The sequence below is a fragment of the Choristoneura fumiferana genome, chromosome 2, assembly GCF_025370935.1.
Source record: "Choristoneura fumiferana chromosome 2, NRCan_CFum_1, whole genome shotgun sequence".
NCBI classification, from domain to species: Eukaryota; Metazoa; Arthropoda; class Insecta; order Lepidoptera; family Tortricidae; genus Choristoneura; species Choristoneura fumiferana.
In genome coordinates, this window is record NC_133473.1 from 15,727,051 (window position 1) to 15,799,139 (window position 72,089).

At 38.5% G+C, this 72,089-nt stretch overlaps 5 protein-coding genes across 10 annotated transcripts; 4 read left to right on the forward strand and 1 right to left on the reverse strand.

The window, feature by feature from the left end:
• The first annotated feature begins 1,124 nt into the window (after positions 1-1,124).
• Positions 1,125-7,466, forward strand: Edem1 (ER degradation-enhancing alpha-mannosidase-like protein 2). The gene is made up of 8 exons (XM_074110635.1): positions 1,125-1,406; positions 1,594-1,890; positions 2,477-2,720; positions 3,687-3,837; positions 4,433-4,612; positions 4,960-5,216; positions 6,215-6,459; positions 6,603-7,466. Exons 1-8 carry the CDS (start codon positions 1,306-1,308, stop codon positions 7,324-7,326), a joined length of 2,199 nt encoding a protein of 732 aa, XP_073966736.1. The 5' UTR covers positions 1,125-1,305; the 3' UTR covers positions 7,327-7,466.
• Positions 7,467-7,548: 82 nt separating this feature from the next.
• Positions 7,549-11,835, forward strand: LOC141444915 (ribosomal protein S6 kinase alpha-4-like). The gene is made up of 7 exons (XM_074110684.1): positions 7,549-8,074; positions 8,193-8,967; positions 9,094-9,227; positions 9,557-9,661; positions 9,727-10,504; positions 11,088-11,253; positions 11,746-11,835. Exons 1-7 carry the CDS (start codon positions 7,979-7,981, stop codon positions 11,795-11,797), a joined length of 2,106 nt encoding a protein of 701 aa, XP_073966785.1. The 5' UTR covers positions 7,549-7,978; the 3' UTR covers positions 11,798-11,835.
• LOC141444902 (testis-specific serine/threonine-protein kinase 3-like) lies at positions 11,674-25,567 on the forward strand. Of its 3 annotated transcripts, none has more exons than XM_074110657.1 (5): positions 11,674-11,966; positions 12,610-13,218; positions 23,552-23,711; positions 24,892-25,020; positions 25,486-25,567. In XM_074110657.1, exons 1-5 carry the CDS (start codon positions 11,862-11,864, stop codon positions 25,551-25,553), a joined length of 1,071 nt encoding a protein of 356 aa, XP_073966758.1. In that variant the 5' UTR covers positions 11,674-11,861; the 3' UTR covers positions 25,554-25,567. The 3 variants fall into 3 exon arrangements, with proteins under 3 accessions (XP_073966758.1, XP_073966775.1, XP_073966767.1); XM_074110674.1 differs by having other exon boundaries at positions 24,924-25,020; XM_074110666.1 differs by having other exon boundaries at positions 11,884-11,970.
• A 2-nt stretch (positions 25,568-25,569) lies between these two features.
• On the reverse strand, positions 25,570-43,235 carry Liprin-beta (liprin-beta 1). Of its 4 annotated transcripts, none has more exons than XM_074110614.1 (13): positions 42,642-43,235; positions 41,705-42,330; positions 40,830-41,003; positions 35,287-35,436; positions 34,786-34,885; positions 33,505-33,664; positions 32,930-33,152; positions 32,177-32,387; positions 30,712-30,894; positions 30,198-30,309; positions 29,688-29,784; positions 28,999-29,115; positions 25,570-28,068 (listed from the first exon to the last, which is right to left on the reverse strand). In XM_074110614.1, the coding sequence occupies exons 1-13, from the start codon at positions 42,904-42,906 to the stop codon at positions 27,991-27,993; spliced, it is 2,496 nt and encodes an 831-aa protein (XP_073966715.1). In that variant the 5' UTR covers positions 42,907-43,235; the 3' UTR covers positions 25,570-27,990. The 4 variants fall into 4 exon arrangements, with proteins under 4 accessions (XP_073966715.1, XP_073966707.1, XP_073966697.1 ...); XM_074110606.1 differs by having other exon boundaries at positions 29,019-29,115; positions 34,732-34,885; XM_074110596.1 differs by having other exon boundaries at positions 34,732-34,885.
• Positions 43,236-45,818: 2,583 nt separating this feature from the next.
• LOC141445521 (uncharacterized) lies at positions 45,819-46,496 on the forward strand. Its single transcript, XM_074111356.1, has 2 exons — positions 45,819-46,255; positions 46,373-46,496. The coding sequence occupies exons 1-2, from the start codon at positions 45,819-45,821 to the stop codon at positions 46,494-46,496; spliced, it is 561 nt and encodes a 186-aa protein (XP_073967457.1).
• The last annotated feature ends 25,593 nt before the right edge of the window (positions 46,497-72,089 follow it).

Below are 72,089 nucleotides of genomic sequence, written 5' to 3' on the forward strand. Positions count from 1 at the left end.
GAGCCGACCCTAAAATTAAATGCAATAAAAAAGCAAAGAAGAATAAGACCAAAAATCTTCTCGGTTCATTTTTAAATAGAATATTTTAATTTCCGAGCATATTTGAGAAAAGATTACTATACCTATTGTATTGTTTTTACTCCGAATAAGACTTAAAATCGAGAATAACTGTTTTTTTTATAACAACATATTAAAATTCAAATTCTTTATTGCATGTCACATTACAGTACTATTAAAAAGGTCTTCAAAACTAAACAAAGGTATACATGTGACGCCCTGCCAGGGCACAGCAAACTCACCGGCGGCCTTAGGGGGTGGCAAACAGGGCAATCGCCCGGGGCCTTGCTCTTGCAGGGGCCTCGCGCAACAACCCAAGCAAATTTAAAAAAATATAAATACTAATTTCGCCCGAAGATACTAATTTCAATTTGGTGGGAGGTACCTTAAATTGGTTTAGATTTTTGTTTGATTTTTCTAATATTTTTAAACGGGGAGTATAATTCAGTGTGTTTTCTTACTAATTTACATGACTCCAGGATATAGATGGATGTGAGGGTTAGTATTTGTTCCTCAATAAAATGAGGTTTACAAGATTCAAGCTGTTATAAGTTCTTCAGTATTCTGACACATTTCTTTTGCAGGATGAAAATTGTAAGCATCACTAGAATTTCCCCAAAGAATTATGCCGTAGGAAAGACGCGAGTAAGCGTAGGCATAGTATGCCGCAAGAGAAGCTTTAAAGTCCGTTACACTGTTAAGGTGTTGTATTGTAAAGCATAAATGAAGGTCATTTTGGCCATTAGTTTTTGAATATGCTGTTTCCAGTTTAGATGTGTGTCAAGGTATAAGCCCAGCAGATTAGCAGAGTCCACAGTCTCCAATTTTATATGTCTGTATATCTGTATATGTATGATATTGATATTTGTAACGCAGTTTTTTGGTTGGGTCTAGATTGGGTAAGTTTTGTTTTAGTTCGTTAATAATAAACAAGTACCTATCTTATGATTTGAAATTTACAAAAAATGTGGGTTTTTAAATATACTGGCAACATATCACAATGATAAAAAGAGATAAAACCATAAGCGTTGAATGAATCTGAGGTCATAGTTACACGTTACACTGAGCATAAAATCTCCAGTATATATATAGGCTTCTTGGACGCCTTCGTTCGTCTTCGTTCGCTTTGCCGTGATGTGTGTGTATGTGTCAGGTGTCAGTCAATCCGTCGGCAGTGTTTACGAAAGTTAATAGTAATAATTGAAATGTTAATAATAGAACGATAACACTAGGCTCTACTTTTTCGAAATGAAAGAAAGACTATTAGTTATATTAGCATTAAGTCTTTATGGGCCTCAACAATGTTCCGCTATAAGAGAATACACTAAAGCTGATATTCTGAGGCTAAGGTAAATTATTTTTTACGCAAATCCTATGCTAATCATAGCTAATATTAGCAAAGCAAACGTATGCCTGTCTGTCTATCTGTTTTTAGCTTTTCACGCTTAAACCGGTAAACCAGTGATATGATGATATATAATGAACTAACTGAATATGTATATTATTCAGTTCATTGATATATGGATATTATTTCAGGGAAGAGACAAGGGAGATGTTCCAGCATGCCTATGACAGTTACCTAAGATATGCTTATCCCTATGACGAACTTCGTCCTCTATCATGTGACGGAGTTGACACATGGGGTAGCTATTCTCTGACTCTCATCGACGCTCTGGACACACTCGCTATAATGGGGAACTACACTGAGTTCAATAGAGTTGTCGAGATATTGCTGCAGAAGCAAAACTTTGATACAGATATCAATGTGTCTGTGTTTGAAACTAATATACGGATTATTGGAGGACTGCTCAGTGCTCACCTGTTGTCTTATAAGTAAGTGATTTACTGTCTCTGTTAATTAACTTAAATTTTGTGTTAACAATAAAAGTTGAAATTGAAAATTAACTTGCTCTCTTTAACTCTTAATTTTTCAATTCTCTTGTGATATATATCAACCTAGAACATGATCTAACAGCTATGGCTGCACAAACTCCACAAAGAACTAGATGCTTTATATATCAACCACTTACTTTCTCAATGTTGTATCTGGCCACATTAAATTGTTTTAGAATCATCTTTATGTTAAGTATGATACAGTGTTGATTTGTTGTACCTATACAATACAGGTAGATACGAGGTTGAGAAAATAAGCGGTTGATATGGGCCCTAAGGGAGAGGTAGTTCTCAAAAACTTTACATGTCTAAGATTTTATAAATGAAAATGTATGATGCATATTTAGTTATGTACTATAAAACCACATAAAATCTTATGTAAGAAGTGGGATAGGAAATCTGAGAGGCCTGACATACTTACTCCTACATGGATAGGGGGTCAAATTAAGCTGGTGGGTGTTTTTTGACTTTGAAGTTAACAGAAAACAAAAATTACATGGTGTATATTTCTTTATTGTTACTTTAGAACTGGAATGAAGCTGGAACCTGGCTGGCCATGCAATGGTCCCCTCCTCAGGCTAGCAGAGGATGTTGCCCAGAGACTTATAGTTGCATTTGACACCACTACTGGAATGCCTTATGGCACCATAAACCTCCGCAAAGGTGTACCACCAGGGGAAACAAGCGTGACCTGTACTGCCGGTGTGGGGACATTTATTGTGGAGTTTGGGACATTGAGCAGACTAACAGGGGATCCTTTGTATGAAGAGGTATAATATTTTAATCTAATATTAAAAGAGATGAATGTCAAAGTGAATGTAGATTTGGGAAATTGCAAGTATAATGCTGCCTGACACAACAGGTTAGCAAGGTGAGCTAAGAAAATTTAAAATTCTTTCACAGCCTAGAAATTTTATTGAATAAATAGCATAGCTTTAGCCTAGCTTCGTCATTAACGGTGATTGCAATCTAGCTTGGTCCTATCTCTGGAAAAACGCGTTTTCGAGTCATAAGATAATGGTTCTCAATAAGATCGGTAATTTCGAAAGCTCTGTCACCAGCATGGTGGTTCAGCAGTGGTATAGTATTGAACTTGTAAGTGTCAACTGGAGGTCTACAGTTCAAAATAGGTCAGACGCTTAGTTTACGTTTATATTTATTTAGTTTACGTTTTACTTTTAAACCTTATTTAAATATGTATCTTATCTAATAATAAAAATAAAAAACTCCAAGAAAAACTCAGGTAAGTAAGTACTTTTATTTTGATTGGTGTCATGAATGTACAAAATAGCTACACTATAGTGAACATAAATCATAGGTAAAAGAGTTCTTGTGTTAATTATTACCAGCTTTTGTTAACATTGAAGTGAGAAATGTAAAAATCCGAGTTTCCAATGGCACATTTACATCTATCTTTTTTTACAAAGCTCTTATTTAACTTGCAATATTTGTTTGTAAGTTTATCTTGCGAGTTTTTAATTTCAGCCACTTCTAGTGATGGGATTTGACTTAAGAGGGTTTATTCCAAAGAAGTGCGAAATCCGCGGTTTACCACGTTTTCAAACTCGATTTCCGCAGTAACGTTAATAGTTTATGCAAAAATATTAAAATCTGTACAATAAACAACTTATTAGCTGTAGCCTAGTAAGATGACTTCACGAATTGCAATGCAACTACAGTCAACAAAAAGTGCAGTCACTATAAGTTTGTATTAAAAATATGTAATTTTGTTCCAGTTAGCATACAATGCTCTGAAGGCGTTGTATCACCACAGGTCTCCGATCGGTCTTGTCGGGAACCATGTGGATGTGATGAGTGGGCGCTGGACCGCACAGGATGCCGGCATCGGCGGCGGCGTCGACTCTTACTTCGAATACTTGGTCAAAGGTATGTTGAAACAATTAACCTAATTAATTAATTTAATTTCAATTGATTATATTGACTATTGGCCCAAAGAGCCCGCGACGGACAGAGCCTTCGTCATTTTATAAAAGCTGAGAGTTACAGGTAACAACAATCCTCAGCTATTAAATTTGGGTAGATCACTAGGCTTTGGCAGCTGACAGGTAGTAAATGTGTAAAATTACACCTCAAATTTCATTCGGAGTGATATTAGAAATCACTTCCTTCACTGCCAGATACTTTGTGGGGTTGCAACCCCCTGCCAGACACCCTTATACTATGTTTCAGTTTCAAGACACCTGACAAAAATATTAGCAAAACTTCTTATACTTTAAATAATTGGCGTCTGTTGCGCAATACTTATTTGGTCCTTGTGAAAATATTTGCTTTGAGCATCCTCTATGGCGTGCATTGAGTAAGTAGGGTAGGCAGTGCTAGTGTTGGTGGCGCACAGCTGCGGCGTTAACTGCCAACTGCATACCTTGGAACGTCTCAATGCACGCCAATGAATCCTCATTTCTGTAGCCAGTAGATTTGACTTGAAATATGCATGTGTTTGAACTGTAATTCATATTTGCAGGAGCGATTCTTCTGGAGCGGCCGGAACTAATGTCGATGTTTCAGGAAGCTCGGCAGGTTATCGACCGCTATCTGAAGAAGAACGACTGGTATGTGTGGGCCACTATGCTCCGGGGGCATGTCACTTTGCCTGTCTTCCAGAGCTTGGAGTCATACTGGCCGGGGCTGCTTAGCCTTATTGGTAAGTCTTTGACCTTTGAATATAGGTAGGTACATAATATTAAGTCCAAGTCCAATCTCTATCGAAAGCACCCACCTATAGCGGTAAAGAAAATGTGGCAACCAGTTGAGAGCAAAGATATTTTTACACTTTAGTTGGGAAAATTCTAAAATCGTCAGTATCTCGGAAGCTTTTTGTTGCTAATACTGTATCACCCTAAAGAACTGTGTTCTGTGTTCAATGAGCAATCATCACGCACGTTTGATCTTTATAAGAGTACATCAAAACACACTAAAAGTACATTATAACAATTTCACGCTACAAAATGATCTACAGAATTTTTTATAAAACTATTCCTCGTTCTGCAGGCGACAGCGATACAGCGATGCGTATAATCCACAACTACCACAGCGTGTGGCGACAATACGGCTTCACGCCTGAAGTCTACAACCTGGGCACGGGCGAAGCCTCGTCGACCCGAGAGAGCTACCCGCTCCGCCCGGAGCTCATTGAATCCATCATGTATCTTTACCGGGAGACTCGAGACCCGATACTCTTGCAGATGGGGGAGGATATTATAAGGAGCATACAGCACAGTGCCAGGACTCCGTGTGGGTATGCTACGGTAAGTTATCTATTACACTTAATTAATTATTAGCGACCTGCCCCAGCTTCGCACGAGTGCAATCTTTAAAAAACCGCTCAAGAGCATGTATGGCCATGTGGCCATGCTCAGTGTAGGGTTCCGTAGTTCCCGACCGTCACAATATACGGACTTAAAAGACGACTTTTTTAGTTAGATAAGTACTTCAAACTTGAGAGTTCAAAAGTTAGAGGGGGGAGGGGGCGACACATTGTTTTGAACTTTCGGAGTGAATATCTCCGAAAATATTCGCTTTTATCTATAAAAATATTTTTTGCGAACCCCTACTCATTTTCAAATACCTATCCAACGATACCCCACAACATAGGGTGGAACTGAAAAAAAAACATCCATACTTTACGTATTTTTACTTATAGGAGGTACCCTAATTTTTTTTATTTTTTTTACCACTGTGGCGTGACTAATATATATATTCATGCCAAATTACAGCTTTCTAGTACTAATAACGGTCTCTGACAGACTGACAGACTTAGCCGCGGACAGACAGACGGACAGACATGGCGAAACTATAAGGGTTACGACACGTAAGGGAGTCGACTACGGAACCCTAAAAAGAGGTAAAAGAAGAAGAAAAGTCTTAAACCAGAGGCACTTCACAGTTTTCAACTCCCTTTCCCTAAACTATATCCGCGTAAAGCCGACGCGCGTCGCTAGTTATATGTATTATACCTAATATAAACCTTCTGAGAAAAACCATCTAACTGATGGAAAAAATCATATTAAAATCCCAACGGATTTTAAATGACCGTAATTTAAATTATCTAAGTGAAGAGTACATACGTACATAAGGACAGACGGCTGGAAGTCACCTTAGCTTATATTATGTTAAGATATAGAAGATATGGCAATGTTTGTTGGTATATCGGTTGTAGCTACATCATCCTTGTATGTTACTTTTTAATCCCTTTGTCTGTTTAGAATGTTATTAAACAAATAATTTTTATAAACAAAACTTTCAGATTAAAGATGTTCGCGACCACCGCAAAGAGGATCGGATGGAATCATTCTTCCTCGCCGAGACTACAAAGTACCTGTACCTTCTGTTTGATCCCGACAATTTCATTCATAACCCGGGCAAGCATGGCACAGTCATCAACACGCCTAACGGAGAATGCATTGTAGACGTTGGTGGATACATTTTTAATACTGAAGCTCACCCCATTGATCCCACTATGTTGTTTTGCTGCCAGGAAGCTAGACAAGGGTAAGAATAATAATGAAAATAAGAGTCCGTTTTTATTAGTTCCAAATAAACCATTATTATTTTTGAATTTTCTTGGTCCACTAGTTTTTGAGTCATGGAAAAGAACTTCTGAAAGCAGAATTCTTTACATTTTTTTTTTACAGGATAAACATTAGCGAAGTTCATAGAGTGTATCAAATATTAGAAGAGGAAGACAACATACAATTTATGACCATGATTGAGGCCACAACGCAAAGAAATGAATCAAAAGTCTTAAGTGAAGTTGATACCAATAATACACCTGAAGCTGTTAATCATTCTGAAACAAACAAACGACTCAATGAAAATCAATTAGAAAAAGATCAAGTTTTAATTAAAACTGAGACTAGAACTGGATATGTCAATATGGATGGAACAGAAAGAGAAAAATCTAAAAATGAATCCAGTTTAAGTGACATAGTCAAAGAACGCATAGTAAATTATTATAATAACAATACAAGCGCTCCTGAAGATTCATCAGAAGAACTTAAAGAGACCCATGCAACTGAACCTGAAAAAGTAGAACCAATGGGTAAAGTTGATGTGGATGATATAATAGTACCCGGACAACCGGTGGAAGCAGAAAAGATCCAACCACCCAGTAGTACTAAAGCAAAGGAAGCATTCAAAATGCTGCCCACTGTCATTCAAGATTTTTTGAACAGCGATTGGAAATCGAAACCGAAATGTGAACCACAACACATATTGGAAAGAATTCGTAGAGAAAACAAGTATCCAGATCATCCAGATGTGGACAGATATGAACTGCTGCTGACTCCGGCGCAATCTTTCTTACAAAGGATATCTTTAGCCGGAGAATTTTTAAACAAAAAACAGTTAGAGCTGTGATTCATTTCTTTTTAGACAAGAAAAATAATCGCAATAAGAGTATTTATGAAAAGATCTTAGATTGTTCCAGTGAAATGTATATAAAGCAGGTTTTATTTATGGATATTGTTAAGTTTAAAAATAAAGACTGAATGGTATAATAGCTCTTTAATTTAATCAGGAAATCGATGATCGTGTTGGTAGCGTATTGAACTTCCTTCCGTAACGTGCTTTGCTTCAAAATTTCACCGACTATCACCAGCTATAGCAATGTATTATAGATTTTATTTAATGAGTATTTATTATCGTAAAATAACGCTCGAGTCGCTTAATTATTCTATTCGCGCCGAGGCATTGCTCAAGTGATATAAATATAGCCTTTATTTTACTCTGCCCTGCACCCTTGATCTTAAGATAATCCCTTGATAGATCTGTGTATCTCCGTGTAGGTGGCACACCAACTTCATAGTGGCAAGTTCAATTAAAAGAAGATAACAGCCGTCACCTGTCACCTCTGTCGTCTTTGTAATCAAAATGTAGACCAAATTATAAATTTTATATACAATAAATATTAACAAAATGCCTGCTTTTCCTCCGGGTAAGAGGAGACAGCCGTCAGATGAGCAGGGTGCGATGGTTGTGCGCTTGGGACTTGACCTCTTTTTAAAATAACATGACCGATCCGAAAACAACTCCCTCCGAAGAAAATACTTTGTCTTGCAAAGGATATAAACTGTTGAAATTTCTTGGCGAAGGCGCCTATGCTAAGGTGATCTGTTTCTCTTTAGTCACTAAACTAAACCTTAAATATTGTAGAACATTATGATTTAAGTGGTAAAGTTCTAGTTATATTAACCTGTCCTCACCATGTTCTTGAATTTTTGCAGGTGTTTTTAACCGAATACGGAACACATGACGATCCTCATAAAGCTACACTCGCATGTAAAATCATCGAGACATCTAAAGCCCCCAAAGACTTTGTTATGAAATTTTTGCCTCGCGAAATAGATGTTTTGATACGCCTCAACCATCCCCATTTGATACACGTTCATAGTATATTCCAAAGAAAAACGAAGTATTACATTTTTATGAGGTACAGCGAAAATGGTGATCTCTTAGGATACATTTTGAAGAACGGATGCGTGTCGGAAAATCAATCACGAGTGTGGATGCGACAGTTGTCACTGGGGCTCCAGTATTTACACGAGCTGGAGATCGTCCATCGTGATATCAAATGCGAAAATGTGCTTTTAACGGCTAATTTCAACGTTAAGCTTTCTGATTTTGGTTTTACCAGGTTTTGCGTCGACGACGATGACACGCCTATCCTAAGTGAGACGTATTGTGGGTCTATGTCATATGCGGCCCCGGAGATTTTACGTGGGAAACCTTACTTGCCGAAGCCGACAGACCTATGGTCCCTAGGGGTAGTGCTTTTTGTGATGCTTAATAAGTCCATGCCCTTTGATGACACTCGTATGCGTAAGTTATATGAGCAGCAGATGGGCAAGAAATATCGTTTTCGTTCGCGTGTGGCCAGTATCATATCGCTGGAATGCAAGTCTGTGGTGAAACATCTGTTGGAGCCGGATCCGGGGCTGCGGCATACCGCCGTGCACGTGTTGAACTCTGATTGGGTTGCGATGGACAGTAGACTTACTAGTGAGTCATTTTCTTTTATCAAAGTAAACAATTGTAAAAATTACAACACAGCAACGCAGGTTTGCCTGTTTTGTATAAATTACCACTTTTGCTTTGAATGAAATAAAGGCATTATTTTTTTTATAGCTATGAACGCAGTAGAAGCAGCTGCTTTGAAACGAGCTAAAGAGGAACGTCGTAGGATATCAGACTCTCGCAGGAATCCTCCTAAGAGGCAAGGAGACATACTAACCACGAGTCACAGAGATTCAGCATTCAGAGTGAGTAAAAACCTATTAATATAGCATGCATCTTTAAATTGCTCTTAAATTCAGCATTTGACAGTTATTAGAGCACCTATTATTAGAGCAGCATTAAATTGCTTGGTTATTTTTAAATTTACAATTCATTCATAGAGTTCTTGTTTTCAGGCCAGTGAAATGATTAAATCTCTTGCTAGTATAACAGCAAAACACAATTAATTTTTGGAGAATATGATAAATGGAGGGCAAAACCAAGGTAAGATTTCATTTACTTATTTATATAATTCCTAACGTGTGCTGAAAAAATATTAATTAATTTAATAAAATATTAATTATTGCGGTTGCAGTTTGAAGTAGAAGAAGAATTAAAATTGTCTGGCTCCGAGCAACTGACGCTCGCCAGCCGCGGCTACAAAATTATAAAAAAAGTCAACGAGGGATCCTACGCGAAGGTGGTATTTAATATATTGTTATACTGCAATGAACGAACTTAGGATTTTTACATCAATCATTTCAGGTCTACCTTGCCGAATATAGAAATCCGAATAAAAATGATAAGTTGTCCATATTAGCTTGCAAAGTGATCGACACGAATACAGCGCCGAAAGATTTCGTCAAGAAATTTCTACCTAGAGAAATAGATATGTTAATAAAACTCAACCATCCTCACTTAGTGCACACGCACAGTATATTCCAGCGGAGATACAAGTACTTCATTTTTATGCGTTATATGGAGCATGGGGATCTTTTGGAACACATTTTGCAGAAAGGAGCGGTGTTAGAAGACCAAGCGAGGATATGGACGCGACAGCTCGCGCTAGCAATCCAATACATGCATGAGCTAGAAATAGCGCATAGAGACATCAAGTGCGAGAACGTTCTTCTAACAGCAAACCAGAACGCCAAGCTGTCTGATTTCGGCTTCTCTCGCTTCTGCGTCGACAAGAGAATGAAAGAGATTCACAGCGAAACGTTCTGTGGCTCGCTGTCATACACCGCCCCTGAGATCCTGCAGGGCTCGCCGTATTACCCAAAACCCACCGACATATGGTCGCTTGGAATCGTCGTCTACGTCATGCTAAACAGGGCGATGCCGTTCGAAGATAAACATATAAAACAGTTGTATCAAGCGCAGATTAATAAAAATTGGAAGTTTCGTTCGCGGTACGTCGACACTTTATCTGAAAACTGTAGACGACTAGTCACGCTCATGCTGGAACCTAACCATCAAAACAGAATCAAAATAGAACAAATCATTAACAGCGAATGGGTGGCGATGGATTCCAGGCTGCTAGGTCAGATATTTACATTAACCATTCGCTTAGTTTGTAATCTTGTTTTTTCTCTTATACTTATTGTAATAGTACATTGTGTCTTAAGGGCGGTAAATAAGGAATTACGAACGAGAGTCTATTAGAAGCCCGAAGTCGAAGACTGAGGGCTTTAATGAGTCGATGTTCGTAATTCTAGTACCGCCCGTGCGACATACAATGTTTTTCATCACATTTGCAAGTAAAATTTTATATTTGTAAAAGAAAAAATATAATTCTTCCTAATATTGGCGATACCTTAGGCTGTGCTCTTGGCAACGTCGCCCTCTACCTCCCTCGGCATGCGCCGCAACGTGCGTGTGCATGTGGTCCATGTAGTCCTGCAGCAGCGCGCGCAGCGCCACCAGTACGGGCACCGACTCATTTACCGACCTTGGGCTTCATGACAAGACAATGTGTACGCGCAATGACTCATTTACCGACCACGGGTTTCATGACGAGCACATTAAGGTCGAGGGTTTTATTTGGGGGGTTGCAACCAAGGTAGCCTGCATATTATGACACTGTTTACGAGCAAGTGTGATGAAAAAAATATTTTGTGTTACAGAATGGACCGCACCAGAAACGACAGCTTTCAAGAAAGCTCAGGATGAAAGGCTCCAGCTCCAAAAACAGTCCGAAAATCCTGACCCGCCTAAACCTGAGAAGGGTGGCGTGCCCGATACTACGATAATGAAAACCACATGTGAGATTAACGAGTCGTCATCATCGTGGTAAGTTGTATTACTTGCTGACGATGATGATGTTAAATGATGTTTTGGACGGGTCCGCATCAATAAGAAATGTCAGCCAATGACACTGATTATTTGGCCTGAAATGCATAAAATCCTACCTATGGTTTCAATCTACAAATAACTCTTAAATCATATAGCAGACGGCAACTCGAAAGTATGGGAATCATTTTGTTATTATTTCCTAAATTGGCCATTGGTTCTCTTGATCCACAAATGAATGTATACGTAGTTGCATTGTTTTATTATTAGTTTTGCTTCGCTCGCTTGATATGATAAGAAAACCAATGAGATTGGACTTTTTTTTTATCGATGTGAACCCCGCTTAAAATACAATTATTTTTAAAATTACCACTGACTTATAAATACTGGCATTTTTGACTTATCTATCAACTACTGACAGTAGTTAATTGTCACATCCATAATCAATCCAAATTTATAGTACAATTACAAATTTATTATTTTACCATCCAGGAAAGCACCCATACAAAATGAAAATACAATAGTCCGCAAACCATCCAAATAGGCCTTCACCACTATGCTACCAACAACAACGAAACAGCGAGCAGATGACTGGAAAAATAACATAAATGACTGATAAATTGGAGCTTACTGCAACACATTCGGATATTGTCGTACTACAAGAGAAAGGGTTCATATTGGAGAAACTTATCGGTGAAGGATCCTATGCCAAAGTAGGTAATTTGTTGTTAGTAGATCAATAACATTTGTTGATACTCCTCGAACTTGTAATCTGCTTCTTGTAACAGGCATCTACCAAAAAACGGCGTGACCGTTGGCCTTGAAAAAAAGTTCGCAACCAACTTTTAATACAAGTTTCGCTCGTATTAACTATTAGCGAGATTAGTAACTATGGTTGCAACGAATACATAAATTTGAATATAAATATTATTTACTTTTAATAGTTTTTAACCGACCCTGGACCCTAACTAATAATAAAAAAAAACTGATTGAGTAAATTCGCTATTGGGAAATCAGGACCCTGGTAAAATTCGTGAATAATAAAAAAAACTGATTGAGTAAATTCGCTATTAGGAAATCAGGACCCTGGTATAATTCGCGAATAATAAAAAAACTGATTGAGTAAATATGCAATTGAAATTAAAATTGACTATTGGCAATACTTATGAATGATAAAAAAAGTCGAATGGGTAGAAATTCGAGTGGGGAAAAATGCGAATGGAAATATTGCTACGCGGAATTAACGAGTTTGGGGAAACGATCTAATCTCTCGTATTAAACCTGACAGTAGCCTAAGTTGTTCGGTTGAGCAAATGTATTTATTAAGAAACCGAACTAATAAGGTTACGTTTGTAGGTGTTCAAAGCGACGCACATGCTCGATGAGACGCGGCACGCTGTGCTAGCGTGCAAGGTCATCGACACGGCTAGTGCGCCGCGCGATTACCTCTCCAAGTTCCTGCCCCGCGAGCTCGACATCCTAATCCGCGTCAACCATCCGCACATCGTGCACGTGTCCAACATATTCCAACGGCGAGCCAAGTACTTCATATTCCTGCGGTTCGCAGAAAACGGCGACCTCCTAGACTTTCTCAGCCAAAACGGCGCCGTCCCCGAGAACCAATGCAGGCTCTGGATGCGGCAGCTACTATCCGCGCTACAATACATCCACACCCTCAACATCGCGCACAGAGACTTGAAATGCGAGAACGTTTTGATAACATCGAACTACAACGTGAAAATTACGGATTTTGGTTTCGCGCGTAACGTTCGGCAGAGGGACCGGGACGTGTTGTCTGAGACTTACTGCGGGTCGCTTTCGTACGCGGCGCCAGAGGTGCTGAAGGGCGTGCCTTACCTGCCTAAGCTGGCTGACATGTGGTCCATGGGCATCATTCTCTACACCATGCTGAATAAAGCTTTGCCGTTTAACGAGACGTCTGTCAAGAGGTTATACGAGAAACAGGTATTCATTCATGAAGACTGTAGTGATGAAGATTGTAGCGATACAAGCCAGTACGTATTGGGAACTTCACACACACACTATTGCATTAAAATACCTAAGTCCTCCTATATACGGGTGCACATACAACTGAGCTGGGCAACTGCACTGTTACGCGTGTAGGAAAGTATTTAAAAGTAAATTCGGCCTAGCCATCCATTAATCCATATCAGAGACCATAATAGGCGTCATTTACAGAATAGTTTTTAGGGTCGCCGTCATCGAAACCAATGAGGGATTTGAGGGAGATATTGATTTACTTCGCAGGTTTGTGCAGGTTTCCTCGCGATGTTTTCCTTCACCGTAAACCTCGTGGTAGGTAAATCTCAACTGTAATTTTGCACATGAATTCTGAAAAACTCAGAGGTGCGAACCCGGATTTGAAGCCACGATCCTGTCCTTGAGAGGCCACAGGTCATACTGTGAAAAAGTGTGGGTTAATTTTCAGCAGTACCTACTACTGCTCTCATCTGTGGGCAGGGGCTCCATAGTACCAGCTGCTCCCTCTGGACCGCATACAACGAAGAGCGACTCGATTAGTCGGCTGCCGACGAATTTCTGATCGACTTGACTCCTTGGCGCTGCGTAGAGATGCGGCATCCTCTATCGCATATATACAATGGGGAGTGCTCCGAGGAGTTGTTCGGGTTGATCCCTGCCGCATCCTTCCGCCACCGCCCTACGCGACAACACTTCTATCCTCACCATTTAGATGGTTGGCAGTCCTCTACTGTGCGTTTTTCCAGATTTTTTTTGCCTCAATAGAAATTACTGCCGAAACTCTGGAATGAACTTTCGCCTGCGGTATTCCCGGACCGATATGACCTTCAAGCCTTCATGAAAAGAGCGTGCTCCTACCTAAAAGGCCGGTAACGCACTTGTGACTCTTTGGGGCTCAGCCTGAAATATCCGTTTTCCTAAAATGTATTTTTCGCAAAATGTCTGCTTTTCAAAATGTCAACACGTCTTTTGCATAATGTCAGCTATTTAAAATTGCCTGTCTCGGCTGTCTCCAAGAATGACAGTTTTTGTATAATGTTCGCTTTTCAGAAAGTGCTTATTCTCAAAATGTCTGCAACCTCGAAATATCCGCCTTTATATAACGTAATATTATTATTATTATTATAACGTTTGCATTCCAGAAAAGTTCCCAAAATGTCTCCAACCATGGTCTTCAAATTTCATCTAAATCGGTTCAGCGGTTTAGCCGTGAAAGAGTAACAGACAGACAGACTGAGTTACTTTCGCATTTATTAGCATTGATTTTAGTAAAAAACTAAACTACGAAAACCCTTCATTCGGGTACGAAACCGGTTGAGAACGAAAAATATTTTGTTCTAAAGCAGTAATTTTATATTAGGTATAGATATTTATGTTATGAAAGAGTAAAGGACTATTCAATGGAAAAAATCAATTGTGTAAACAAAGCAATTTTTCACGATTACTCCGTAGTTACTTGCATTTGAACGCCAATCCCGATCATATTCACATCTCAATGACCTCAGCACTGTTTTTATCAACCATTTTATCATTAAATAATCGTGTAAATATGTTTATTTTATAGAATTAATTGGAAGACGAAAATCCGTTATATTTGTCAAATTGACATGATAATTTTTTCTTCACCGAAGTTGGTCTATGGTCGGTCTAGTCTCTGGAAATTTAGTGCTGTACCAACAAAATTAATTATTTGACTGAACCAACCTTACCTACCGATAATTATGGCTGGCCCTGCAAATTAATTTATTCGTAGATATTTATTTATTTATTTACTAGATGAAAACCCGGCTTCGCTCGGGTAAAATGTAGACTCATAATAATATGTTTGAAAAAATTTTTTGCCAGTAAAGACTGTCGTACTTATCGAAAAATCTGACTTATATTCCCAGCCTTAATTATTATCACAAACACTTTAACGGCTAACCTACGTATCGGTATTTCACCAGTAGATATTTCTCCTAAATCTTATTTGCCCAAATAACTACGTAGTCAGTCCCAAAGTTCTGTCACAAATGAAAATAATGATAAAAACAAAAGTACCAATCAGTTTTTAATAAATTATATACCAATTTAAAGTACATTTAATAAAAAAATAAATTTAAGTACTTAAAATTATTCAAAATGACTTCCTTTGTTTTTAATACAGGCCCTTAATCGGCGCAGCCAGTCGTCTATCGCAGCACGCACCATTTTCATGTCTATTTCAGCGACTGCTTTTCTTAAAGATGACTCTTCCCCTCTAAGACCTGCCAAATTTTAAAGTCCAGAGGATTAAGGTTCGGACTGGAGGAAGGCCAATCTTCGTGTCTTATAAAGTCGATTTTTTGACGGCCAAACCAGGCTTGAGTGGTCTTGGCTTTGTGTGCTGGCGCAGAATCCTGCTGGAACACAAAATTATGACCTGAAAATAGCGTGTTGGGCAGATCTTTGACATGCTTATCCAAAACCGTCTCTTGGTACACTTTCGCACTGATTTTGACCCCTTTTTCTCAAAAATGAACCTCAGTTGGCCCGTAATAAGATCAGAGAATACTCTTCAGAGCTCCTAGCGTACACTCTATCATTATGTTTATTGTACTTCTCTTCAATATCGAAAATCTTTTCGTCTGTAAAGAGGATATCACGGTGTCGATTTTTCGCGTACCGCTTTAACAACTTCCGGGATCTTTTAAACCTTATTGTTTTTAGACGGGCATTAAGTAAGTGCCCACTCTATTTTTTGTATGCTCGCAGACTAAGATCTTCGTTTAAAATCTTTTTGACGGTTTTTCTACTGACACCCATCTGCAAAGCCATCAACTTCTGTTTTCGGACAGGATTTCTTGCTATGCGTGCCTTGATCGCTTTGATCACTGCTGGTGTTGGTACGGAGCGAGGCCGGCCAATTCTTTTCTTGTCCTCAACACTGGAGACTTCATTGTACCTGTCAATCGTACGGTACACAAACCTAAGCGTTATATTTACATTTTTGAGCAACTTGAAAATGGTACTTGGCGAGTGCCCACAGCAGTGCAATGCTAAAACAGCTATTCGGTTTTCTTTCTGTTGTAATATGGTTTTCTTAATAAAACTAGCTTTTGCGTATGACCCAAATCACCATCTTTATTTCTCTCTTGCACCGACCCCTCCACAGATAAGCAAACATAAATACAGATACAACATCTCTCTCTTTTTGATTTAGACAATAGTTAATGTAATACTTTAACATTGTGAGGAGTACATAATTAATTGTACCAAACAACAAAACAAAATGTAACGCTTAAGCATTTAGTTGCAATTATCATAAGTCATATTCATAGGTACATTATTATTATTATTTTTAATAGGAAGGTTCCTACTTAACTAAAAGTTTGTTTAAATTAAACCAACTTAAATTAACTTAAGTAATCTAATAACATGTAACACTGACAATGCACAGTGCTATACATACAGTACCTACTTAAAAATTAGTTTCATAATCATCCAAAAACTTAGGTCTCCTTACAAGTCTCTTAGGTAATCTGTCATCTTGTTCTTGAATCCTTAATTCCTGCTCACTGTTAGCTGTAATGTCAATATTTCCTCTTGCTTCCTCCTCATCAAGATTATCTAAGGGACTTGCAGGTGTAATAATCGAATCATCATAAAAATTCCTATTTAACAATGAACTTCCTTCCCCTGGTGAAATGTGCTGTGGAACTCGTACTAAATGCCACCGGTTTCGTCTAAACTTTCCTCTATCCGTCATAATCACGTATGAACGCGGTTCCTCGCATTTTGTTTCAATGGTACCATAAATCTTGAGATCAATTATCCAGACTTTATCATTAGGTTTTAGCTCTTCCAAATTAGATGCCCTGTGACTTTTGTTATAATAATACGCATCTTTATTTTTCTTTTCTGTCATGCTCTTTTGTATATCCTGTTTAATTTTGACCGGTTTATTAAGCTTACTAGGCAAGATAGGCAAGTTATCTCTTAGTTTACGATTAAATAACATTTCTGCTGGACTGTAGCCTGTTTCTATGGGTGTATTCCTATATATTAACAATGCTAAGTATATATCTTCATTTTTAGACAGTAATGATTTTGCTATTTTAACTCCAGATTCCGCTAATCCATTACTTTGCGAAAAATATGGACTACTTGTTATAGATTTAAATCCATATTCTTTTGCAAATTCATTAAATTTGGACTTGAACTGCGTGCCACAATCAGATCTCACTACTTCAGGAATACCGAACCTCGAAAACACATTTTTACACTGAATTATTACACTGTATTCTGTTAGATCTTTTAGTTTACAGATTTCTAAGAACCTAGAATAGTAGTCTATGATTACTAAATACCAGTTGTTATTAAACTTAAATAAATCCATGCCTACTTTTTGCCATGGCCTGTCAGGGATTTTTTCTACAACCATCTTCTCTTTGTGATTCTTGCTTGTTTCTATACACTTAGGACATGACTTCACTTGCTCCTCAATTTGTCGAGACAAGCCTAACCACCAAACCGATTGCCTTGCCCTTTCTCGACATTTAGAGATACCTAAGTGTCCTTCATGAATTCTTTTCAGTATATCTTTGTGCATGTTTTCTGGTATAACTATTCTTGAATTATATAAAAGGAGGTCCCTTTCCATCGAGAAACTATTTTTATACTGATAGTAATTCTTAAAAACCCCTAGTTGAGATTTATTTGGCCATCCATTTGCAGTAAATGATTTTAAACCTATGCATATGTTACATTTACCCTGTTCCATATATATTTTGTCCAACATTTCGTTAGGTATTGTATCTGAAACTAGCATGTTGATGTTGCCCTCCTCCTCCTGTTCCATATCTGAAACTCCACAATCAGGCAGCGGCTGTCGCGATAGCGCGTCGGCCACTACCTGCTCCTTTCCTGGTATATATTTGACTTCATAATTGAATCTACTCAATTTAAGTCTAAATCTTAAAAGTCGAGGGCTTAAATCATCAAGCGGCTTAGTGTGTAATATCTGCAGAAGGGGTTTATGGTCAGTCTCTAATATTACATGTATGCCTAAAACATAATCTCTAAATTTTTCTACAGCCCAGACCAAGGCTAAACCTTCCTTTTCTATCTGTGCATAATGCTTTTCAGCATCTGTGAGTGTTCTACTGGCGTAAGTAACAATTGATCGATTACCTGCCCTATCTTCTTGCATAAGAGCTGCCCCTAATCCAAATGAACTACTATCTGCTGAGATTATTATTACTTTATCCACATCATAATGTGCTAGAGTAGGAGCATTTTGCAGTTTTTCTTTAATTTCATTGAATGCTTTAGTCTGAATAGGACCCCACACAAACATTTGATCTTCTTTTAACAAAATGTGCAATGGATTTAAAATTTCTGATTTATTTGGAATGTATCGACCTACAAAATTGACCATGCCTAAAAATTGAAGCAACTCTTTTTTATTACTTGGTTCTTTAAAGTTACTGATAGCTTTTGTTCGCTCGGGATCAATTTTATACCACTAGCGTTGATCACGTGACCCAGATAACAAATCTCCTCAACCCCAAATAAACACTTATTTTTATTTATGGTTATACCTGCATTGTGAAGTCTTTTAAGCACTTCATGAAGGACCCTATCATGGTCTTCCTTAGTTGGTTCATAAATAAGAATGTCGTCCATGTGGATGGCTAGTTTCATGTCTTTAAATAGATTTGAAAACTTCATACTGAAGTATTCAGGCGCGCAATTCAATCCAAACGGAAGTCTGTTATATATATATCTACCAAAAGGTGTAATTATAGTAGTCAACTTTTTTGATGTATCATCCAGTTTAATCTGATGAAACCCTGAGGTAGCATCAATTTTAGAAAAGAATTTAGCTCCTTTCAGTTTAGCTAATGTATGCTCTATTTTAGGGATTGGATAGACCGGGCGCTTTATATTTTTATTAACCTGAGTATAATCACCACATATCCTTACTTTGTTATTTTTTAAAACAACTACGATTGGCGAGACAAAGTCTGTTGCTTCTTCAATAGGACTGACTATACCTAACTGCTCTAGTCTATCCAATTCCTGTTTTACTTTAGGCAGTAAAGGAATTGAAATATTGCGCGGTGAAGCCTGTATGAATGATTTTGGATTCTCTACCAAGTCAATATGAAATTCGTCTTTAAAAACTCCTAATTCGCTAAAAATACTAGGAAATTCTTTCTCAATATTTTCAGAGCCATTCATCCTAACTTCTGGCCCGGATACAGCACAGATTTTTATCAAATTCATACTGTCAATGGAAGTTCGTCCTAGTAGAGCTGTTTTTAACCCTTTAATTACATATACTTTACCTTGATAGGTATTATTCTTGTATTTCAACTCAAGATCTATGGTACCAGTGACATCTAAGCGAGATCCATCAGGTCCTTTCACTGTGTCTGCACATTTCACCAGCGGCAGTTGAAAGGAACTTGCCCAGTTTTCTGAGACTGCACTTATGTCAGCACCTGTGTCGATTAAAAAGTTCAATTTATCAATCAATAAATTATTTCTATAAACCTGTACATCAATCATAAAGTCTTCTTTCTTTTCACATAAACTAACCTCATGAGTGGTCCCTTTATTTACCTCCTCCTCTACCCTTCTAACACCCTTTGATCTACACACTTTAGCAAAATGACCAATTCTCTTGCAGTTGTGGCATGTTGAGTTATTGGCCGGACACATTTCCTTTCGATGACGCTCCAACCCGCAGAACCAGCATCTATTTTCTCCTCTTTTCTTGCCTTGTTTAATTCTATTAACTTCGATTGTCTCGTTTCCCATCATCTTGCTTTCTTCTTTTTGAATTTCTGCTTGCCTACATATTAAAGTTGCATCTTTTAACGTGAGATCACTTTTTAACAGAAGTCGCTCGCTTACTGACTTGTCGCTGATTCCAATTACAATTTTGTCTCTTATTAGATCCTCTTTCAGAACACCATATTCACATTTTAGTGCTAGTTTGTGTATGTCTGTCAAGAATTCTTCCAGCTTTTCACCCTCCTTTTGAACTCTTGAATTAAATTTGTACCTCTCATATATGATGTTTTTCTTAGGTGAAAAGAAGTCGTCAAACTTGGAAAGCAAATCTGTGTAGCCGAGTTTAGTTCCGAACTGAATTATAATGTCTTCTGCCTTTTCCCCCATACAATACAAAAGGCAATTCACCTTGTCGTTATCTTCTAATTTATCGTTGCCCGACAAGCTCATGTATCGCACGAATCTTGCTTTATACTTTTCCCAATCTTCAGGCTCAAAGCTAAATGTGCCCGGAGGCGAAATACGCAAGAATTTCGATTCCCGATCCTCTCCTTTTGCGCCATTGTTCTCGTTGGTTTTCTCCATTTTTTTTTCTGAATTTTTTAGGACTCCGATGTTCCTTCGCAATATCTGAATAATTTACTTTGTCTGAACAATCTGAATAACGTTTTATTTAACCGCTGCCACCATGTTGTAATATGGTTTTCTTAATAAAACTAGCTTTTGCGTATGACCCAAATCACCATCTTTATTTCTCTCTTGCACCGACCCCTCCACAGATAAGCAAACATAAATACAGATACAACACTTTCAACGTCCACTCCATCGTGAGAAATCGCAGCGAATGACTGTTTATTGTTTTAAAATAATTGGCAAACATTCAAAAATGGAATTCAATCAAATTTTCTTAAAATCATGTTTTAAATTTAAAAATAATGTGCCAGTGACAGAACTTTGGGACCGACTACGTATGTCTGTCTCATAATCAAAGAAATTAGACCTAAAGGGCCCCATATAAGGTACGATCCGTCTGTACGATCGATCTGATGAAAATCGACGAATCGTACCGTGTGTGGGGCCCTTAAAAGGTCACAATGGAGAACGAAATGCAAACCTGTGACACGTGATGACGTGACACTCACGCCACTTTGATGTGATGACTTTGACATGTTTACTTCGCAACGCCATTATATATACTCAGTAATTTATTCCATTTTTTATTGAAAATACTCGCTAAATCCGAATTTTCTACCTACAAGTTGTCGACTCGGAACAAACGTCAACAACTGAAGATAGTTATAGTTGAAGGTAGTTGGTGATAGTTTTGAGTTTTGATAAGATCCATTCAAGTTTTCCGGCAAGACGTTTCGTTTTACACAGTCACATGAGTCACAGTTCTTTGTAATGGATACTTTTTTGGCGTGACGCACGCGATGTGTTGAAGGCGAGCCGTATCTAAGTGCTAGCTAGTATGAAACGGAACGTTTATTAACTACCCAAGATGGCGACTGCGGTTTGTTTGTCAGTGCCATTAGAATTTAACGAAATTCTCCATAATCCGAATTTTGCGGATATATGTTGTCGACTCGGATCGACTAATTTTTTACGCTCTTCAATTTGATGTGCATTTCGTTCGAGTCTACCGTACCCCTGGACGAAATTATTAATATAGATTTAATTATTATATTAATTATTTGTGTTAAGTTACACTATTTAATGAAGGTTTATAAAGGTTTCTAATCCTATCCTACTATCCTACTTCCTACTATATCCTACTAATCCTACTAATATTATAAATGTGAAAGTTTATGAGTGAGTGAGTGAATATGTTTGTTACTTCTTCACGCTGAAACGGCTGGACGGATTTGGATGAAATTTGGCGAAAAGTTAGATAACCTGGATTACAACATAGGATACTTTTTATACCGATATTCCCATGGGATAGGGATAAAATCTTGAAATAACAACCGCTCAGCTTAGAGTCATGAAAATTGGTATGTAGATAGTTTGACATCTGGAATAAACCATAGCCTACTTTTTATTTCGATATTCCCACGAGATAGGGATAACTTTCGAACTAATAACCGCTGGGCTTAGAGTCATGAAATTTGACCATGATTGTTTTTAATGTAATGTCAATGAAAACAACGATTTAATTTTCGGGAATTCCCACGGCAATTTTTAAAATCCCGGTATTTCAGCTGCTGGACCTAATGATTTACGTGTGCGAAGCCGCGGGTAAACACTAGTTGGACGATAAAATAGTATTTTAGTAGAAATTATGTACATTTCTATTTACTAGTATCATATTTACTGTGGAGTCCATTGTTGGACCAAAAAATCATTTTGAATCACTTCCCTGTGTCTACTCTCATTTCCCTGTCTTATGTAAATTTAAAAATGCCTCTTCTAAATTATATCGAAAATACAAACTGAGACATGGATGCACAGAAAATCCAGAAAAAGAGACCAGGGCTGGGAATCGAACCTAGGCCCTCAGCAATCCGTACTGCGTACTATAACCCCTACACCACCGTTGGACAGGAGTCAAGATACAAATTTCTTCTATGCACACATATCTCAGGTTGGCTTTTTCTACTACGCTACTTAAGCAGCAAAAAAATCTAAATTAATCCATATTTTAACTGACCCTTTAAATTCTAAAATACTCCATCATAAACCTTGGGGAAAATATACGACAAAAAATATAAGTGGATGTACATGTTTCACCATTTTAAAAATTCTACCCTTAAAGGGGTATAAAGGGGAGTGTAAGTTTTGAACATGAAGTGTAAGTTTGAATGGAAGAAACGTTAGAGGTATATATTTGAAGATATAATTCTAAAACTTCTTGAAAATGCTATTAAACATTTTAAGTTAAAAGGGACATGGAAACATTGTGAATGACTCTTAAACAGGACTAAGAGAATACGTGATTCGCCATTTTTAAAAATTAAACTTAGGGATTACATTAAATAATGAAATATGAGTAAATTCAAAATAATTATTTACTGCTGATTGAAGTATCTTAAAGAGCTTTCACATCACTAGAGCCAACGTCAGTCAGTCAGTCAGCCAGTCGTCAGTCAAGTGCCAATGTCAGTCACCACATTTGTTTACACAATTGATTTTTTCCATTGAATAGTACCGTAAGTATGCAAGCAATTAAACCTTTTACATTTAGAACATTGATTTGAAAATAAAGCAGACATTATGGGAAACAAACATAACAAGACTATAGCCACAATACACACAACTAACGTTTGTTACGTATATTGTGCTATAGCCTATTTAAAAAAGTGAACATAACGGGAAAGCAGAAATTATGGTAATGCTAATATTATAGGAATGTAAACATTATGAATAGACGACTTCCTGAGATTGTACACATTTTAATTAGCAGACATTTTGAGAAAGCTGACAAAATAGAAGTGCTAACATTGTGGCGACAGTAATCGCTTACCATCAGGCTATCCGTTTGCTCGTTTGCCCCCTATTCCATAAGAAAAATCCATTAGTCTGATTTGAATCGCAGGTGACGCGCAAGTGGCGTTTCCGCACGGGCGTAGTGAACCAACTGTCGGCGGAGTGCAAGCAGCAGGTGACGCAGATGATGGAGCCCGAGGCGAAGGCGCGGCCCACCGCCGGGACGGTGTTCAACGGACCCTGGATCGCGATGGACGCGCGACTTGTCAGTACGTATCTGGTGGTAGTATCTGTTGGTGATGATCCGACCGATTTCGGCCATAGCGACCATTTCGACCCCTAACTCATTGATTGGCGCTCATGCGGTCTAAGATGGCTTACATAGCCGATAGCTGTGAGGCGTACGTACGCATTGACGGCACTCACTTAAGTGCACATTTTTGTATCAAAGGAGCTGTCCGGGAACACCCAAATACTCCGAAATATTTTATTCCGAATTTGCTAATTCCAATTTTCAAAACTCCGATTTTCACAATTCCTAAGACATATAATTCCGATTACTTAAAAACACGAATTTTATTTTTCCGAATTTCAAAATATCGATTTTTTTATATCCGATTTTTAAAACTCCAAAAAATGAAAAGTACGAAATGTTATTGGCCCGAAGTACAGTATTCCGATTATCAATTTTCCGAAATGGCATCGCTAATTCGGAAATATGGCATTCGGCAAAATAAACTTCGTGGTCTTAATAATCGGAATCTTGCTTTCGAATCTCGAATTAATGTCAATCAATTTAAATAAATTGACCTGCATACTTAGGTTAGGTTACAATTGCGACAAGGCGCGAAGCGCCATAACTCCGCGGAATAGGAGCTCCGCCACGCGGAGCTCCATCGACCTTGTGTCACATTGCTGAAAATCAATAACAGTAAATACTGTTTTAGGCTAATCTGACCTACATTATAATTATAGCTTAAGTTAATAAGTCGGGATTTATTATTGATCGGTGTAATGATATTCGGAATTTTCAAAATCGGAATTTCAATTGTAACTACCAGTGCCCTATTTCACGAGGCTACAAGTTACAATTTACAAGCGGTTGTCTTTGTTTAACAGTATGTATTGAAAAGACACTACCGCTTGTAAATTGTAACTTGTAGCTTCGTGAAATTGGCCACAGATCGAAAAGTTTACGCGGAATTCATAATAATGCTCGGGTATTATGATTATGAATTTTTGTCCATGACGTATACACAGTTGTAACCGGGCCGTTATGTATGATGGCATCACGATGCGAACATTGCATTGCATGACTTGTAACGGAACCCGGAGATTGGAACATTTAGAAATTTCTTACCTTTTTGACTACAATTGCGGAATCGAAAACAAAATAAGCGGAAAATAGGTATGAAGGTTTGATAGATACCTATTTCAATATTCTTTCAGAGTTAACGTTTTTAGAAGATTCCTTATTAAAGCAGGCGCAGGAAGAGGCTCACAAACGAGAACAAGATGCCGAGGAAGAAACTGAAGTCGAGAGGATCGCGGAGCTCCGACGAAGAGGCAGGGGCAAAGGTACGAGTCATAAAGGAATTAGGACTACGAACTACATTTTGTTACAAAAAAAACTCTTACCTCAAAATAGATAATTTTTCTGAGTGCACTTTATGGGCATTATATCAAGGTTCAATTTTGTCGACATACTGATTTTAGATGAGAGATTTTTTCAAAGTAGTGACGATTTTTTGGCCTCTTTTGTGGGAATCACATGTACAGCATGCATCTACGTAGATATCAAAGTATGCTTCGTTCTGGGAAGCTACCAAGGCAAAGTAAAACGGTCACACAGTCACTGTGGGTCATATTTTTTTGGCAGAAGTCTCTTATAATTGTTTCGTAGTACGAATAGATAAATGTTGGTTCTTTTACTAGAAGTAACTTTGATAACTAACCCGATTATTCTTCATTCACGTAGCCTATTTACAATACTTACAGTATTTTTTCAGATTTATTAAAATGAGTATGCATTTCTTTTTTCAGAGGGCCTAAAAATATTGAAAAACACCGAAACGGGACCTAAATCACAACAACTTTTTGAAAAGGAATAAAAAAAAGAAACTAATCAATGTTTTCATTCAGTGTTTATTAACTTATACATTTCATATCTATGACTTTAAGTTATTGTAAAATTTATTTATTACATCATAATGTATAAATGTGTTTGTTATCGTTATCTGCCGGTGATACTCACCTTCCAATAACCTACTCTTGTATTACACAGTCATGGAAGACAAGGGTTGTAAGGGCTATGTTATATAATAACATTTATATGATTTGGCACAGCGTGTTAGGAACGGGACCTTGGATCACTAATAACTTCTAAATAAAATGGAGTCCAAAATATAACTTTTAACTTGAGACGAGACTTCTCTATATGATAGCATTGAGCGTATTTCGAAAGTATGGGTTACAATGTCTTATAGTAGGGTCTGGCTAAGTAAAAAGATACCTTAATAGTGCACATACGTCCACTTGAAAACAAAAATAGATATATGGATAAAAAAAAATGTTCTAGAATCTATTCGTAATCTTTCTAGATCCGCCGCGGACCCTGGCTTGGAGTCAAAAAGGGTGGAGTTTCGGAAGTCACTGCAAGAGACTCATTAGCCAGGCAATAGGAAGGATTTGATTTCAAAACAATTTAAAATTAATTATAGTCCTAAAGATTGGCATCAAATCTAATATAATACAGTTGCATCGTAATGGCGAAAGGTAGGCAGGTACAGTCAAGGGCAAAGATATCGCCACGGCCAAAGTTGCAAAAATATGTATACACGGCCTTAATGTCAAGTGCATAAAGTCGTGTATACATATTTTTGTAACTTTGGCCGTGTCGATATCTTTGCCCTTGACTGTAGGCAGTCATGAATGCGGCGCGTATAATATGGGTAATACACAGTATTTTGTTCGCGACATTCCTGTGGACACAAGGTAAACCCTATTTTTGTCAACTAGGTTCTCTTTTAGTCTATTTAAAAATATATAAATTTTGATGGCCACAGTTGTTCACAGGAAAGACGTCGTTGATTCTCATTTTGGGTATGACCCACATGCGCTGTCACTTGTCAATGGTACTTTCCGTAACTTTTGGCAAGACTGCATTTTCACGTCTTCGCGTTAGACTAACAAAATGTAGCTTGGCTAGTACGTGTACAATATTCTGTTATTTGTTTATTGTGATTAAAACTACTCTCATTCTATAGAATGAAACGATTACAATAAAAAGTTTGTTACAGTTACTGTATTGTATCCTCTACTCATAATAAAAATGTAACTCTTATGACTAAATGAAAAAGTCATTGCAGCAAATAGAAATGAGACCCGAGTTATATTGTCGCCATTCAGTCGTTTTCTAATAAGATACTCATTCTTAAATTACAATAAAACGCACTAAGTACTGCATCAAAAATTGTAACAAATCTTATAGTATAGTTATTTGTAGTGTGTAAAAATGTCGTATAATGCTCCAACTTTCACCGTGTATATCTTAACCTCCCTTAATGTATCACATATTTACTTAATTAATTTACATATTTTCACTCGCTCTCGTGCATTATTTGAGTACTAAATTTGAGCCGCCGTTTGAGCTGCCGTGTTGGTATAGATAGATAATAATTATATTTCTGTAACTATATAGTCGTGCTTGGTCTGTCTGTGAGCAATGTTTGGAAGAGATGTCGAAGCATTATACGACTGTTGAAAACTGTATATAACGATTTATCGGTTATATTGCAGTAAATACTATTGATTCCAAAAAGACTTTAAAACATATGTACGCTTATCAATTGTCCAATTATTTCAAGTCTGATTAATTAAAGCATTTTATTTTAATACAAAATGGAATGTCTATTGCTTGCTACGTTTTAAGAAATGGTCAAAGCTCAATTTGATAAATGGTCCATATTATTAGAATAGGTTGTCTTTCTTACATTGAAATATGTTAAGAAATGTTTGTTCGTCCGGCCTACGGTCTTTGTGCGACTACACGCGGCCATCTTGCTTAAAAACCACTATTTAAAACACTTAAACTATCATAAGTTAATATTTTCTCTTTAAATAAACCATAATTTTAGACCTCTTAATTCTACAACAAACCAATATAATTCATGACATGATTTTTGGCAGTTAGACTCGATTAAAGATTAATTACAAGATAATTTGTTTTAAATACTTTTCTTATCACTAAACAATCAACCTTGGACGTTTTTGCACCAAGGGCTTTAGCGGCCGTACCGAATAATTTTAAATTTAGCACCAACGTTTGAAGCCAATTAAAATTACCTTTTAATGTGATTTAATTTAAAGCCCTTGTTCAAAAAAATCTTAATAATATTAGAACACGAAAAATCGACTCGATTGATAAATTAAAACGAAGTAGCACACGACAGGTGTCGTGAACGTCAAGTTCTTGTAGCTGCTGTATTGTTGCGTGTGTGTTCACAGCACAGTTTCTATGTGTGTGCGAGCGACGCACAACGGCGTGCGTTAGTGTGCGCGCGTGTCGTCACGCGGGGGAGAGACAGCCGACGCGACGACCGCTTCCGCTGATTTTACTCTCATCGTCTGGAAACATGGACGTTTTAGTATTCGTGCTAACATTGACACTAAGCACCGCACCCCAAGCGAAAAGATTGGAAAATATCAAATAAGCTTTATTATAAAAAGTCTTACCATAAAACAACTATACCTATAAGAGCTAAAATAGTATTCAAACACCTTGCCCTTTGTTATTTGTTATATCATAATACTTTATTAAACCCAAACCATAATGTGCACACCATTCTTACACTAAATACTTTTGGGGTCTATTTCACCACTCATTGATAAATTTTGTGACAAATTAATGTAACGCCGTCTCTGTTTATTCGGACAAAACAAACTGAGACCGCATCGCAGATATCTATTAGACAAAATTTATCAATGAGTGGTAAAACAGGCCCAAAATTGTAAAATCCATACTGAACAAATCCAAAGATATCCAAGATAGGAAAGTAAATAGCACAACACACCAAAAAACTTCAGTGAAACCAGTAAACGTTTCGCTCGCTACATTTTACACATCAAACTAATTATAGTAACTTACTTCACTTGAGCTATACGTATAATGCATGTGGATGAGATTTTTAAAACAACCTTATGTAATACAGTAATTTTTGTGTAAAATTGCAGTCTTAATTTTTCGTATTTCGATTTTCAGACGGGTACAGCCTCAGTAGGTACCTATATAATGCAGAAAAATGTGTACCTGATTTGACTATACTTAGTTTTTATGCGACTGTTTTGCAACAAGACAATAAATTTTATGAAAAAATGTAATGAAATTTATTTTAAAACAATAAGGAACATTATGAACGACATATAGAAATAAAAATAAAATTGCTATAGATTGGAAATTTAGGAAAATCCAAAAGGAAAACCCAAGACCGTTTCTTTAGCATAGAGCAAAATCTTATCCCCAGCAGTTTTAGTACATTAGTGCGGTTAGTAACTTACTGGCGATGTGTTAGCGTCACCTGAGCAGTCGTCGTGAAGTGGACAGACCAAGTCCCCGAGCTCCAGCTCGTCTTTACTCTTCTTGCGCTTCAAAGAGAACTGACTCTTCTTTGGTACCTGATAATGATAACATTGAGACCATTACACCTATTCAGGAAATGGATTTAGTCGTCTGGTTTTTCCAGATAAGTATACTTGGAGCCGCTTGCACTGTCAGGGTTAAAAAATTAAATTGTCAATCCAGGGTTAGGGGTGACCGTTCCATATATTTTGACACTTCCTAACCTTGGGTTAACAGTTTTACGTTGGGCTTATGTAACCCAGAGGCCGTATTGCCTAACGTTTCTGACGCTCGCGATCGCAATCAAATGACAGTTTTCGCATACAAAAACTGTCATTTGATTGCGATCGCGAGCGTCAGAAATGAGAGGCAATACGGCCTCTGGTCTGCGCAAGCTGGTCTTCGGCTTCATCTGCACTTATCATCAGGTGAGATAGAGGTTAATCGTTGGTCAGTTTTAAATAAATAATATAGTTGATTCGAGCCACGCTAATAAATAGCATGACAACTTATACGCATATATAAATTGAACGCAGTTTTCTTCGTCTAAGCGTGTTTTTTGGAATTTAAAATATTGTAAAACTGCTACAGATGCCGAATAATATCGACATTTATAGTTTTTGCTTACCTTATATTTAGTGGTAGCTGTCAGCGGCTGATAACCCAGCGTTTGTTCCGCATTCCGCTTTTGCTGTATGACGTCGCGGCCAAGGAGGTCATTGAACCTGAAAAAAAAAACATGTAATGTATTTTTTTTTTAATTACGAATATGCTTGCTTAGTGAAATTAAAAAGCCACAGGAGATGCAGTTTCAAATATCGACCGGTGATACAATTTTTTTATAAGTAAAAAAAATCAAGTTAAGCAATTTTGAAAGTTGTAACCGTTTGTATCATGAAACTATCGGACTTGTTACTTTACAACGAACGCTTAGTAAAGCAAAAGGAAGTGCACCCTTAATTTTACATGATATTAGTTTTATGAAAAAATAAGATCTGTCAACCTAAGGCTACGTATGTACGCACTATGCGGTTAATCGCAAGGTTTTAGCGCGCCTTCTTTAAAGTACAGTCAGAGATAGCGACGCTAGCCGCGCGGTTTGTCACATAGTGCGTACGTAGCCTAATGTTGGTATTACCTTTGCGTAAGATGCCGCCTAAGCAGGGTCTTGTTAGCGGGAATGTTGAGCAACGCAGCCAGCAGTTCAGCCGTGAACCGTGGCTCCAGCAGCATTAGGCCTCCGTGTACTCCTGCGAAACATAAATAATGTGTAAACTAGGCCCGTAGGTAGGCGAGCCGCAGCGCCTGCAGCGCGATACTTCTCGACCTATTATTTGTAACACAACGTCAATATTTTATGCCATGTTTGAGAAAAGGTCTATTAAGCGTCGCAAGGTAACGCACTTGCATGATATTGGTACAAGTCTAAAATGGCCTTAACCTCTTCACCGCCACAAAACAAACGAAGCGACGTGCTGGACGCCACAGAAAAACCAGCGACAAATCAACTTGATTTTTGATTCCATTGTAGAAAGATTAATTTCTAGTTGAATGTTGGTCATGTACAGATGACCTTGGCGTGTGAGGCATTCCATTGGCTGTCGCGACTGGTCGACTCTGGCGGTGAAGTGGTTAATATTGCATATAGTTACCGGCGCCCCGCAAGTTAGGCGCGTATTCCGCCAAGTCGATCTGCTTGAGCCACTGCATGACGCGATGGGAGCTCCAGCGCGCGATCTCGGCCTCCGTGTCGCCCGCGCCCGCCGCCTCGCCCTCCGCCGCGCGCCGGATCATCGTGTCCGGCGAAAACTTGTTGTCGCGGAGCACTTGGATGCCTGAGGTCATAAATCATCATCATTATCGTCATATCGGGCGTAGGGCATCCATTGTTGGATTCAGGCCTCCCATACCCCCATGTGATTCCCCTCGTGTTGCGGGTGTCCATGGGCGACGGTGATCGCTCTCCATCAGGTGACCCGTCTGCTCGTTTGCCCCTTCGTTTAAAAAAAATACACCTCCAATTGCCTGGGTTATAATTAGTTATAAGGTGTGGTTCGGATGATTGGATAAAACAGAATGCTGTTGTATAAAAGGCCGCTTCGTTGCCGCCACGAGACGGGCTAACAGCTTGTTTTTGCGATTTATCAAGTACGCACGTATGCACGACTGTCGCATATGTACGTAGTACGTAGCAATAACAGCCAGCGCTAATAAATAACTTACGTGCCACAGTGTGTTTACTTTGTGTTTTACTTAAGCAAGTAAATTTGCAAGTGAATTAGCTGTTAATTCATTGTAACCAAGATAAAATATCTAATTGACCTCTTATCTATTTCATTGAACAAGTACAGAATGTTCCTCTGTAAATATAGGAGTGGTGTTGGGAACTAATAGTGCATTTTCTGTTAGCTAAGTTCCTGAAATTGTATAAGTACCTACATCAAATCAATTTATGCACTTTATGCATTTCTTTTATTTTGCCAGTCTCAGGAAGTTTGTTTTATATTAATAGTGAGACAGGAGCACGCTCATCGTCGCTTCGCTCGGTTAACGAATTATTAATGTTATGCATGCATGATGTGTTTGCTTATAATTGGATAAATACTCTGTTATTACATTATGCCGTAACATTATATTGTAAGTTTTATAGTGTTGTATCTGTTGGCAAACCAATAAATAAATAACTAACCTAACCGTAAAATTTTAATTTTAATACAAGCTTTTTTGCTGACTGTACTTTTTGTTGACTGTACTTGCACTGTCACCCAAACTACGTTTGCATACCAAATTTCAAGTCGATGCTATTAACCGTTGAAGAGTTCCGTCCTGCGGAGACGATCCTGGCTGGACTACTAGACTATTGTATTGTCACGCGATTTACATAAGTATTCCAAATTTAAAGTTAATCTGACTACTGGAAGTAAGTTAAATTTAACTTACAAGATTTGACTACAGACAGACAGACAACGGGACAGGTGAAACTAAATAAAAGCTTGTAAATAAAAAAGATCAGATCAATGATGTAGTTTGTTGCGTCGAGCGCACAAGGCGACAATATGCGCGTACGTGAGGCCGCGCCCGTCCAGCGCGCGTCGCTGCCCCGCGCACTGTACGTACCGCGTCGCACGGCGAGCGCGTGCAGCGCGTGCGAGACGCGCAGCTGCGCGTGCAGCTCTGCGTGCGTGAGGCGGTGCAGGCCGCGCCCGTCCAGCGCCGCGTCGCTGGCGGCCGCGCGCGCGCCGCACACGCCCACGTCCTCCAGCCAGCGGAGCACCCACGCCGTGTCCAGAGCCCCCGACGCCGTCAGCATCGGATCGCCATGACCACCCTGGAACAATCAAAAGTTTGGTCCCACAGTTGACTTTAAATCGTCTCCCCATTATCATGTTTTGTCCAGTGCGTGCCGTAACTAGGGCGATACCAGCGACACCCAGGCACAGAGCACACACCTGGAGGGGTGCAGAAACCACAGGTCCAGCCAGAACCACAAAATTTTCAAGAGCGTAATAATGGAATCACGCACCGGGAGCATAAAATGCTCACTGGACCTGTCTTCCCTGCAAGGTATTTCTGTTATTGCCTTGCTAAATTCCCCATTTGCATCTCACAGTCATGTAAGTCCATTATCTTCGCTTTTGCTGATCTATTCTATTCAGGATATCAGTCGGTCTCTTTCTTAAGCACAGTGTTTCTAATCCTAATTCTGTCTGATTGGGATTTTACAACATGTGGCAACTATCTCTTGTTGGTTAAGTATTGTTCAAATGAGCCGAAATATAAATAATAAAAAACTAACGATGATGTAACTGCGATTCCTGACGAGTTTTGTTGATTTGGTTTCGATTTAGTTACACTGAACGTAAAACTTACTAGTAGATCAGTAAGGGCGAGCACAATCTTCTTCCTGTGCATGGGATGTTTGAGCGCCAGCTCCTTCTCTATAGCATTATGCGAGGCTGCCGCGATGACGCCGCGCGCGTCGGGCGTCGCTCCGAGCCAAGCGCGCGCCGCCGGGACATAAGTCTCCAGACCGAGACTTTCCAGCCAACCGCACGTTGTCTCGCAGTCCCATTGCCTGAGGTCCGTAGTTTGCCTGAAAGTTTTTCATTAACCTATGTCAATCTCTGTCTTCTCCATAGAAGATTCTCCACAAATCAAATAAGAGTCAGGCAAAACGTCTCCAAAATCGGTATTTAAGAAGATTAATACGTTTTAAGCTATTTCCAAAATACAGCACCACAGGAATTCGCATTTTGTTGTAATTTCATGCCAAATTAGTAGATTGCTCTAGTGTCATATTTTGAAGCCGTGAAAAGAGAAGAAGTTGTACCTCGAAGAATTGCCAAATACAAGTTAAAGTTAAGTACTCCAAGACGGGGTACTTACTGTACCCCTTTTGTTAGTAAGACTACTTCTGTCGCCTGGCACCTGGCACTATGACTCACCACGGCATGGTCTGGTGCTTGCGCGGCGGAGTGGACACTCTGAGCGAGGAGCGCGCCAGTTCGTCGCCTTCCAGCCGCACGCCGCCGCCGCTGCCGAGCCGCGCCCGAACCTCGCGCAGTGAGGGCGACGGGCTGCCGCGCGCTGTCTCATCTTTTTCCGCTGGGGTAAATGAGACAGAAAGTCATTACGAAATCTACCGTAAAAGCTATATTTTTTTGTATAAGAAATGGATTTCGAAACAGTAAGATTATCTATATTATTTTGGAAGTTAGTTAAACATAAGTGCTTTATTTGCAGAAAACTTTAAATCTTTGATATAATCTGTGAGGGAATATTTTTTCACTTGTCAATAACTACAGAACTAAGCTAACGACAAATACAATACATATTAATGATAAAGCGTCGAGTTTTTTATGACTAAAGGAAGTATAAATAACAACACGTAAAGCGATTTCAAATGGAAGGTAATAAATTATTGTGAGCTAAAGCAAAATAATTATAACCTCGTTTTTGAAGGTTTTCTGTTAATCACGTGTTGAAGCCGTACCTCAAAAGCTTAGGGATATCGAGCACAAGGTCAAGGATCACGTACGTCGATTCTGCATCATCCAACGCAAAACCGACGTCGTATATTCATTCAAGTAACTGCCAGATGGAAAAACGCTCTAACTTTACTTAAATTATGTATCAGGTTAATCTTCTGTTTACTTCGATAATATTTCGGCGTGTTAATCTTTTGTTCGTTGCTAATATTACACTAGATCGCACCACACACAATGAGGTTTTCTGTGACGGGCTAGTTGGCGCTAGCGTCGTGAGGAGCTTTTTTTATCAAACCGTGGCAAACGAGCAGGCGGATCACCTGATGGTAAGTGATCACACGTTTGACAATTTTGACATTTGTGTCATGTTTATGATTGGTTTAACAACTATTAAATGAGCCAATCGCAAGCAAGTTAAACAGACCTCTATACTAACACCATCTCGCGATATTTCACCTGTCAATAAACCCTCATTAATGATGTATTCAAGCAACCGCGTTGATCGGCCTCAGCAAGTCATGACATCTGTATTTAAGTTTCGTTTTAAAGAAAGTATTATTTCGCCAATATAAAGCAAATTTATGTGCCAGGAAGGGGAATATTTAATAGTAATAGCGGTTAGCGCGTTTTTCCCTGGCGCGGCTAAGGCAGGGGGCACACAGCATGCTAAGCTCAGACCCCGACCTAGGTTCGGCACGGACTGTCCGCGCCCCCGCGCCACCACCATCGTGTGTTTACCGAACGCGCGCGCGTCCGTCGCGAGCACGGACGAACGCGGCAGCGACGAATACATGTGCGTGTTGCGTTCGATCTGACGCCCGTAGTTCGCTGGTGGTGTCTGGAATACACAAGTTGTTGAGTTTTAATAATGAAAATTCGAAATTTTGCTACGGAGCCTTTCACTATGATTTCCTTGACGAAAGAATGAGATGTCAACATGCAGTAGCACAAACATTCACCTTGTTACATGGTTCAGTTTGTTCGAATTTACATTATTTCCGTGTAGTGTTGTAAAAAAAAACATGAATAAAGAGGTTTTTTTTCTAGTTTTTTTCTATCAAGAAGACGAAAACAAAGTCTGATTCTAATCTATCTAGATTGTTATTGTTCACTATGAGTCCATGTTACTATTTTTTAATTCTTTTTTTTTTACAATCAGTTAGTAATTTGATATTTTATAAACAATAATTATTTTTTTCAATTTACGTCACTGCCCGTGTATACCAATGCAAGGCTTACCCTCGGAGGCGCCGGGCGAGCCAGCGGCGTGTCGGGTAGAGGCGGCGAGCGCTCCAACACGCCCCTCGCCGCCGCCTGCAGCCGAACCTCGCTCAGCTTTGACAGAAGCTCCAGCTTTTGCGTCTCTAGCGACGAGCGTTGCAGCATTTCCTGGAAGCAAATGTCACGAAATAAAATACGAGGGAAGACGATACAGAAAATATGAAAAATAAATTTTCAATTCAGTGATTGATTTTCTTAAAAACGTATTGTGCATTTGTTTTTCGATAGGTACCGCCTCAAAACTATAATAAGCGAATATATGCATTAATAATTTGAAAACTCTGTTATGTTCTGTTCAATTTTACGTGCAAATCCTTAGACAGTGCGCCAATTTAAGGATAAACGTACCGAACTCAGCAGGCGAAGGCGGTTAGCTCGCTCGGCTAAGAGCAACGATGCATTTAATTTTGTTAAACGGAATTTGGAGAAGCTCAGTGTTTAATATAGGCAGGTTTATAGTCCCTATATAAGTGCATATAAAGTTGGTACTTTAGTTCGTGGACATGAGCTATTGTTTTTTTTATTAGTATTTAGTATTAAAGAATCGGCATTACGGATCGTAAAGCGAAATACATCTTACTTCTTAGTAATATTATAAACGCGAAAGTGTGTATGGATGAACAGAACGGATTTGCATGAAATTTGGCATACAGGTAATATATACCCTGGATTAACATATAAGTAGGCTACTTTTTATCCCGAAATAATGTATTGTTCCTGTGGGATCAAAAAAGTTTAAGCTACATACTAATTATGCGCGAGCGAAGCCGCGGGCAAAAGCTAATCGATAATAACGCGATCAGAAAATCACCTCCCCGATTACTGACAAGCGGACTTTAGAAATCAGCGAGGGCATTTCAAAGAAATGTTAAGGAAGTTCGAGAGTCGTTATCGCAGTATGACGCACACCTGAACTGAAGGACTCCCCAGACGAAAAGCGGAGTGTATCTGGAGAGCTACAATAAAACTCTCGGCAGTTACAATTTTACCGGAACAAAACTCAAATGGAAAATCACCATTAAACCAGACCTTTTAATGCGTACTCAAGGCACCTTTAAAAGCCCCCTTTGGGGAACTAATTGCATTTTGTTCGACGCTAAATATGGTTGAGATCCTCTCTGAAAATCATTATAAATGCGACGCTCAAGGAATTGTATAAGCGAGGGTCAGCGATGATATAGTATTAGCATAAAATCTGCATGGCAGATAAGAGATGAATATGGAATGCCTATTTACCTTGGCTTTGTGTTTAGCTTTTGCCGCGCAGCTCATATAGTTTTCCGATCCCGTATAGACACAAGAGGCAGTCTACGATAAACGATAATATCTTCGGGGGCACAATGCATAGTTGACATTATGATCTGACTTCAAGAGACATTGACTAGAATATGCGTATATTCAGTATATTGTGATTGAAGGTGTAAAAACAATAAAGTCTTCCGGCATTGCGCGAACAGACATCATCAAATCAGTATCTGGAGCAAACATATGTGGAACAGGCTTTTAACCTGTCTAAATAACGCATTCATCGGTAGCAATAGGGAACGAACGTAAACACGTCGACCTACTTGTAACGAAACTTTATCAATCACATTTTATAGTGGCTTTTACTCGCCGGCGCGCGCTATCTCGACTGTTTAATAAAAAGCGCATCTGGCATAGTTAACGCGATGTATGGACGCCGACGTGAGTAAATGGATTATAGAAATAGATTGTTTGTTTTCATTGCCCATTCCTTATTCTGAATGTACGCCGTTTGAATGAGTACTATGTACATTAATTTTGCACCTAGAAATTCGGGGCAGCGGCTCCTTTATTGCTTTTTCACTTTCAATTTTGTTTGAAAGTTTCGAAGGCAATACGAAGCCGTTATGCCACTACATATACTCGTACTTACTAGCCCATCTTCATTTAGCTAAATACGTTGGACCTATTTATTTAACAAGATTTATAATAAAATGGCAGACCGCTAGTTATATATCTAACGGCTTCTTCAGCTCATCGGGATGCAAGACGCACCGTGGCGTGCGTGTAGGTACCTACCCACGAGCGTGTAATTATTTTGTAGAGGCTGTGGATTTCATTAGTTTTCCAGGCCCGGTGTATGACTCAACACTATTTCAAGCTCCATGAAAACGATCTAGCTAGAGCCGTGTATCAATCGATGAGACTAAATAGATATTAGCAGGGGAAGCAGATAGAAAACAGCACACGTCGCGTATATTTAAAATGCCTAATGAACACACAATCAAAATGGATAACGAATCTGTGTTTTCTAAAGTTCAAAATGTTTTAACGGGTATTACTTACTCAAACTCATGGGAGTAGGTAAATTAATTATCTTTTTGCATCAACTCTCAATGGAAGTTTGACCTACTTCTCAAAACAGGAGGCTTTGCATAGGCTGACCGTACACTGTTATGCAACCGTTTTATATTAAATTGCAAGTGCCGTGCTTTGAGACTACAAATAAAATGTAGTTAGATAAAATGCACGGCAAGGATGTTTATACAGTTACAAAGCGCTACGTGCTCGCCGCGCCTCCTGGATTTCTAGACAGCCGGTTTCATATTACTTTAGAATCAATAGAAGTTATATACCCTCTCCTACGTCGCTACACTCTTGACAGAATGGACGTCGGTTGAGGATTCAGTAGTGAACCTTCATGACGATTTTCTTGAAAAAATAGTGTGGTGGTTTCCGCTTGCATTCCACACTGTAGTCTGGAGTTCGTAATTGGCAGCAGGGCACTGCTGCCCACAAAACACACCAGGGCCCTTTTTACGACACCCACGGGACGAGATGGGTCCGTCCTATTTTAAAACCGGGCACCTCACGGACTGTTAAGTTTTAACAAAACAAATCAAATCTTTAACCCCCTGTTTCACCGTCCATTGATTAAATTTATCTGACGGATAAATGTGATGCCGTCTCTGTTTGTTTTGTTCGAATAGACGGAGACGGCATCACATTTATCCGTCAGTTAAAATTAATCAATGGTTGGTGAAACAGCCCCTAAATGTTTCCATATGATTTAAGAACGAAGCTGGTCCTTTCAGGATTGCAAATAAAAAAGTGCGAACGTGTACTTTCAGCAGTACCTAGCCGCAACAGGCAGTCTGAAAGCGTACAACACCAGACGCCCGCATAACTCAGTGACATAAAAGAATCTAGCCCGAGCAATCCGCGTAGTGTAGTTTGCTGTTTTGCATCTAACACGCAAGCATAACACGTATAATGAACTGCGGACAAAAAGTGTAGGTAGACCAAGAGTTTTCTGCGGCTTGTAGTATTTGATTTGTGTATATAATTGGCATCGTTAGTGTAATAAAGAGCGTTCAATATTCAATATTAGCATTATTATATCGAGAAGACAACATTTCAATGCACGAATGAATTCTACGGTGTATTGATGTATGGATGAATTTTAAAGTAAAGTTTCGTTCCACACTAACTTAATCGAATGTGTGCTGTTATCACTAACGCATAGATTTTTGTTAATTCTATAGTGTTGTACTGATTGGCGAACTAAAATAATAAAAACAAATAGAAAAACTAATACGCAAGAAGTAAAAGTGGCAAACCTTATTGTATGCAAATTCATAAATTACCTAATAATACAGAACTCAAGTTTTACTTTCATCGGTGTAAATCTATTAATAAATCACTATTTTACACTATTGTAATGAATGCGATAAGTAGAGTTTGACAAGGTAGTACAAGACTTTTTAAGATTAACCTGGTTAACGCGGTGCCTTTCTTGTATATGAAACTCAGTAAACCTACACCCGACCCTATATTACGTATAATACCGTCAAGTGAAGGACATTGAATTTCCGGAGGCCAAGCCGTTTTAAATAATATATTATGAAACAGCAGTTAGCGTAAGTAGTTGGTAATCAGAATTCGCGGTGCCGTGAGGTGTCTGGCGCGCCAGCGCCAGGAATTGTACAGCCCACGCTGTCATGATTATTCAATAGGCCTATTTGCAAGGATCTAGGCCACTCAGAATGTTAAAGAGTTTTACTTAACACTCCTTTACTCTCCTCGCGTACGATGGGAAAATGTTAGAATTCTACGCGACTGGAGACAAATTATTTATGACAACAAGAAATTACTTTAGATTAACTTCCCATTAAGTAGGTACTCCCTACATATTCACACATAATTACTGTTATAACCCATTAATAATAATAATAAAATCATTTATTGCCACAGAAAATAAGACAGGATTACACAATCAAAAAAAACATAAGCAGGTGGCAATAGGCTCAGGCTCAGCATAAGCTGCGAGCAAAGGAAACTTGCAGCGCTGAATTTCGGCCTGCGCCCGTCCCACATTCATTACAGACAGTGGAATAAAGAACACTAAGGGCCTGTTTCACTACTCATTAATAAATTTTATGTGACAGATAAACGTGATGTCATCTCTGTTTATTCGAACAAAACAAACAGAGACCAGCATCACAGGTCTGTCTGTCACATAAAATTTATCAATGAGTAGTGAAACAGATCCTACCTAACTAAATCTTATCTTAATTGAGCGCCGCAATGAAATTCGAAATTATCCTACGGTCAATAAATCGAAATTATCATCAGTTGCTGGCGTAGGTGGTTAGCAAGCTTAACCGCAAAATGTTGAAACTTGCCGGGCATGTCTCTCTAGTTGTGAAGTTGCTCGGCGGAAAACCAAGTTGGACCCGTAAGAAATACTAAGTATTTTATCAAGTAGCTCTCTGTTTACAGAAAATACAATTTGCGAAGATCTTACGGAAAGCTCTTACGGCGTTAAATCCAATTGTATACGAGGCGTGTTTGAAACGAAATAACATGAAAGATAACTATTTTCAGGATATATTCCTTTTCGGTTGGTTTTGTTTCTTATTTAATAGTTTCGCACAATATGACTTGCATGAAATAAAAACAAAACCCTGCGAGGACAATACGAACACTTGTTTTATGCAGCTGTAAACAGCGGAAGCATACCTATTCGTACCTTACCCTTTGTTAATGTAATGACTGTAAAAGGAAAATAATTTATAAAGCGAACTTTGAACTTCGTTGCTTACCGTCCCGCTTATATTATTTAATAGGTACGTCACGAACTTCGATTTTCGAATTTCATAGTAGCCCCTCCGCTAAGAGAATAATAAGAGAAATAGCAGTGTCACTCAAGCTAAAAACGCGACAGCATACCTACAGCTCAGTCCGTAACTAAGTTAAGTGCTCAAAATATAATGAATTATTGCGGAGATCAAAAAGGTTTATTTCCATTTCATTCGTATGCAACTTTATATACCTAAACCCTATGAAAACATGGAAAAACGTGTGCTCATTGGCAGCGGGACAAACGAGAAAGTGGCGTCGTCGATTGTGAATGGAGGAATTTAGTAATAGTTCTAGAATGCAGTTCGATCGAACTCTATTCTTGTAATTTGTTGGTCCTTTGAGCCGTCTCTTCCTTCTCCTTTCCTTCGACCTGTAACCCATCGGCAGCTTACCTTTTGCAGCCTCTGCTCAGCATCATCCAGCCTCTGCCGGGCGTCGAGCAGAGCACGCTCCAGGTCGGCCATCTTGTCGCTCTGCGCCGCCACCTGTTCCGACAGCACTTGCACTTGCAGGTGAAGACTCTCCTTGTCCGCTTCGAGCCGCCGCACTCGGTCTTCGGCATCGTTCTGCAAGGAAGTCAACGTTTGATTTAACGGGTTTGATTAAGATTAGAAGGTGATCGAATTGTGGACTTATTAGATCATCCCGTGAAAAAATTGTATAACCCTTATTTTGTTACGTAACTTACATTTCAGGGCAGAAGAGAACGTAAGAGTGGGTAAATAAAATAGGTACCCTAAGCATATCCAGTACATTTATATGAAATAACGAAAAATTTTACGTACCTAATGGCAATGTTATTTACAAGCAATAATTTAACATTCATTGCATAAAAAAAAGTAAAAACATGCGATCACCATTATTAAAAATACATAACAAACAGTTAAAAAACAATAGCGCCCATGTGTTTTGTTTACTGAATAGGTAACACCAAAAGAAAGAGTTAGTAGTTACATTCATTTTCCAAAAAAAAAAAATATGTAAATTCAATTATAAAAATCTTATATTGAATGAATAAATAAACTAAACTAACTAATTATAAACGTACTTTCTTCATTTCATACATTTTGTTAAAAATTTACTTAATTTATTTATTTTATTTTATTCATGGCTGTCCATGAAGACTATACCTATAATAACTATTCAAATTCATTTCTAAGCTCATTATTCAATTTTCAAATCATCTAGGTACAAATTTAATTTGTATATAACAACCCAAAACAAGGAACACGAAAACATTGGCGATTATTATGCTAGCAATTTATACCTTGTAAGATCTTGAAGGTACTGGTGGAAGTGATGGGTGTGAGGGCCAAGAGCGATCATGCATATAGCATGGCGGAGGAGCGGGAGGTCCGTGGCACCAGCACATGGGGGGCCACCAGCCCCCCTCGGGTCCCGGCCATCGAAAGTGTTCATACGAGTTCCAGCGACGCTGGAGTTCAGGCGGTGTCTCCTCAACCCGAGGGCGTCGTGGGCGCGGCGACGCGCGGACACTAGATGGGTGCTGCGGTGGCTTGGTTGACAGTGACGACCTAGTTTTACGGTCGCGGTCATTGCGGTCGGCGGGTGCTCGCCGACGTCTGTCCAAGCTACCCGATGCTTGCTCTTCCGTTCGCGACTCAATAGATGTCGGTTCCACTACATCCGACATGTTTTCGCTTGGCATCCATTTGAACGCGTCGTCTCGCCGCGTCGAGTTATCTAGCCGCCTCGGGGTTAGCGTGCGGTAATCGCCGTCACCGCTTCGTGCTTCAAAATCCTGTAAGTCCGAGTCGTCATCGATGGAAGAACTGGATTCGGTGTCGCTGGAGTCTGCGCGCGCCGGGACGCTCGCCTCCGGCCAAGCCGTACACTTTACAGTCGCTTCATCAGGGCTGTCCGAATCGCCGCCTGTTACGAGATTAATTGTCAAGAGTATGAGCGAATCGAGCGACCGGGGAGCCTCATGAACGATTCGAACTAACCCATGGGCGAGTACATATAGGAGCGCACGGCGGGGTGTACGTAGCCCGCCGCCGCGCGCTCCTCGTCCTCGTCGAAGGGCTCCGTCAAGTACTCGCGATCGGACATGAGGCTCCGCACAAGCGACACTGCGCGACAATCTCTCTGTACGAGTCACCGGCGTAACTCTATTTTAAATTTTGGCTGCGTTCCAGTGTTACGCTACGTCAGTGCATCGTCCACGCATAGTAATTACGTACTCTCGTTCGGGGGCGGCTCCTCGCTGGACTGCACGGACGCAGAGTCGCGCTCCGAGGCCTCCGACGCAGTGGACAGCGGCCGCTCGCTGCACCCCGACGCACGACGTAACTCTTCTCTACTAGAACGCACTCCTCCACTAGTGCAACTCTGAATCGGCGAAGAGCGTAGTTTGGGTGCTCTATGTTTGCCCTCACTCGCAGAACGACTGTGCAGAGCCGCGATGGTGGCTGCCACTACCGAGCCTCCGCGGCCGAGCTCGCGCATGTTTTAGATCAAAATGAGCAGCGCTTAATAGAGTAGGGCCGACGCCCGCGCCCGGAAATAGATCGCGGTATGGGCGCCTGAAACATTCCGGACACATTTCCCCCATTGATCCATGGTTTATACGAAAATAATGGATGAAAAACACAAAATCCCGTAAATCAGGGAGCTCTTTATTAGTGGCCGTTCCAAATGTTAGCGTTAAGTTATTTCACAGACTAACACAGAGCACTGATCAACTGCATTGAACCATCGATGCAGTTAATAAACAATTATCGTACAAAAAGAACGTAGCATAAGCGATAGTAAGGCGTGCTGCGCGTCGCACACAATTTGTCTCACTCACCGGCATGCAGTTGACGCCTTCGTAAAGCGAGCGGCGCGGGCGCCCCCACCCACCACCGCGCTCCTCAGTGCATGTGCTCTTAGCATACGACTCTGTGCTCACACCCCATTCATGCGCCGGGCTGAAACTTGCCGACTGGCATTCGACAACTCCGTAGATATATTCAGGGTTGTAGGGCGGTGGTTGTGGCGGGTAATAGAATGGCGCACTTGGCTCTATAGGGTCGAATTCATGAAGTTCGTGGCGTGAATTCAAACAGTTCATACTTGCACTTCCCAATCTGCATTTAAACAAGATACACTTTGTTATGGCGAACAATAGGTACCACTTCGCAAATTATTAGGCTTGTCAGATAAACCTACGAGTAGCACGAGCAAGCACCTAACTCGACATGGAATTTCATCTAATTCGTTTAGTCGGCCCAAACGGCTGGGAAATGGATAGTTTAGTTTGGGATTATCACTCACTTCACCTAATTCTGGTTCACTGAGCACTACGCCTCCAAGGTTGTTATAGTGTCCGAGTGTAATGAGCATCTGTCTAATGCTGTGTGACAGGCATCTTCATCGACGTTATTGCCATGGCGTAATAAGAATAATACTCCCCTCGTCTCGGAAATAGATCGACAGCTGTTCCCTGGAGAACATCCGATAAAGCGAGACTTCAGCGTTAGCGGCGACCACATGTTGTTCTAAGAAAAGTTCCTACTTAAAACGAAATCATTAACATCTTTTAATTGCCTTATTCAAAGCTTATCCATGATTGTGCTAATGTTAAAAAATATATAGTTGATTCCTGTCAATTGGTAATGACGAGCCTCAGGAATCGAAACAATTAAATTGAATGCCGATTCAATTGCGAGAGCTGGTAAGCCAATAAACACAATCGTTAGCACAGACAAGGCAGATAAATTAATAGATACGACTGGCCGCCCGCCGATAATTGAATTCGCGTGCGGTGCCCCAACGTGCTATGACGCCAATAATTGCATAGCGTATTAAACTCTACTTCTAATGATCACTTAGAAGATCAAAAGAATGTGCGTGCGTGATTACTGATTACTGATAGCGCACTTCAATTTGCCTTTATGAATATCCATGACAGACCCCTTTTTGAAAGTTGATTCAGGATGTGTTAGGTAGGTATATTAAGCACATAGGTAGCCGATTTTTGCTCCGCCTCTTCCGAGTTAGCCCAAAAGATTTTCTTGTGGTAGTTAGATAATTTTTTGAGAAACCAATTAGGTACATTATATGATTCAAATTGTACATTTCAAATGCATAGCACGATCTGAAATAACGTACATTAGGATTAGAAATGAAAAGTTACCTAGGTATATTCTTTTTATCTCAAATGAAGAGCGAAAAATACGTTTGTGCTTGGAACTCGTAGTATAGTCTACCGAATAGGCGTACATATGTACCTATCATCATCACGCATCAATAAACGAGCTACACAATGTACATATGTTCTGACGAAATATTCGAATATTAATTGCAATATCGTTAGAAGTACGTATACGATACGAATCTAATGTAGTAATAATTATTGTGTACTGCCGCAGCCGCACTGACTGTCCAATATGATTTCACATACAAATAATCTAGTTAAATGATGACGGGAGTCTGGTAAGATACAGCTTTGGCGTAAATAAGATCTTGTATTCCGAAATAACCATACTCGCTAACCGATGTCTAAATGCTTCTATACATTATCCACAACTTGCAGAGTTGGCTGGCATTGAAAAATCTTGCAGTTGGCAAGGGCTGTAGTAAAATATTATAAGAAATATTTTCATCTGGTATTGACAACATTACACACCGAGTAAGACAAGCGTGAAACGAAACGAACAAGAAACGTCTATAGTCGAAAAATACAGAAGTCTCGCCTATCCGTAGTATAGGGTTGTTACGTTGTTACAGTAATGTGGCTGTGTGTGACCTATATACATATTTAATATTTATATACACACCAACTGCAATATCTCAAGATAAACACTATAATTCCAAACATTCGCAAATACACCGTTGTAAAAAAATATTAACCTGTAAAAGATAATTTCATTCGAGTAAGTATTTTGACTCTTCTAAATTATCTGCTACTGCAAACATCGTTTTCCTTACCATATTTTGAAGAACAAAAAAGTTTTAACTGAATTAATTTGATAAGTTTTCTCATTTCCCCATTTTCAATTATTGTGTTAGACGCTGGACGTTTATAATTTTATTTAGAAGAAAACTTCGTTAGTCGAAATAGGTACCTACATAAAAAAATAACGGTCAAGAGCATGTCTGGCCATGCTCAGTCAGTATAGGGTTCCGTAGCTCCCGACCGTCACAATAGGCGGACTTAAAATACTTACGGCTTTTTTAGTTGGATAGGTACGAGACTTATTTGACCTAACATCAAGCATATCCGTCCCAACCCCATTAACTCATGTCAGGAAAAATTTTAACAGCGCAAAGTAGAATTTCAACGTCGGGGGTACAACGCCATCTTTCAACACATGGCTGAGGGAGCTTGAACGGCACGGCCTGCGAGTTAGTCGTACCAAAACAGAATTCATGGAATGAGACGTGTTGGGGGCTCTGAGGAAATAGGATGTGACATACTTATTGACTCCACAGCGCTACCCAAGGTCTCCCGCTTTAAATATCTGGAATCCATGCTTACGACAGATGCGCACATAGAAGAAGACGTGAACCATCGAGTAAACACAGCCTGGCTGAAATGGCGATCCCTATCTGACGTCCTCTGCGATAACAAAATGCCAATGAAAACTAAAGGCAAAATTTACAAAACTGCTGTCAGACCCGCAATGACTTATGAATCGGAGTGTTGGACCACCCTCAAAAAGCACGAAGAAAAGTTGCCCACAGCAGAAATGAAAATGTTGCACTGGGCAGGCGGCGTGACGCGTTTAGATAAAGTCCGCAACGAGTACGTCAGGGGATCATTTAAAGTGGCCCCAGTCGCAGAGAAACTTAAAGCAAGTCGACTTCGCTGGTAAGGCCACATAAAAAGAAGAGATGAGAGCTACTCCGTAAAGATAGCGCTAAGCATCCCTACTAAACCCCGTGGTAAAGGAAGACCGCCGTCTACATGTTGGACTAATGTTGAGAGGGACCTGAAAGCCCAAGAATATCTCACCAACGACAACCCAGGACAGAGCGTCCTGGCGCCGACGTACAAGGAGGCCCGACCCCAGTTGAAATGGGAGGGGGGCAAGAAGAAGAAGATGGTATAACGCCATCTATCGGCAAATTGGGTAACTAATTTGCAGGCTACAACTAGTATGTATGTTGATGGGATGGTTTTTTCAGAGGTAATTCTTTATTATATAAAACGATTTTTTTTTTAAATGAAAGTAGATAGAGATGTTCATCTCAGTTGTGCGCGCGGCCCTATGTGTGGGTAAAGCGATAAGAACACGTCTTGCTCGGACAACGACTGCCGCGTCACGTGAAAGTTGTATATTTACAAGCGCACGCACACATAGGGCCGCGCGCACAACTGAGTTGAACTATCTGTACTATTATCGTGATCTTATAGGTACATTAAGAAAAAAATGCACACAGTGGCGGTTAAATTACAATCTTAGTTTTGAAATCATTTTTTACAAAAACTTAAAAACTGATCAACTGATTAACTTAAAACTTGCAAACCCCTATTCATTTATTCATTTTCAAATACCTATCCAAAGATACCCTACAACAAAGGGTGGAAGTGAAAAAAAAATCATCCCCACTACGTATATGGGAGATACCCTAAAAAAAATTTTTTTTTACCACTGTCGGCGTGACTGATAGATATGTATACACATGCCAAATTACAGCTTTCTAGTACTAACGGTCTCTGAGCTTAGCCGCGGGCAGACAGACATACAGACGGCTAGACATGGCGCACCCTATATGGGTTCTTAGTTGACTACGGAACCCTAAAAAGGCAGAAGGACAAGAAAAAAGACCGAAGATAGTTAGACCTTTTGTAAGGTTTTGAGAAAATAATAAGAAAGATAAGTTCGGTCTGAACTTGACAACTACTGACGGCCTCAAGCGACCGAGGCGAGCGGCTAGACTTCCAGACGCGATCCTAATTTTTAGAGTTCCCGTATATGAAGCATCCAATCAAATCCAAAACTTTTTCCTATTGTCGAATCGTAATGCTATTAGAACCGTCTACCCGAAAGATGAGTTTCCTATTTCATCATTTTGATTTAAATTCACTAATTTCGTAGCATTTAAAATACAAACATGATTATTCAGCAATAAAAGGGCTCTATTGTGGAGAAATCATAATAGAGCCCTATTATTGCTCGAATTCAAACAACGAACTAACAATTCTGCATGCGCCACTTTTAGCCAATCATTTTAAATTTAAAACACATAGATCTAAGAAATTAAATTTAAGTTATGACAAAGTTAAAAAGCATAATTCGACCTCGGTTAATTTATCATTTATTAACATTTATATGGCCTCAGAAATGCATGATTGAAATCTCTCGCAATGCTCACGAGCACCTTGTATAATTCTTTATATCGAAAGGTACGACTAAATAACGATTGTTCAACCGCCTTGTGATCCTAAAGCTGCGATTCCACCAATTATTGGAAGAACTATTTTAATATAAATAACAATAAGTACCTAATAAAATTTCATGTCAGCCACTACGTCTTCCAATACGACGTATTTTACTTATTTTTCAAAATCAAAAACTTGTTGTTTCTGTTAAGCGAGTTCTACGGAACCCTCCACGTATAATAACCGATAGTAACTGGTTAGGTTTAGTATTTGTTTTATAGACTTTTCTAATGGAATCGACTCGTCCCGACTCCCACTGCACCGCTTTATCCACATTGTTATATTTTATTGTTTGGTTTCCTCCATTTCTCTGAGCCAATTTTGAAACAATCAATAAGATTACCTAGGAAATTAAAAACAATTACCATTGATAATTTAAGAAACAAACAGTCAAACAGGTACATAAATAGAATTTACATTATGGGTTATGAACCAGACACATAGTTGCCTTAATTTTCATTTTTTGGTTAGCTTGATATTTTTAAATTCATGATATCTTTTGAATGGAACGTCCGATTTAAATAATACAAAAGTAATCTACAGGTATTGAAAAAGTCTAGAATATTAAATGATTTATTTAGTTAAGGATTACCTTTGTATGAATAAAATGATCTGATTTTAGTCGGCATTTCTAGCAAAAAAATAGTTATAGTGACATAACTACAATAATTGGACATATGGTATTGAGAAGTTTTCTGTAGATTTGTGTTTTTTGTTTGTTGTAGAGCTGTAGTAGAACATTTTTTGTTCAATCTTTAATAATTTCCGCAGCGCATGCGATGAAAGACATTTTATGACTATTTTATTACACCTTGAGTTACATTATTGAAGTTCCATAATTTTTCCATAACTTTCGGATCCATATTTTTTTTTAAATATAATATAGCCTATGTCACTCGGAGATAACGTAGCTTCCCAACGGAGTAAGAATTTTTTTAATCAGTCTAGTAGTTTCGGAGCCTATTCAATGCAAACAAACAAACAATCAAATCTTTCCTCTTGATAATATGACAATATGCAATGCGAAAGTTTGAAAACGTCCGTTTACTGTGTTTATCACTCTTCCACGCAAAAAGAACAGAACGAATTTTGATGAAGTTCGGCGCACAGATAAGTTTATAACCTGAAATAACACATATATAGGATAAATACTTTTGATCTAGAAAATTACAGTTCACGCGGGATAGCCATAAACGGATGCTTCACTAATTTCTCGTAAACAAAACAAATGACCAACATCATACAAATATTTCTAACTAGTTTCCATTCCAAACTATAGGTATATACATATAGGTAGCATAGCCCTTTGTAGTAGGAAATTGGGTCTCTTGGTTATTTTCAGAGCAGTTTCAATTGCGGAAGATTATCGCTTAACTGTGTTAATTTCAGTTACCTATGTATAAAAAAAAACTGGATCAAACAATAGTTTGTCGAATTTCAGTGTTTAACCCCCTTATTCATAAAACTTAACAAGCCTATGTTAACTAACAAATGCTTTGTCCCTTTCTAACAAATACAAATGTCGAAGTGACAGATAAGGACAAACGAATTTTAGCGGCATTTTAACTAAAATAGGTTTGATTGTCGTTTATGAATAAGGGGGTTAGCGTTTAGCACTTCTTCGGTAGCGGCGGTTCTGTATAATTGCCTCGCTGGAGAGCATAGAAACGTTTTATATAGGTCACACATGCGCTTCAATGCGTGGATTTCGTATGTCCAAAAATAGCGACTAAACCATAAATAATACAAAACAAACCTGTCACTATTTTCCGGATACTAACAAAAACTTCCACAAATCACAGTATACAAAAAACTTACAGCAATGTTATTGATGTCCGACCGATACACACAATGCCAAAATGAAAGTGTTGAAACCTTACGACAGTTTGTTTCTCACTGCTCTTAAAAATCGTCACATCGCATCGTAAGCAGCGGAGAAATGGCCGCACAGTGGATCAAGACTCACTTTTATCGGGACAAAACTTACAACATTTACTGAAAATACTGGATAAATAATAATAATAATGATAATTTGTTTGCTTAGTAGTGACATCTCTTGTTTGGGTGGGCGGTTAGTTCGGAAAGTGTGTTACGTCTCTCGATGAGAGCGAAACACAGATGTCGTGTTCTGCTTAAGTAGCGTAGTAGAAATAAGCAACCTGAGATATGGGTAGATAGGAGAAATTCGTGTATGTACTCCTGTCCAGTGGTAGTGTAGGGGTATGGCACGCAGCATGGAATGCTGAGGACCTGGGTTCGATTCCCAGCGCTGGTCTCTTTTTCTGGTTTTTCTGTGCATCCATGTCTCAATTTGTATTTTCGATATGGTTTTACGGGATGACCGTAAAAGTAACAATTTTGGAGTTGACATAAAAAATACAAATAACCAATCATGAAAATACTAGCTTATGTCCGCGACTTCGTCTGCCAAAAATTCAGGATCTCTATTTTCATAATAAATTTCGTCTAAATTGGTTTAGCGGTTTAAGCGTGAATAGGTAACAGACCGAAAGACAAAAGTTACTTTCTCATTTATAATATTAGTAGGTAGGTACGGAATACACAGTAAGTAAACAATTCATTGAAGTGAAATAAAATTTACGTTATTTCACGAACTTTAATGAATCTGGAACAAAGCAAGTAACGATTCACTACCCAACAAGCAAATATTTGTGTTGAATATTTTTGCCAATTTCATGAAAGTGCGTTTTAGGAGTGGTACAACAGAAAGGAGAAACTACTAGGCTTCGTTCTTATTTATTTTAACTAACTTACTTTACCTTACTTTTAACAATCTTCTTAAACTTGATTTTGAATGGTGGAAAAGTAAATCTAAACAACTTATTAAGACGTATCTTTGAAGACTGCGTGGATAATTAATTAGCTCCATCAACATTAAATATTAATATTGTTTCCTTAAAGAATGCACCCAGTCCACTGTGCAGGCCCGGGTCGACACCCGTGCGACCCAGTGGGCGGCAAATGGACTCTTGGGCGGGGGCTATATATAAACTTATCAACGATAATAATACTCCTTGTTCATTGTAATAATTCACGCCGAATCGACTGTTGTTGTGCGGCTTAAATAGCTGTGATTCACTATATTCAAAAAAATATACTTGATAATACTCAGTGCTGAAAATAAATAGTATGTAATTTGGCAGTTTAGCTAAGACAATGAAAAGGTAAAGTTTTATTCATATTTTCATAATCGTAAGATTTATTTTTGTAATACAAAAACGCTCTCTCCGGATAGGTAAATAGGTACAATTTCATCATCAGTGAACCATTCTCTATCAAAAGTCATTTTTACTGTTAAGTAGGTAACTTTAAAAATCAGATCTGATAATGTTATACTAAAGATAAAACAAGCTACGTATGATCACTTTGATACTTCTATATCTGTTTCTATTTCTCGGGATATCGCGTTAACGTATCAAGTTAAAATTAATATCTAATAGAATAGGTACTTAGGTCGGCGAAAAAATTAATCTTTGAAGTTCACGCAATCAAAACATATAGGGTAGGTATTTACTTCTTAAACCTTACTTATTTACTTCCACTTGACATATAATGATGAATTGTATGAAATTTGGCAAAAACTAAGGCCTCACAGCACTTGGCCAGTTTTTTCTAACAATTATATGCCGATGATGACAATACCCTCATATAGCCCTCTCATTCTGAGAGGAGGCCTGTACCCAGCAGTGGGACGTTATAGGCTGGAATGATGATGATGATGACACTACTTTTGTAAATGTAAGTATTATTTTTATCTAGGATTGAAAACAGACTGTCTCCTAGCTCTTTGCTTTGATAATTTTGTTTCTCAACGACACACGACACAAAATAAAATGAAATTGTGTTAAATACTTGTGATGTGTATAGATATCATTTATTAATATTGTAAATCTGTTTAAAAAAAAATATACCTCGTTGAGTTTCTTGCCGGATTATTCTCAACAGAGGTTTTGCTTTAAACTATGGAATAATTCAACAATACTACAAAAGATAAGGAACCAATCTGATAGTTTCTGGGAGATATGCTCCACACACGTTTCGGCACGCACACAAACCAATACTAGGGATTACACCAGATATAGATACACCGGGTTACACAGAGCTTGTTTTCAAAATGAAACCCTGTATATAAGCCAGCATGTATATTTTCAGGTAAACAGCCACAAACAAAGCAATCCGTGGTTTGCGGTCGTTTCGTTAGGCACCTACACGGATCATCAATGAATAGCACAATGATTAACTATCCAGCCATCATTTTTGCGGTAAATAAAAAAATAAAAAAAAATATCACGGGACAATTCACACCAATTGACCTAGTCCCAAAGTAAGCTTAGCAAAGCTTGTGTTATGGGTACTAAGGAACGGATAAATATAATTATATAGATACATACTTAAATACATATTAAACACCCAAGACGCGAGAACAAACTTTCGTATTTTTCATACAAATATCTGCCCCGACACGGATTGGCGTCGTCGGTGTCGTCGTAACGTGTAATGTACCTACCTACTAGTAAAGTGACGCCATTACAACTTGATTTCCGTCGTATTGCCTAAATTTTTACGTGTTGTCAATGATGATGACAAAAATGGCAAGTTTGACTAAGCTCGTGTACACTAACTGGGAAATGTCGCATCTGAAAATATACCTAACTCACGTTCACGCTTCTTTCACTCTCCGGGTGGTCTAAAGAAAATCTTCACTCCACCGCTACTGATGTGTCGTAGAATGAATAACATAAAAATTCAACAATATTAAGGAGTACCCGATAATTACACTGTACCATAGAAATGTAATCAAGTAGAAAGTGCATTCTCAGTATTTAAAAACAACAGGCCAATAATTATTATTTTCCTGCGCCACGCCGTGCAGAATGAATAGCGCCTAATGAGCGCCTCGGCTCGACAGCGACGAGCCCGCGACCGGAGCGTTTTGAATTTTAAATTACTCTTTGCACAGGCGAATTCGCTGAGCCAGCCAGCAAACAGCGTCAATGACTGCCAACTTGCCACATCTCGCTATATTCACTGCACATGACAGCATAAATAATAACTGGCTGGTAAACAAACTCTTGCTTTAGATACATTAATAAAATAAAAAGTATCCAAATGATCTAGCTACGCAAGCACTGGGCTTCTTCGATAAGCGCATCGATCCACTGTGCAGCACATGTCGGCCGGCTGGACGTCTGGAAGTAATGTACTTACCCGGAAACTCGGCGACCACACTTACACTCGTTTATAAAAATAATTTTGTGGAAATAAGAATGTTTAAGAAAGAACAGACATGTGAAATTAAATATATTATAATAACCAGCCAAGTGCAAATCGAACTCGGGCACGACGGGTTCTTCAATATTTATTTTATTTTAATTTAATTATTTATTTTAATGTCAATATACTACTAAACATTCTGTGAATATTTCATGCGTCTACCTGTTACCGTTAATAAGCGAGTTAATAGTCGAGCAAAAAATGGCAAAAAAAATCACGTTTGTTGTATGGGGGCTTAAGGCTCTATTTTTTCTATTTTATTCTGTTTTTAGTATTTGTTGTTATAGCGGCAACAGAAATACAATCTATGAAAATTTCATCTGTCTAGCTCGGTTCACGAGATACAGCCTGTGACAGACAGACGGACAGTGAAGTCTTAGTGATAGGGTCCCGTGTTTACCTTTTGGAACCCTAAAAACGATACAACACACCACAAATGTTAAATACTTCTGGCGTATTCGACTCTATCTAGCTTAGGTACATACCGTAAGATAAAAGAACTAAAATAAGTACCTATAATATAAAACTTTAACCCCCTTATTCATAAACGACAATCAAACCTATTTTAGTTAAAATGCCGCTAAAATTCGTTTGTCCTTATCTGTCACTTCGACATTTGTATTTGTTAGAAAGGGACAAAGCATTTGTTAGTTAACATAGGCTTGTTAAGTTTTATGAATAAGGGGGTAATAATATACCTTAACCTAACCAACAAAAAGTTAGAAAACCCCCGACTTTGTCACTTCAAAGTCCAATATCTCAAAAACGGCTGAACCGATTTTGATGAAATATGTCTAAGAACCATCGGTAGAAAAGAAAACCTGATTTCAAATAAAAAAAAACGCATTCAAATCGGTCCACCCGTTTAAGAGCTACGGTGCCACAGAAAGACGGACGGACAGAAACATAGCGGTCAAACTTATAACACCCCTCTTTAGCGTTGTGGGTTAAAAATATGAATATTAGGCTCGTTCCTCTATCCTCTTGCAATGCTTATTGGCTGCTACGTGCTCCCCAAGATAGGGTATAGAATAACTACGGAAGACAATGCACGGCAAATCACTAGTTTAATAAATACGTATTGCAACCGGCGCCACCAATCAAGGAAAGTAGCTTTAATTTCGCACAGAACAATTTATTTTCTCCCCGTAATCTTAGTTGCAGCAGACAAAGTGCTGGTGGAGAAAAATAATAATTGTGATCTCGCTTGTAAATCTCTGCTATATTAATGATCGCAAAAGTCCGAATGAAAGGACCCATAACACATTATTACAGCTAAAAAAAAAAACAAACACAATTTTTGATCAGCGTTAGATAAGAAGTATAAAAAAATTGAACCGACTACAAAAAACCATGAAAATAATTTTCTACCAGTCTGAAGTCGGTCGGTGCCTCAGCACGAGCCAGCAGGAGCAGACCTATAGTCATCTACCTCACCTACGCACTATATATTGGGCTTCAATCACTCCTGCTAGGACTGGTACCATGGACACTTTTTTATATGGTACCATCAGCCAAATAAGTGGTCTATCAATTTTTAAACAACTTCCTATCAAATGAATACTTCTTCTCTTTTAAAATATGGCTTTTCTGTCCTAATTAATAGGACAATTTCGCCAGTGTCAAAGTAAACTTTCTTTGAGAGGGACGTTGTACGGTGGTTGTCGTTTTTGCAACTTGATAGTAAAATTCCAGAAACCACGTGGAGACAACTTGCGCATTAAAAACTGTCAGACACGAGAGCAATATACAATTTTGTGATCAGGTTAATCGCCGCATAAAACACTATCAAAATTATATTTCAAGTAGCCAAAGAAACAGAAATAGCAAAATTAGATATTGTCTATATCCGCCATGTTCGAATGCTACAAATCGAATCCCTATCAAATGAATATGTCGCTAAAGTCGAACTTTCAAGTTGACAGACACGTCTATTGGCATTATTGTTTTATGACCACATATTTCGCTGATGGTACAGGGGGAAAACGAGCAAACGGATCGCCTCATGGTAAACGATTACCGTCGCCCATGGACACCTGCAACACCAGAAGTCACAAGTGCGTTGCCGGCCTTTTAGGTTTTGGCGCCAAAATATGAGTTTTCAAAAAAAAAAAAACATTCAAACCTACCGAGTAGGATATCAAATTAAAGCTAATAATTAGCCCATTCTAAATATATATCCATACTAATACTATAAATGCGAAAGTGTGTGTGTGTGTTTGTATGTTTGTCCGTCTTTCACGTCGAAACGGAGCGACGGATCGACGTGATTTTTTGCATAGATATAGTTTATTCCACGCGGGCGAAGCCGCGGGCAAAAGCTAGTACGTTATAATACTTTTAATCTACCATTTTCACTGAAATGTCAAAAAAATATAAAATAAAACATTAAATTTAAAAAATCTAAAACCCGACTGCCTTAAAAACTCAAAGGAAGGAAATAAGTCTAGTGGTCTCGGGACCCATTCAAATCGTAACCAGCTCAATAATTCTTGGTAAGGGGTCCTGACTGTTGAACTTTAAATTAGCTACTGACAGAGTTCTAGACCACTAGACTTATTTTCTTCCTTTGAGTTTTTAAAGCAGTCGGGTTTTTGATTTTTTAATTTACGAACAAAGCTTTCGTTCAATATCTTAATTATATTCGCGCTGTGTTCTTAATCGATTAAGAAGTAGGAGATTAAGTGGAAATTATTGAACAATAAAACGGGAGGCATCCACTCGGTAGGCAGATGTAATAATTCACGTTTCATATCCCCCGGAAATTGCCGTAATATTGGTAGGATCGGAAAATCCGCTTACGATTGTGTCGATCGACACGCGTGATGGATTGTTGAAGATAATTATATTGAGACAACGTGGATTAAACACCTTTTTTACCCGAACACAAAAAAACACATTCTTTTTCACTTTCAGTCGGCAACCATTAATTTTGATTCAAATTCCACTGTGGTTATCTGTATTTTCGTCAACTTTGTATTTTACAAATAATGGGAAAAATACTCTATTGTTCGCAATACAGGAACCAGATACCACAAAAATATCTTGTATTTATTTTGAATTGTACATCGAGAATAAAAGATATTTTCTTTCTGCGTAAAGACCCGCATTTCGTTTGTCTGACAAACGGTATTTCGAACGAATTGTAATAAGGCGAGATGGAAGAAAGAACGGCTTTCATCAGTTCCTCGTGTAGGAATTAGAGGTTATTATTCTGAATTAAACAATTTTGCGTCAATACCAATACTGTAACGATTAGAAAAATACATATTTCTTGAAAAAGAATTCCATTACAATTTATTACGTCTTGTGTTCACAAGGACGTATTTTACTACGTAATCTAATTATGTAATTAAAATAGTTAAATCTACAGAGATAAATTACTTTACTAATTACTTATTTTCTGGTATGAAAAGCGTGAGCATACTACTAAAAAAAAAACGATACCATCTATTATCGGCTTGCGAAATATTCAGCAGCGAAACTTTTCGTCACAACCGTTAAACAGAAAAAAATAACAGCAGCGTTGAATATTTTGCGAGTGGGAAGCTGCGTTTTAATTTATTGGAATGGGTGCTTTAAGCTTGGCAGTGGGTTGCCGTGGGTAGGTAACTGTAGGTTTGGGGGCATTGTCAGAGAGCCGTCAGCCGCCGGAAGCGGAGCCTACTTCACGCTCGCCGTTGACGAGGCTGGCCTGGGAGAATCCAGATATTATGCCATTTCTACTCACTTATTTCATATATTTTCGAAATGATATTCAATTTATTCGTAAATTATAATGTAAGGCTGCGGATGAAATGGCGTGAATTCGATGGGTATTTGAAATATACAGTGTTTTTCATAGTGCAGTTAACTTCCACGGATGGCTTAAAATTAACTGGTAATACGGTATTTGATTATTTTGTATATGTTTTATAAATTAAAAATTCACAATGCCTGTTATCGAATAGAGAAACAATTTTTAAGCTGCCTTTACAAATAACAAAGTTATAATGGTTTGAAATACAAGATTAGACAGAGAAAGACTTGCTGCATAGAGAAAGCGTTTGAGAAAGAGACAGGTATACAGATTTTTCAAAAAAATCACTATAAATCCAATTTTCAACCAATTTAAATTTTCTCTTCGCTAAACACTATCTGTATATCTATATTTTCAAAATAATATTAAGATATGGCATCTACTCTAGGTAATCTATGTTATGATCAAAGCTCCTTAAAATATGTATATATGTAATTATACACAATATACTATCAACAATGATGAAGTGGCATTCATAACGCAATATTAGTTGTGGATAAAAAACCCCAAATATATCACATATATATTTTTTAAGTGCCGTAGCGCGTATACTATATAACTACTATAAGTATATAGTATACTTTATAACTTCTTGTAATAATTCAATCTCAGACATCTGCATTACAATATCATCATATTTTCAAGCAAACTAGCAAATCTTTTTGTATAGGTACGACTATTTAACAGCTCTCTATACCTTTAACAATACATACAATTAAGTTTCTTTAAGCGCCTGCCGCTTTTGCAAAGCGATGTATCTGCTATTTAAATTAAGTGCCCCGTGTCACTGCACTCAGCCCATTGACGTTAAAGGAAACTTTGCCCTATCACTCCGATACAGTAGCGAGGAGGTCAAACAAACTCAATTAAACGTGAATTTTCTGCTTAGGCGCCTGGTGATTTATAACGGTGCCGTGTTGCAGTAACATTCAAATTGCTATCGATAAGTTTCAGGCGTTACAGCTAAACACCAGCTAAACAACGACCTAATATGTAATTACGGGAAGCGAGGATAAATTAACAAGCTATATTGCCTATATTATGTTACATGATGTGGTTCTAGACGGGTAAAAGGGGTGTTCTGAGGCTTAGAGAAATTCTAATTAGCGCTAATGGAACGCGCGTTCACCTGAAACTTATCTACTGGGAACGCTCACTTTATAAAACGTTATGGTGGTAGTTACGTAAAATTATCAAGAAAATTACTTTCATAATTATTTTATAGCGAACAGGAAATGGGGCACATCGAGCGTTCATTCTCATTGTACGGTCGATACGACACGCATCATTCGGCAGCCGATGACGTTGAGGTCAACATGAAATGAAAATCCCTGATGATTATGGACCTAACTTGTTATGGATGGAAATAAAACAGTACTTACCTACAGATATAGTAAACAAGACGCCCTTTTGTTGGCTAATATTTAAGGTGCGGTTGCATTTTCGGCTAGATTTGAAGTTACTTGAAATTCCAATCAAATTCTCGGCACATGAGAATGTCAAAAGCATTTAGTCGGCAACGTGAACTGCGGTCAGACTAGTGAATACTAAGCCAATATTGCTATTGTAAGTTATATTGGCATTGAAACATTGACATTGGAAGCCGTGGTGGCCAAGTCGTTTAACCTAAGTCCTCTCAAGCAGAGGATCGTGGGTGCAAATCCCGGCTCGCATCTCTTGAGTTTTTCTAAATTCATGTGCGAAATTACATTCGATATTTACCAAGAGCTTTACGGAGGAAAGCATCGTGAGGAAACCTGCACAAACCCGCAAAGCAATTTACTGGTGTGTGTGAAGTTCCCAATCTGCACTGGGCCCGCGTGGAAAGTACGGCCCAAGCTCTCTCATTCTGAGAGGAGGCCTGTGCCTAACAGTGGGACGTATAATAGGCTGGGATGAAGTTATACTGGCAGGTATCGTTTGCCTGGTTAGTGCATTTCATAATTTCAGATTTCACAGTCGGGTACCGGGAGTGGCACCCTGCAATGAATGCCTAAGTGTGCTCGGGATCTATTCATGCTCCTCTGAATGCTTGGTCAGTAAACAAAGCGCATTCAACGCAAGCGTGTCACCTGGTACCCCAGTGCATCCTTGTTAAAAATGCAATAACTAGGTATACCTACATATATTTAAGATACAATTAGAAGTATTGCTCCTAAAGCTGGATTATGCAATTGTTTACGACTTAAAAGCAAAATATTCACAAGAAAAATTAATACGACTGTCGATTGATTTGAGTTGACCAGTTGTTTAATGCATGGGCTTTCAAAAAGCCAACACTCTAATGTCATCTTTATAAACCCACTCAATTTTTATTTATTCAGTTAAATTAAGTAACTCAACTATAACGATAAAATTAAATTATTGTTAGCTGAATTTAGAACAGGATATAGCCGCCGAATTTGTATTGTTAATCGTTTTATTACAGTGAATACCGCTTCAAAGGCATCCGTTGTCCGATAACTTAGTTAGTTCAGTGAACTGAAGTTTTTGGGATATACGTATACCCTTTTTGAATATTCATTTTGCTTCCGGACGCCCCACGCCACATTTAGAACTCAGTACCATGTGAATTTGAAGGACCGAATTCAAAATTTTAAACACGACATTTTGCGGCATCTTTTGCGATGAGATAGATACACAAATAACGGTAAGTAACGAAGCAAGTTAACTTAAACGGTGACGGAATCGCGATTTCATACTAGAGTTGTTTTCCCATCGATACCTGATTTACTGAACTTGTTACAAAAAATCAAGCGTAACTTTGCTGTAATAGTGCTGTAATAAGCAAAAAATGATTCCATTTGTGCTGTAAAATGACACAATTTTTTCATTTACTTGGGTGCGAGCGAGTCCCAGAGTCCCAGGGCTTATGCGGGTGACCTCATGTCGCGTCAGTGAGCAAAGGCTCCACTTGTGAGCAATTAGGTTGTTCACTTTCATTCAAAGGCCGCAAAGACGAACAGCGAGCACATAAATACACCACAGCTTATGTACGCCACCTGCGTCGTGACACATGGTGGAATTTCTTTGACATAAACGTGTAAAATCATAACGTTAGGTAGGGGTAGTATGCGAAAAGCTTCCTTTTAATATGTGTCATATAGTGGAAAAGTAACGAAAAACCAAATCAAAAGATATGGGGGTTGATTTGGGAACTGTTATCTCACGAGCGTGAAACACCAACATCAGAATAAAACACACGATCCCGTTTCCCGGTTTTATAGCATAAGATCAGAATTTTTTACATTCGTTTTAAGGACGTGCTTTGCGTACACCAAGTATAGTTAAGATACGGAAGTAGAGGCAATAAACTGCATTAGAGTACGCAAAGCAGGCGTATGTAAATTTTAATTTTATCTTTTTTGTCATGAGATGTTTTCGTTTCAACCTCCCTTATTCATAGTGGGTTTATTCTTCGTCACTGAATACGATACAGTCGACTGCAAAATTGCGTATACGTTTTTCACCTTATTCCATCTTATCCCAATGCACTAAGGTGAAAAGCGGATACCTGTATGTTATTTATACATATGTGTTAAAGGGTAAGACCGGAAGTCACCATCAAAACCTCGTACAGTACAAGCGAGTGCGAAAGTGAAATCCACTCACAGCGTAAATGACATCGGTGTGACAACTGGGGAGACAGATAGACAGAAGTCACCCTTCGCCCCGAAATACCTTGTTGCTTACGAACTACGCGTATCAATAGGAATGTACCGCAATATCGGGTCACAGACATAATCGCGGTTTGCGTAAATATCGAACACAAATGACACAACAAATATGACAGAATAGAACTAAGTAGTTTCATTCTATTAACATGCCCGTTTATAATACCTAGTACCCGCGGGATCGCATTCGTTGCAGGACTCTATATTCAGTAGAAATTTAGCATAAGCATATTCCTTGTCAAAATTTCAGCCAACTAGGTCCAAGACTTTGGGCTGGGCGCTGATGAGTCAGGACTAGTTTTTTTTTACACGACTAGAAGTGTACGTCAAATACTAAAGATAGAGTGATGTTTTTCAACTGGCGTCGACGCTGAATAAATAAACTACAAAACTTCATTAAGCCATAACGTCTGTCAGCCTCAGATACTTTCGTACAAATAAATCTCATTATGTTAAGAGCGTTGCAGCAGCAGTTTAATACAGAGAAACTGGGCCAACAATACAAATTAAATTATTTTACCTACTACAACTTACCTTAATCACAAAAAGTAGAACCACTGAACAAAAGCGACTGAGAAGCAGCTATGGAGGCGAGATTACCCTGATTGATTAATGTGGGTGACAAAGGAATTTTCGATCCTTAATTTAGCTCTTTGACTCTATGTAGAGTAGTGTACGAGTATGCATCATTCAGTCATACTTTTTAGGTTGTATAATTTTAGGTTGTATCGCTTGGCTACTGCAGAGATGTATCAAAAATGATATCAGTCCACCAAATTATCGAACATTCCACATCATGTTGCACTGGTGCCACTCATTCACTCATACCTACCAGTGACATGCGAATTTTATGTTATTTTTGCGAGAGCAACTTGGTAAATGTGTAGGATTTCTGATTGTAATGAGTCACTAGGGGTTGAAACTGCAATTCAGGCGACACAGACACAGCGTGCTGCAGCGACGAGGTCAGTTGCTACACTTCCTTTGTACATCTCCTCTTGTTTCTAAAACCAATGCTTGGAAAGTGTACTTACGAGTGCGACATGATTGTTGTTTTGCTGTAGCCACCGCAGTATGGCGCTGGCGGTGGTAAAGTCGGGGCGCGGTGGTGGCGGCACGGCGTGCTGCAAGGACGAGGCCAGTTGCTGGGCCAGCTCGAGGGCGCGGGCCCGCGCCGCGCGCCCCGGCCCCGTGCCGCCCACCCCGCCTGCCTCTGGAACAATCAAACATGGTTAACACTAACTTAGTTATGGTAGGAAAGCCACGGTAGCCTAATGGTTTGACCTATATATATCCCCTCTAGAGAGTTGATTCCAACCGAGATCCGCACCCCATAGTTTTTCAGAATTCGAGTGCGAAATTACGTTTGAAATTGACCCCGATCTTTTCGGTGAAAGAAAGGATTCTGAAGAAACCTGCTCAGACCTGTGAAGCAATTCAATGGTGTGTTGTGTGTGATATTCGCAATCCCTGGGCCCACGTGGGATCTAATTTAATCTAATCACCTTACGAATGTAAAAAAAAAATATGTAGAACAAAAGAATCATGGGACTTTTTAAGTTTGATATTATGCAACCAGTTTAATTAAATTGCTCAGATTTTTAATAAAACAAAAACATTGTCTGCTACAAGAGGTGGATGATATACAATTAGGAAAGGATCATTTATTTTCAAAACTTATAAATATATACAAGATGCCCACCATCACTGAAAGCCTCTTCTAACTACTAAACTAAGAACTGAAAACGAGTAGCTTGAGCAACTCACTTGTCGCAGGCGTCGCGTGTTGTTTAGCTACCTGACGCTGACCTGGCACGACTGTGGTGGTAAAGCAGCTAAATAAGAAAGAGATGCAAATGGCATCAAAGCTGCTCACGGAAAGTAAAGTTAGCTATACAGAAGAGCCTAAGCTACGAATAATGTTGTACATCAATTAAAACTATTAACAACTTGGCAAGAACATTGTTTACTAAGAACGTAACAACATTTAAGTTCAGAAGTACCTAGTTATCAAAGTTTACATAGCGAGTGCTCTCTATTAATGAAGCCAAGACGAACCGTGTAAAATGCGGTAGGAAATGTTCCTTAACTCATTAAGGTGTAAAAGTTTCGGTTTTACCAGTATCATAAGCATAAGATACAATACTGATTAATAATAATAGGTACAAGTATCCGATTAAAGGATAAATTCTAGGTTCTTTCTTCTATATCACGAATCTTACTCAGATACACGAGACGTAAGTTACCAATTTTGGCTACATGAACATGCATACATGATTATGATCTACATATTACAAAAAGATGTTCCACGATTTAACTTGACATTTAATGGGACAGCTTATGTCTGTGAATGAATTAAATTTCAGCACTTATTTGTGTGGCAAAACACAGTCATTTAATAAACACCTATAAATTATACACCTATAGAATCGTTAACTATTGGGGGTACAGAACAGAAACTATGCAGGTACTAGAACAACTAGAGACTTACTAGAGAGCATCGATCACTGTTTTCTGGGACAGCATCAGTTCAGTAACCGTCGCGAGCCTCATGGGATTGCTTAACGATGTTGAACGAGCCGACTTGCAGCTTCGGATCCTTACTACTGTAGAAGTATGATCTTAAGCTATCGTAGTGTATAGGTACTCGTACACTTTTTTCCGTTTGGCTTTTAATCACTAGCACGTTTTTCAAGTCATAGTAGGTATCACTGAACTATCTCTCTCAAAGCTATCACTAAGCACAGTCCAGGTTATTTTAGACGAAAACGTCTATAGTTTAAATATTTCATTTGCGGTGGAAGTTCACGACGAGAGCTTCATGGACGATGTGACAATAACGACTGAATGCAATGAACAAACGTAATCACAATGGTGTAACATTGATACTAAGATATCCATATCGATATCTCGGTTTGTGTTACGGAAGACAGAATATTATGATTGACGATATTAAAGATATACGATCTTGTAGTTACACGTGAGTTAACACTATGCTCTAGCTAGAAGATATCATTGGTATTTCAATCAACTTATGTTATGAGTGGCCGCGCTTAATTTTAAGTCTGATAAAATTTTCCTGACGTGGATAAAACAAAACAGGTACGGAAGTTTGGCAGGTATTATTTTAACATTGTAACAAACATATTTCATAAAACACATACCATCATTCATTAACCAGCTCTACGAGGCTTAAAAATCTTTTCGAAATAACTCCACTCGCGCAAATTGCGCGGGGACCGAGTGAATTGCATCCGCCTAGGAACAATGACGCTTTGGGTTCGGGCTGGCTGGGAAAAAGGAAAAATATCTCTATCACTTGCCTTGCGTTGAAGTGGAACTGCGTAGCAATAGCAATATTTTCAAATTATATTCCGATCTATGGTTCGATATGAAAAGGAGCTAAGGTAGGTAAGGCTACCAATTGAATCGAGTGCAATAGGAGTCGAGCCAAGGTTTACATAATATTTGCTGGTTGATACGGTTTCCATATTTATATTTTCTTCATTCCCTTTTTGCAAGAGTCAGCAAAAAATCTTGCAAGTTCAGTTTGACCAGGGGTTGGACACTCCGCAGTTTAGGTACGTGCGGCCGGCGCACCCACCATTGGGTGCACGGCAGTGGGTTACCGCTTAGCTCGCATGCTGAACGCGTCGCGCGTGATTTGTGTAGGTACCTACCAACTTATTTTTTTTGCAAACTATGACTTCGAAATTGTTTACGGCTGTATAAATAAAAAGAAGATAAAATAATCGGAATTATCATTTTTCAACCTTCCGAAAGATAGGTATTGAAAGGTAAGAAGCCATTTTCTTGCATTTAATTTAAACCATCATATAGTTAAATACTCTGTAAGAGTAGTAGGTGCATAATGAGAACAAGATTGTTAGGTATTACAAGGATTTTAGGGCATCTAAAGGAATATAGTTTTGCGACAGGTAGGTACTTATTTAGTAGATTTTCGTATTGTTTACAGTCAGAGTCGATTCCTTATTGATTGAATACCGTTTAATTCACCTAAAAGTAAACACATTTAAAACAAATTACAATTGCCTAAGTAACTAAGTTTGCTCAAATGTTTGTTTATAAGTAAGTAGGCACTTTGTCAAGCCAACTTAAAACAAACTAAACAAAAATATCACTAAAGATTGAACAAAGAGGTACCTACTACCAAATGGTTGCTGTTGCTGATAAAATATTGTTGTTTTGTAGCTTTAGCCATTAAAGTTTATTTACTTATTTATTAAAGGTAGTTTATTGAATTCATATTAGTACCCACTGCTATCATTCATCGGCGAGTGGGAACCCTGTGCTCTTGCCGCCAAACCGGTTTCGAGTCAACTCCCAACAAGTCCCAACTTTTTAATATTTCTGAAACTGTAAATATTTCAGGATTTTTATAAAACTAACCTAACCTAACCTAAAGGGTTCTACACGATGGCCCTGAAATAAATCCTGAAATATTTACAGTTTTAGAGTTTGCGAAATGAAAAGTTGCGAAATGAAACAGGTTGCCAAACGTTACGTTGCGAAAAGGTAGTACTCGTTATAATAAACTACTGGGAAAAAAACGCTTGCTTGCGGGGCTGTGCTTGGGGTATGAAACTATTTCGCTACAAAACTTTTCCAAATTAACATCAGAGCTATCAGGTAGACGTTGTAGACAAGTCAAGATGTCATTGTAGTCTGGTTATCGGTTCTGGTTTTGACCCGTAGTAGAAAATAAATAGTAATTATAGTTATTTATTAATAAACTTTCTAGGTATATCGAAGTCATCGACTACGCACGTCAAATCAACATAAATAATATAAATAACACACATATGCGAAATACACATATGTTGGCAGTAACGGTTTATATTTTCATGGAATAAGTGGTAATACCTACTTGGAAGAGCTGTTGCGACCATGTAATCAAAATAGAAAATACTATAGGAAATCAGATCATAATTGATATCCACGTGGACAAGTTCGTGATTGAAGTTGGCTCTGACACCAGTGACACGTCTGACTCTGAAAGTGATTCCAATAAGTCACTTTCTGCATCTGAATTTGAAGCTAATTGCACTATATGGACACCGAATATTTGGATTCTGATTTTGACTACGGCGAATGAAAGTACTTAAGTCAAAACGAGTGACCAATTCGCAATGTTCCGACTATACTGAACTATTGCCATATCAATAAGAACAATAGCACCCTCCTGACAATAGTCATATATTTTTGGTTTACCTTTATTAAAAAATAACTAAGTAGGAACATGTGACTAATCATCATCATAAAATTCGAATGTCACTAAAGGCCACGCTCTGGCTCACGCCGAAAATACGAAACTGTTGCCTTTCCTGTGTAATAGTTAAGTTAGCAATTTGGGTACCTTTTCTTGTCAAGTACATAGTAAAATCAAAATATGTGTGCGATACTCGTATTTTGAGGTCCTTGTCTGTTCCATCCGATGTAACATAAATCTTATTCGATTACTGCAAAACTATAGGTAAGTTATAACAAACAAAATTTCTAAGCACGTATACATACGCTGTGGTATCTGCGAGTCCGTAGCATCGGGTTCCCCGAAGATCTGCTCGCTGCAGACATCCAGTAGCCACCACCGGGTAAAGTGCTCCGGCAAATGCCAACACCCCGGCATCTTCTTGGATACTTTATTTATTACATTCACATTACTGAACCCCTCAATTGATTTTAACGGACCATTGTAGTACACGACACAGAATGATCGCACAATACACTCATATGTATCCAAACGCTTTTCAATTAAAAATGTTCTTCAGGAAGTACCCGCATTGTATTGGACAGTGGGTTATCGGGGTTGGAGAGAGATAGAGGTCAGGCGGGAACATGGAGGAATGACGTGAATACCGAGTGAAAATACGGAAAATACATGATGTGAATGGTAATTACAAACTTTCCCTCGGTACCTTTTTTTCTCATTCCTCGTTGGGAGAAAAATAAATGAAGTTTGAAATAAATGCCGTGGATGTAAATCATTCGTTGAGCAAGTAGTAAAGGGGCGAGTTGAACACTGTTTTCTCGGCAAACAGTTAAAACAAAACAACCAATAGTGTTTGCTATTTATTTGATTGATAAAAGGATTCTAACAATAGTGAAAAAACGGTGTTATTGTTTTTGGGGTAATCGGGAAGTCTTATTTTAGTACTTATTCTAATACTTACAGTATTTTTCAACCTTTTTCATGACACGACCTCTTTAGTATGAAGAAATATTTCGCGACCCCCCTAAAGAGGCTTCGTGACCCCCAGGGGGTCGCGACCCAAAGGTTGAAAAACACTGTTTTAACAAGTGTTTATGTAAGTCATATACTTCACACTAGCTGTTGCCCGCGGCTTCGCCCCTATTCCTTTTATATTTGGTTTTACACAAACCTTGTCCTGACAACTTTGAGTATTTATCTAGATAAGCCAGACAATAACGAACACAAAAAAAAGAATTATCCAATTTGGTGCCGTCGTTCAAAAGTTATGCGCGTACTTACTTACATACATTTCGGTGATTCATTTTTATTTACTTCACGTTAGTAAAATCAGGGTTTTCGGGCATTTATGGCGATTTGCTACAACTGACCTCAATGTACTGCGGTGTTAAAAAAAATTCGTGATCCGCATCAAAAAATTAAGGCGATAATGAAAATGTTCACCGAGAATGTTCAGAGACAAGAGTGGACGCGATAAGAATCGGCTCAAAAATTTAATCTTGACGCAACCCGGCTGTGATTAAATTTTTTCATACGTTCTAGAGTTCTAGTCTTTATTATTTTTGTAAAAAATTTAACAATGCGAGATGAACATACGGAATTTGTTTACAATGTTTCTCGGACATTATGAAGGCTTAGGTATGTTATATATCTTTATTTTATACGTTATAACAATACAATAAAGGGATAAACTTTGTTTTGTTTATTTGTATTTGTGTCGACCAAGACACCCTAAGGTCAACGCCATTAATTTATATATAACCTTTAACCTCGTAAGTCCTGGTATTTTTTAACCCTAAATAGTTCTACAGACCGCGCCAAGAATTCTCAGTTTTATGAGTTTCGAAATTATTTCAATGAATTTAAAGTTGCCATTATCATTGAAAAATTTGTTAGTACTCCACATAGTACATTCGGCAGTTATTCTTACAATTGATTAATTTTGTACTTTATGAAGTACCTACGCGAGGACTTACGAGGATAAAATTCACGACAATTTTCTCGTACAAGTTAATGTAATAATCAGCCTTATTGTTTTTATTCAGATTTACGAACTTTCATAAAAAATGGTGAAGCACTTACTTGGTCGACTATACCGACTTATGTAATTTCATTGCTACTTATATTTTACACATGCGTTTGACACATGTTACAAGCAACTTTACACATTTTAGTACTGAAATATAATAATGTATAAAGCAATATATAATAACTAAACTACCTGCTACCGTGAAAACGGTGACTCGCGCCGTATTTCAATGCAATCTACTGTTATACAATAAGGTGGAGCGTCTATGTATGAAGAAAAAAAAAGTTGTTTAATCAGTCTCGAATACCTCTAAAAACTTGCATATGGAGTAGGTATCTTACATAAATATTTTTATATTATTTTTTCGACATATGTTTTAGCCCTCTACCTTACCTTAAAGATTTTGATTATTGTATGAAAACTTCGTAATTTCACATAAAAATAAATAAATATTTTTTATGCTGAAAAGTGACGGGACATCAGCTTCAATCAAAAATTGTATCAATTAGGTACTTATACTCTTTGGTATCAATACACCCAGTTTCATGTTACAAGTCACATAAAGATTGGTGGTATTGGTAGTTTTGGCAGTCTATTTAATTTATGATTTTGGTACATTGTGCGTTACAAAGGCGTTTTACTTAAACTAAGGTATATTTTGAATAAGATGACAACATAATTTTAGGTAAAAACACAATATTTTACGAAATTTAACATAACAGTTTTTTTTAATGACAGTAGAGGGCTCAAAGCAGGTTTGAATATTTTTATTTTTCTCATAAACCTTTGAACAAATCGCAACTTTTTAGCACTATTCAGCATTAAAATCCAAAAAAAATAATTCGCTCCACTCTACTATACAAAACGGTCCTCCCACTACTATAGGTAGAAAATCGTCTACGTAGAAAAAGAAAGAAGCCGCCGAAATCTAACTAAATACAGCATTTTTAAATTGAAAACATGCTTAATCGTAAATATAAATAACTATATAAAACGATTTCCAATATACACGTTTATTTAAAAACTTTATCTTGAACGTAAACTTATTTTGCACCAAGCCGTAAAAGATATATAGTCCGTCATTCAAAAACTCATTAGAGCGCAAACTACTGCACCACCGCGCGAAGCAAACGGTTAATTTTAAACAGTTTAACAACTTTTTTTAACTCTTTTCTATTAATAGGTATAGTAGACATTTAAGATAAAAAGGACTATGCATATGAATTTATCATACTTTAACTAGGTCTAGCTATGAAAGCATAATTTTTTTTTGTTCTAAAGCCATAAAACCGTCTAGATTCGAATTTCATTGGCCACCGAAACGTTAACGAAAGGAATTTGGCACGAGGCGACAGGCGACGCTGAAAACGGGTAAAATCCCGTACACAATTACATACGCAAAAATTGGTCGTGTATTTGTTCGGTTTGAGAATAACATAAAGGATATCTGGGGAAACAGAATTTTAAGCTCTTTTTTATTGACGTAATTTTTTAAAAATATTTTTTAAACTGTGAGGAGCGAGTAATTGTTTTTAGTATGTTAAAACAAAAGCCCCGAGTACCGTACATATAGTTGTATTCCCGAGTTGGATTCGCGTGCACATCGGTCTTCGAGACGCAGTGCTTTGTGCGGAGTTAGGCGGCGGACTGGCGCCACGCCACCCTCCGTTCAACAGTTTGCACCCTCCCGCACTCGCGCCCCCATCCCTGTACCCGACTATTTATTATAAGCTTTTCCTTCTTCCGTAAATGTCGATTTTACATTGACTACGTATTTTATGATTAAGTTAGAAATAATTACTGATTCAGTTAAGGCTTTGCAACAATTTTGTTTACGGAATATATTATTTAGTTCCCAGAATAAAACTTTTCTTTTTCATAAAAGCTTATTTGCTTTTGTGTCTTTGCCCAGCAGTGGGACTAATAAAAAATAAAAAGCTTATTATTTTTTACTCACGACATATAGCGAATAGCGATAGACGAGTATTTATAAACATCAGTTAAATTTATTTCTCAGACTTAACAAAACAGATTGCTTGAAGTGGCAATATTGTGGCACAAGAGAACTCTCAATTACATGATAATTAATACTGATCTCTATTTTTTTGAAGACCTGCTTTTTAATTTTTATCATCGTAGGATCTTACGTAATACGAGGTATTTAATTTAAAATCGTTATGACAAAGCTTAATTTCGTTGCACTGCACACTTCAAAAATAGAACTATATAAACCTTCTAGAGTTTCAGATTCCTAGGCTAGTTTGTCTTGTCTACAATATGGCTTATGGCCTTAGATCATCTTATGGCTTATTCAAGTATCGAATGACGTGAATGTCAATGTAAATGTGACAAGGTTCTCTAGTGGCATAGGAATCAAATTGGTTGGACTGTACAGTGACTTGCTTGATTGCAGTTGTACCTTTTTTATGTAGCCTGTATTATGTCCCACTTCTGCCTCCCCTTTCCTCCGCCACTCTTCCCTGTCCTGGGCATGCACCTGCCAATCCAGCTGAAAGGCGCTCAGGTCGTCCCGCCATCTCCTCTTAGGTCTGCCTCTGCTCCTATGCCCATCCCTCGGATCCCATTCGGTTACGATTCGTGCCCATCGGTCCGGGTGCATGCGGCAGACATGTCCGGCCCAGTCCCACTTCAGCTTGGCGGTCTTGACACATCTGTGATACGAATTTTGGAGCGCAGTATCGTGTTTCTGATTCGATCAATTCTTCGAACACTCAGAATACTGCGCCCCGTTGCCGGTGGCAAACCTTGAGAATGGACTTTTGAGCTTCAGTCAATGACCAAGTCTATGCCCCGTAGGTTAAAATGGGAAGAATGCACATGTCGACGAGTTTGCGCTTAAGTGACAGAGGAAGGTTGCCCTTTTCCCAAGAGACCGCTAGCTTTTTGAATATTTCCTCGCGGCAACTGGTGGAGATAGCGGGTCCCTCTGTTTCTCGCCTTTCTCAATGTCAAAAGTAGGGCCTGGAGCATGCAACTTGACATTTGCTGTACTGACATTATACATAGTAGCAATGAGTTCGACACAGGTGTTGTTTATACCTTGAATACAAGTATTGTGTATAGTAAATGCCTTGTGATAGTCCACTAAGGCCAGATAAAGCGGCTTGTTGAACTCATTGTACTTTTCAATAACTTGGTTCAGGGTGTGTAGATGATCGGTGGTCAAAACCAGCTTGTTCCGGGGGTTGATGTTGGTCCAGCAGTGGGGCAATCCAGTTTTCAATAATTTCAATAAATAATTTACATATGTGGGAAGTTAAGCTAATTGGTCTGTAATTACCTATGTAAGCTTTATCACCCTTTTTTTTGTTTTAAAAAAATAAAGTTGTACCTATGTAAAAAAAACATTGAATCATTTCTATGACTGAACTGACACCATTAGCAAGGAACATTTAAAATGCTTAGTCTCCTCAAAGTAGTTTCGTCAACATTTTGACCTTTGTAGAGCCAGTTTGAAATGGTCCACAAGACCAGTTAAATGTTTAAATTAGCCTTTAAAGGGGGTTTATATTATTATAGCCTTTGCAATTATACACCATTCACAGTCTTGTTAGTGGTACCTGCAGTGCGCAGCAAGTAGCAGTGACGGTTAATGCACAGTAAGTAATACATAATAAGGTACCTGGGTGGGGGACTGAAACTTGCGCGGGGCGAGCAGGGCTAGCAAGAAATGAACGGTTAGCACAGCGCTTCTGTGCCGCGCGCTGTAATGCAACTAAAGGTGCAACCTTATGCAGCCGCTCGACGCTCGTTTCCAGCGACAAATCTCGTCACGTGACCCTATTTTGAATTTCCCGCGACTCAAAAAAGTAGCGTCAAGTCGCCGCGTCAAACAGCAGCGTGAGTGAAGATGGTTGCTAGCAGGAGTGATCTTAGTTATAGTTGTAAAAAACCCGTTAGCTACCATTAATTAACTGATGCACATAAAATAAATAGGAATGGGTGTCTTTTACATGAAAACATATCTTAGAGGTCATTCAAGTATTACATAAGTACCAAAGGGGGATGCATACATACTAAGTTGGAGTCAATCTGACGAATTTGAGGGGAGACAAGATTCACAAGATTTGAAGCAAACAAACAAGTATATAAAGTAAAGTTTCTTAGAAGGTAAAGAAATCCCACAGTACTTAATAGCTTGAGGTATAATTAAACTACAAAATGCTGGAGTAAACTAAACTAGTATTGGTGTTGAGTTAGAAAACAGACAT

Excerpts from the sequence above, each read along its gene's own strand:
- LOC141444915 (XM_074110684.1), top strand. The coding sequence starts at position 7,979 with ATGACCGATCCGAAAACAACTCCCTCCGAAGAAAATACTTTGTCTTGC. Across the intron at positions 9,228-9,556 it reads ACAGAGATTCAGCATTCAGA|TTTGAAGTAGAAGAAGAATT; the intron begins GTGAGTAAAAAC and ends TTGCGGTTGCAG. Across the intron at positions 11,254-11,745 it reads AACGAGTCGTCATCATCGTG|GAAAGCACCCATACAAAATG; the intron begins GTAAGTTGTATT and ends TTTACCATCCAG.
- Liprin-beta (XM_074110596.1), bottom strand. The coding sequence starts at position 42,906 with ATGCGCGAGCTCGGCCGCGGAGGCTCGGTAGTGGCAGCCACCATCGCG. Across the intron at positions 42,331-42,641 it reads GGAGCCGCCCCCGAACGAGA|GCGGCGATTCGGACAGCCCT; the intron begins GTACGTAATTAC and ends ATCTCGTAACAG. Across the intron at positions 30,895-32,176 it reads CGCGCTCGCCGTGCGACGCG|GCATCCAAGTGCTCCGCGAC; the intron begins GTACGTACAGTG and ends TTATGACCTCAG.
- LOC141444902 (XM_074110657.1), top strand. The coding sequence starts at position 11,862 with ATGACTGATAAATTGGAGCTTACTGCAACACATTCGGATATTGTCGTA. Across the intron at positions 11,967-12,609 it reads GTGAAGGATCCTATGCCAAA|GTGTTCAAAGCGACGCACAT; the intron begins GTAGGTAATTTG and ends TTACGTTTGTAG. Across the intron at positions 13,219-23,551 it reads AGAGGTTATACGAGAAACAG|GTGACGCGCAAGTGGCGTTT; the intron begins GTATTCATTCAT and ends TTTGAATCGCAG.
- LOC141445521 (XM_074111356.1), top strand. The coding sequence starts at position 45,819 with ATGAGACGTGTTGGGGGCTCTGAGGAAATAGGATGTGACATACTTATT. Across the intron at positions 46,256-46,372 it reads AAAGCAAGTCGACTTCGCTG|GGACCTGAAAGCCCAAGAAT; the intron begins GTAAGGCCACAT and ends TAATGTTGAGAG.
- Edem1 (XM_074110635.1), top strand. The coding sequence starts at position 1,306 with ATGAAAGAAAGACTATTAGTTATATTAGCATTAAGTCTTTATGGGCCT. Across the intron at positions 1,407-1,593 it reads GCTGATATTCTGAGGCTAAG|GGAAGAGACAAGGGAGATGT; the intron begins GTAAATTATTTT and ends ATATTATTTCAG. Across the intron at positions 6,460-6,602 it reads TGCCAGGAAGCTAGACAAGG|GATAAACATTAGCGAAGTTC; the intron begins GTAAGAATAATA and ends TTTTTTTTACAG.